This window comes from Cicer arietinum, chromosome 1 (genome assembly GCF_000331145.2).
Source record: "Cicer arietinum cultivar CDC Frontier isolate Library 1 chromosome 1, Cicar.CDCFrontier_v2.0, whole genome shotgun sequence".
In the NCBI taxonomy this organism is placed as follows: domain Eukaryota; kingdom Viridiplantae; phylum Streptophyta; class Magnoliopsida; order Fabales; family Fabaceae; genus Cicer; species Cicer arietinum.
The window spans coordinates 42,388,139-42,453,956 of NC_021160.2; the positions used below are offsets into that span (position 1 = coordinate 42,388,139).

At 30.5% G+C, this 65,818-nt stretch overlaps 5 protein-coding genes and 1 non-coding gene across 7 annotated transcripts; 2 read left to right on the forward strand and 4 right to left on the reverse strand.

Annotated features, from left to right (window-relative positions):
- The first annotated feature begins 6 nt into the window (after positions 1-6).
- LOC101502396 (uncharacterized) lies at positions 7-2,931 on the forward strand. Of its 2 annotated transcripts, none has more exons than XM_027335266.2 (2): positions 7-1,931; positions 2,806-2,931. In XM_027335266.2, the coding sequence occupies exon 1, from the start codon at positions 174-176 to the stop codon at positions 1,890-1,892; it is 1,719 nt and encodes a 572-aa protein (XP_027191067.1). In that variant the 5' UTR covers positions 7-173; the 3' UTR covers positions 1,893-1,931; positions 2,806-2,931. The 2 variants fall into 2 exon arrangements, with proteins under 2 accessions (XP_027191067.1, XP_027191064.1); XM_027335263.2 differs by lacking the exon at positions 2,806-2,931 and adding an exon at positions 2,096-2,249.
- An 8,290-nt stretch (positions 2,932-11,221) lies between these two features.
- Positions 11,222-20,871, reverse strand: LOC105851505 (putative pentatricopeptide repeat-containing protein At3g23330). The gene is made up of 6 exons (XM_073364019.1): positions 20,724-20,871; positions 20,439-20,527; positions 18,131-18,226; positions 15,750-17,939; positions 12,649-15,175; positions 11,222-11,536 (listed from the first exon to the last, which is right to left on the reverse strand). Exons 1-4 carry the CDS (start codon positions 20,869-20,871, stop codon positions 15,777-15,779), a joined length of 2,496 nt encoding a protein of 831 aa, XP_073220120.1. The 3' UTR covers positions 11,222-11,536; positions 12,649-15,175; positions 15,750-15,776.
- A 10,839-nt stretch (positions 20,872-31,710) lies between these two features.
- On the forward strand, positions 31,711-42,381 carry LOC101502919 (uncharacterized). The gene is made up of 4 exons (XM_012712472.3): positions 31,711-32,082; positions 35,601-35,765; positions 37,869-37,935; positions 42,122-42,381. Exons 1-3 carry the CDS (start codon positions 31,818-31,820, stop codon positions 37,895-37,897), a joined length of 459 nt encoding a protein of 152 aa, XP_012567926.1. The 5' UTR covers positions 31,711-31,817; the 3' UTR covers positions 37,898-37,935; positions 42,122-42,381.
- Positions 42,382-54,005: 11,624 nt separating this feature from the next.
- LOC113785206 (small nucleolar RNA Z122) lies at positions 54,006-54,084 on the reverse strand. Its single transcript, XR_003471361.1, has one exon. It is a non-coding gene; the product is annotated as a small nucleolar RNA Z122 (small nucleolar RNA).
- Positions 54,085-54,191: 107 nt separating this feature from the next.
- Positions 54,192-56,020, reverse strand: LOC101503252 (uncharacterized). The gene is made up of 2 exons (XM_004488783.4): positions 54,587-56,020; positions 54,192-54,474 (listed from the first exon to the last, which is right to left on the reverse strand). Exon 1 carries the CDS (start codon positions 55,689-55,691, stop codon positions 54,594-54,596), a length of 1,098 nt encoding a protein of 365 aa, XP_004488840.1. The 5' UTR covers positions 55,692-56,020; the 3' UTR covers positions 54,192-54,474; positions 54,587-54,593.
- A 2,965-nt stretch (positions 56,021-58,985) lies between these two features.
- On the reverse strand, positions 58,986-59,321 carry LOC101491927 (uncharacterized). The gene has a single exon (XM_004488825.1). The coding sequence runs from the start codon at positions 59,319-59,321 to the stop codon at positions 58,986-58,988; it is 336 nt and encodes a 111-aa protein (XP_004488882.1).
- Between the last annotated feature and the right edge of the window lie 6,497 nt (positions 59,322-65,818).

Consider the following 65,818-nt stretch of genomic DNA (forward strand, 5'->3'; position numbering starts at 1 on the left):
CCTCTCTCTATTCTCCCTCAATTCATTTTTATCTAGTATCTATCTCTATCATTATCATCATCACAGTAAATGCACTGAAACTGTTTGTAAAATTGCCAAGTAGAAGAACGAATCTATAATGTTGATTTATGTAATGTAAATTTAGCATCATTATATTACATAATCCTTCAACCATGGCAACACTATTGAATACAGTGTTATCGGCTTCAAATTTACCTGCAAATCCAAAAAGAAACGGTTGCAGTTTCTTATATTTTCATGTTCCAAATCTTCATAACCACACTTTTCTTACTTTCAACAAAAAGCGTTTGTCTAGAGTTTTAGCTTCGACCCACATCACTATTCCTTCCAAAGATTCAGTTTTTAACCTGCCCAATTGGAAAGCTGGGAAGAATGACCAGAAAAGCAGAGAAATTAGAATCAATGATGCATTTCTTCACTTAGAATACATGGTTGGTAAGGGTCATAAGCCTGATGTAGTTCAAGCAACTCAGCTTTTGTATGATCTTTGCAAATCTGGTAAAGCTAGAAAAGCTGTTAGGGTTATGGAGATTATGGGAGGTTCAGGTATTATACCTGATGTTGCTTCATATACATTTTTGGTTAATTATTTGTGTAAGAGAGGCAATGTTGGGTATGCAATGCAATTGGTTGAAAAAATGGAAGGACTTGGTTTTCCAACTAATACTGTTACCTATAATACTTTGGTTAAAGGGCTTTGTACGCATGGGAAATTAAATCAGAGTATGCAGATTTTAGATAAGTTGATAAAGAAAGGCCTTGTCCCAAATGCAATTACTTATTCTATCTTGCTTGAAGCTGCTTATAAGGAAAGGGGAGTGGATGAAGCAATGAAGCTACTAGATGAGATAATTGCAAAGGGCGGCGAGCCTAATTTGGTTAGCTACAATGTATTGTTGACTGGACTGTGTAAGGAAGGTAGAACTGAAGAAGCTATTGAGCTTTTTAGAGAATTACCTGCAAAAGGGTTTAAACCTTGTGTTGTGAGTCATAACATTTTGCTGAGGAGTCTGTGCTATGATGGGCGATGGGAGGAAGCCTACAAGCTTTTAGCAGAGATGGATGAAGAGGGTCAGGCTCCTTCTGTTGTTACCTACAACATATTGATCACTTCTCTTTCTCTTCATGGAAGAATAGAACAAGCTTTCAAAGTTTTAGATGAAATGGCAAGGAGTGGATTCAAGGTGAGTGCTAATAGCTACAATCCGATTATTGCCCGCCTCTGCAAGGAAGGGAAGGTGGATCTTGTTATTCGGTGTTTAGACCAAATGGTTAATCGGCGCTTTCATCTTAACGGAGGAACGTACAATGCTATTGCCTTGTTTTGTGAGCAAGGGAAGGGGAAGGAAGCTTTCTTAATATTTGAAAGGTTGGGTAAAAAACAAAACTACCCTATACATGATTTCTACAAAAATGTGATTACAGTCTTGTGTAGGAAAGGGAATACATATTCAGCCTTTCAGATATTATATGAAATGACGATGCACGGATTTACTCCCGATTCCTATACTTACTCGTCTTTGATAAGAGGAATGTGTAGGGAGGGAATGTTCGACGAGGCTCTTGAGATATTTGGGATTTTGGAAGAACATGACTATGTGCCTCATGTTGATAACTACAATGCACTCATACTTGGATTTTGCAAATCTCATAAAATAGACTTATCAATTGAGGTATTTCAAATGATGGTCAACAAAGGATGCATGCCTAATGAGATAACCTATACCATTCTTGTTGAAGGGATTGCTTTTGAAGAAGAAAATGATTTAGCAGCTAGCCTGTTGAAAGAGTTATGTTTGAAAGGGGTTCTGAGTAAAAATACTGTGGAAAGACTTTCGATGCAATACGACCTCAAGGAATTAACAGGGTAGAGAGATATATGCAATCAAAGTATATATAAAAAAAAGAATGTAAGTAGGGATTTGAACTCTTTCAGACATGAAAGTAGTTTTCTCAGCTTGAGTTCTTGATTTCTTTATATATTGTTGATTGGTTAGTTAAACTATGTTCCTGAATGCTTGAAATTTTGATTGAATATATAGTTTAGTGATGAATGATTAAATTTTCAATGCAGAGAATTTGATATTGACTGTGCTCTCTCCCTTGCTTTAAATTTAACAATGCTTTTGGGAATAGAGGCTTCTTAGTTTGGTCACTAATTTTGTAATATTCATTTGTCCATTTGCCATAGGAATGTATGCTATTAGCCTCACACTTTCCAGTTCAAATATACGACATCACCCTCAGAATATAGGATTCTCTTTAGATTTTTCTTAGTTCCTTTTTATAACACCCCTTTCTAATTTTCAATTGCATTAATTATTATTTTACCAACATATTTTTTATTACGTTGCATCTTTTTCTGCCATTGTAATAAATATTACCATGACAACTTAAATTAATTCTCTTTCTTGTAGGGTCAACTTGTAAAATAGCATCAATTTTCCACAAATTTAATAATACTATCAATTTTCTTAATTCGCGCAATTTATTCAATGGAATCCTATATCTAGGGGCGGAGGAAGTTTCATATAATGCAACTACAAATGCTCAAATGTTGCAACTTATTAATCTTTACTTTCCTTTTCTTTTAAGTGCTTAGTTTTAAGCACTTAAGGCATACATATAGGTAACTTGATAAGTTAGACCTTAATGTGACTTAAAATGCTACTCAATTGTGAACAGCAGTACTACTTAGGATTTTAAATCCCCTTTTTGGACTTCCAGTTCCATGAAGGAGAGAGTTTGTCATAATTGAGTGATTGTTGTTAATTTGTTATGCAGTAGAGTTTGGGCACATGAGCAGCATCTTGACACCGAGCCACTGATTGTTGTTATGCACCTGCGCCTTCCTGTTGAGAGATTGAATTTATTTTTAAAGGCAATAAAATGAAACATTTGATTTGTTGATGTTGATCAATGATCACACCGTTTACACTCTGAGAGATACAAAATATCAAGTCAAAATGTGAGTTGTCCGATGATAATCCGACGGTGGGTTTGGATTGCTTGATCCCGGAATCCTGGTATCTGCCAACGTTAGATATAAATCAAGGTATATACCAAGGCACAAGTTTTCGTTATAATCTTACCAAAATGACATGACTGCCATGCAGACTTGGCTTACCTACGTGGTGATGAATGATGGATGAATTCATTGACCTGAACTCATAAATAGCCCTTAGAAAAGAGGATAGGGTGCACTGTATTTCTATCTAAACTGGGTATCATCTGTACCCAAGTACAAAAAACCAAGCTTTCTCTAACAGTTCTAAGGCTGTTGTATGCTTAAGCTCGGATTTAAATCAAAGACCTTATTAAGATAGAAGAGACGTGCGTCATTTCATAATGTTCTTAGGTTAATTCTATTTTATTAGCTAATTTGTTATTTTATACTATCTTCGGTCATTTCTACGAGAGACAAATGTTTGTTTTAAAAATTATGAATAAAATAAACTAAAGATAGTTTTTTTAAAATGGGACCCAAAAATTAAAATGGATTTGAGACATGATTATCAAGGTACAATTCTATTTGTGTTCCATAAGCTGTTAAAAACTAGAAGTTTTTTTTTTTTAATGAATCTTTCTTTTTTTCCAATAGATCTTACCTTAGATTTGTGCCAAGGTTTCATAACAAAAGGAGATAAGATCCTTATATGAATACCCTCACAAAACCAATCTTTTGGCAATTTGTAAAATTCACGTGTATATTATGATTCTTCCTACATGAAAGGTCGATAGAGCTACAAGAGTGAGACATCTCTTAATTTTTTTTATATATATAATAATGTGAGACCTTGATAAAATTTACATTTTACAATGAATTGAATTAAAGACCTCTAACTAAAAACTATTCTTGTACATACTCTTAAATTGGTTTTTATCTTTGATTCTTTGACATATTGAGTCTTGAAACTTATTATATTTTTAGGTTTCTCTTTTTTTATGAGTGCTAACAATTACTAATACTTAATAACTATTTCATGAAACATCGGAGTTTGGATCTTCTCATAGATGTGGGGATCCATTTATGATAGAGAAAGAGATAAACGACTTAATAATTAAAATATTAAATGTATTTTTGTTGTTGTTTTTTCTTCCTCCCTTTCTCTCTCGTAAATGGACACTTAAGTATTTGAGGGATCCTAAAAGATTGTGTGCATGAGGATAAATATGTAGGATTTTTGTCTCATATTAAATATCATATTTAAAATAATATTTTGTCTCACTATTTCTCACTTCAAAATATAAAGAAAGTATATTTTATTTTTCAAAGTTATCTTTATTTATTAATAAAATGAAACAATTGTAATGCAATACATCATATTGGAAAAAAAATCTAAGTCTCGCATTCATAATATATAGAATTCTAAAACTATTTATAAAAAGTAATATTGTTAGGAAATTTCATATTCAATGGAGGACATTTCTGAAAATACCTCTATATTGATTACAATACATCTTTCTTACTAACAAATGAGGGGTTCTCTCTTTTTTGTATAAGATTGAACCCAAAGGAAGATGTAACTGTCTAACTACTACAACAGAAAGCCTAATAAAAAGGGGATAAGCAAAACTAACTATATCCTAATTATAACACAAATAAAAATGGGTTAACAAAGGTAGTCAAATACATTAGGTATGTCTAATAGTCCCCTTCAAACTGGAATGGATGTCTAACATTCCAAGTATGAATAAAAGGCGAAGATAAGGAAAAGGATGTAAAGCTTTGGTGAATAAATCAGTTGTCTGATCAGCAGTAGATATAGGCATAAGATGTAGAATTCCTGCTTGAATTTTGTCTCGAACGACATGACAATCCATCTCAATATATTTTTTCTGCTCATGAAATACCGGATTGGATGCAATATGGAGGGTTGTCTTTTTGTCACAATAGATAACAACTGGTTTTGGATGAATAATGTGCAAATCACATAGTAGCAACAAGAGCCATTGTGCTTCACAAGTGGCTTGCGCGAGGGCTCGATATTCAGCTTCATATGAAGAACGGGAAACAGTTGGTTGTTTCTTACTCTTCCAAAAAATTAAGGAGGAACCAAGAAAGAAACAGAATCCAGTAGTGGAGGGTCTAGTGTCTGAGCAAGCACCCCAATCCGAGTCAAAAAAACCCTTGACGCTGAAAGATGAATTAGCTGGGAAAAAAAGACCTTTTCCAAGACTGCTTTTGATGAATTTGAGAATGCGGAGGGCAACATTCAGATGCATATCAGTTGGAGCTGACAAAAATTGACTGAACTTGTTAACCGAAAAAGAAATATCAAGGCGAGCATTTGTAAGATACAACAACTTGCCAATCAATTGGCAAAAAATAGTAACATTACATAGAGGTTGACCGGAATTTCGAACCTAGCAAACATGTATCTTCAAGAAGATCGAGATAGTATTTTCTTTGACATAAGGAAATAACTCTTTTAGTGCGTGTTATTTCGAAACCAAGAAAATATTTAAGAACACCAAGATCCTTAATGCTAAAAGCAGTTTGTAAAAAAAGTCTTAACAGAGTTTATTCCAGCCAAGTTATCACCAGCAAGAAGCAAATAATCACCATAAACAAGGATGACAGTAAAACCAACAAAAGTAGAGCAAGTAAACATGGAATAGTCAGATTTAGATTGGTGAAAACCAAATTGTTTTAAAGAAGAACATAATTTCATATTCCACTGCCTACTGGCCTGTTTTAATCCATAAAGGATCGTTTAAGTTTGCAAACTTGAGATTTATGTTGAACATGAAGGCTGGGAGGAACCTTCATGTAGACATCCTCAATTAGATCCCAATGGAGAAAAGCTTTGTTTATGTCAAGTTGAAAAAGAAACCAATTTTCTATGGCAGTAATTGAAAGTAGTAATCTAATGGTTGTCATTTTAACCACAGGGCTGAAAGTGTCAAGATAATCAAGACCTTCATTTTGGTTAAAACCATTAGCTACAAAGTGTGTTTTGCATCGCTCAATAGTACCATTGGCATGAAATTTTAATTTAAAAACCCACTTGCAACCAATCACTTTCTTATTGGCAAGTAAAGTAGTTAACTCCCAAGTGTTATTGCTTAAAAGTGATTGGAGTTCAGAGTCGATAGCAAGTCTCCAATTGGAGTCTTTAATGGCCTCTGAATAGGAAGAAGCCTCTGAATAGGAAGAAGGTTCCTTTAAAGTAGAAACATTAATAGTAAAAAATTTATGAGCAGAAGATAAATTGTCATAAGAAATAAAAGTGGATAGTGGATAATGGATACGGAGTACCTTTAAATTGATTAGGAACTAAAATGTTGGTGTTTATACTACCTTACAAGAGAGAACAATGGAAATCAGTAAGATATGAAGGAGGCTTAATGGTTCTGCCACTGCGTCTGGGAATGAATATGGGCAATTGATTAGCAGGAGAGGCATAATCAGCAGTGGACGAAACAGAGGCAGGAATTGTATTGAAAGGAGTGCCCTTCGTAGGTGGAAGTGTTCTTGTTTCAGTAGATTCAACAGGAGAGGAAGTATTATCTGAAGTAGAACCTACAACATCTTGCAAAACAACAGGGGAAACAGTGGAAATGGAAGGGGAAGGGAAACTAGTACACAAAAAATCATCAATAACAAAATCAGTAGCAGAATTGTTAGATTGTGGATGTTAATGTTGATCACTAACAATAGAATAAGGAAAAATGGACTCAAAGAAAATAGTGTCCTTTGATAAATAAAAAATTAAAAAAAATAAAAATAAAAAAACGTTCTTATTATTCAAATCAAATAGGACATGACCTTTGGTACCAGGTTTATGTCCTAAATAAATGCATTTGCGGGATCTAGAATCAAACTTTTTTCTTTGAGAATGGATAGTGGTAGTGAAACATAAACAACCAAATATTTTTAAAGAAGAAATATTAGGAGAATAATCAAAAATTATATGATAAGGAGATTTAAACTGAAGTAACTCGGAGGGTAGTCTGTTGATAAGAAAAACAACATGGACAATGGCATGAGCCTAAAAAATTAAGGATAATTTTGATTGAAACAAAAGAGCATGTGCCACATTTAAGATGTGTTGATGTTTTCGCTCAACAACGCCATTTTGTTGAGGAGTATCAAAACAAGAAGTGTGGTGTAAAATTCCATGAACTTTGTAAAAATCTTTCATAAGGAACTCATTGCCATTGTCGGTTCTAATACATTTAATTTTCTTATCAAACTGGGTATGAATAAGGGAAACAAAAGATTTAATAAGAGCAGTTGTTTCAAATTTAAGTCTCATAAGGAAGATCCAACAAAATCTACTCTTGTCATCAACAACCGTTAGAAAATATCTAAAATCAAACATAGAGGGAACTGAAAAATGTTCCCCAAATATCCATGTGGACTAAATCAAAACATGCAGCATAAACAGATGAACTATGTGGAAAAGGCAATCGCTTTTGTTTAGCAAACAAGCATATATCACAAGGAACAACACTTTTATCAACAGTAACAAAGGAAAACTCTTTATTAAGATGTTGCAAAGTATCAACAGATGGATTCCCAAAGCGAAAATGCCAAAGATTACAATTGGAACCTAAAACATGGTGTAAACTAGATTGCAAAATAGAACTTATAGTACAATTATGAATCTGAACAGGAGCATGAAAAGAGGGAAAATCAAGCAAGTATAAACCATGATGAATACTAGCTACACCAATCATCTTCAAGAAGATGTTGTCCTTTATCAAACAATTATTAGCATAAAATACAAGATGACAATTAAGAGAATTGGTTAATCAAGGAACTGAAATGAGATTAGTAGAAAATTGAGGTAGATAAAGAACATCATTTAAGTAAAAATCATTGTTAAACAAAATAGTCCCAGCAAATTGAGCAATAAACAAAGAACCATTAGGTAATTTAATGGAAACAGGCTGAATTCTTTTAATAGATTGAAGCGTGTTGGCAGAAAAGCAAACATGATTAGTTGCGCCCTATGTCCATAATCCAAGAATGATTAGAAACTAAATTAGAAATTTGATGGGAAAAAGAATTACCCAAATTCATAGATGGTGAGTTTTGAAGTTGATTTACAGTGCTAGTAGAGGAGGATGTGGAGGCCTGAAGTAAAGCAAGCAAAGCCCTTTTCTGGTCCAAAGTGAAAACTTGAGTAGCATTGTCCAAACTTGAAGAATCAGAAGTAGTGGAAGTAAAAACATCTTCAATATCAGGGCTGGTAGATGAGCAATTGTTGGAAGCACCTGAATTAGATCGTGGATAGTTCGGAGGGTACCCATATTTTTTAAAGCAAACATCCACCGTATGACCCGATTTATTGCAGTGAGTTCAAATTTTGTAGCCCCTACCACGGCCACCCGAACCACGACCACTACCCAAAGATGAGCTACGACCAAATCCACGACTAGAGTTAGAAACAACAGCGACAGTTTTAAGTTCTTACGTATGACTAAAGAATTGACGTTCCTGTTGTATAAGCATCGAGAAAACCTTGCTAATGGTAGGGAGAGGCTCCAATAACATGATCTGAGATCGAATTGGGGAATATTGTTCATTCAAGCCCTTAAGGAAGCGAATGACATAGTCATTCTCTCTATATTCTCTAATCTGTAGTAAGAGATTGCAAGAACAAGTAGGTGTACAGGAACAAGAAGGCAATGGGCAAAAATTCTCCAATTATTGACAGAGTTTCTTTAAATTGGTAAAATAGATCGTAATAGAAGAATCACCTTGCCTAAGACCATAAATTTCTTCTTGCAAGTCTGAAATCCGAAAAACATCTCCTTGATGATAGCGATCATTCAGTTCGTGTCAGATCTCTGCAGCAGAATCCATCCACATAATGCTTTGAGCGATATCCGGTTCGAGCGAGTTCGTAATCCAAGACATAACCATGGTGTTACACCGATCCCATGCCATCAAAAGGCGATCTGTATCTTTAGGGCAAGAAATAGTACCAAGAACAAAACTAGATTTGTTCTTCGAACGAAGGGAAACTAGCATCGCACGAGACCATGAATGAAAGTTGGTGTTGTAGAGAGGTGGAGACACAAGTGCAAGGCCAAGATTATCACTGGGATGCATAAAGAAGGGATCAAGCATGTCATTTTGATAACTTCGATTGAAATTTGAGGATTTCTTGATATGTTATTGGATGGTGGAACGATCATCGGACGATGAAGAAGAAGAGGTATCATGATCCATCGCGAATTTCACACACACAAAAAAACCAAAAACAGAGAGAAATCGCGGGGGAGGAGAAGAAAAAACTCAAGATGAAGAAGATGAATGAGAAATTACTAGGTTTAAAGCGACTGGTACCATGTTAGTAAATTTCATATTCAATGGAGAACATTTCTGAAAATACCTATATATTGATTACCATAAATCTTTCTTACTAACAAAGGAGGGGTTCTCTCTTTTTTATATAAGATTGAACCCAAATGTGTAACTGTCTAACTACTACAACAGAAAGCCTAATAAAAAGGGGATAAGCAAAACTAACTCTATCCTAATTATAACACAAATAAAAATGGGTTAACAAAGGTAACAAAATACATTATGTATGTCTAATAAATACTCTTCACGTTACAAGATGGTTTTGTGATGATGAGTTAAAGTCAAATATAAAAATTTAAGATCAATCAATAGACAAATGATGAAGACTTAGATAAATCAACAACAAATAATTTATTTGTCAGACGAAAAAAAAATTAATGAAAGAAAGTCAAATGTTGTTAAAAGACAGATATCGTCAATAAAGAAGAAAGTTATTATAGTTTAAAATAAAATTATTTTTTATATAAAATAAAATCATTTATAATTACGATAAATTAAATTCCAACATAGATGAAATACATACATTTTACTTTATCCTACAGTAATAATCTTAATAAGCATCACTATAAGGTTCTAATCCACATAAAAGTGTATTTAATTCTTGCTTGAGATTTAGGCTCCCATTAGGGAGTTTGGAGGGGAATTTGAAAAAATAGGACGAAAGGAAAAGACAAAGCAATCTCACTTTATTTGAGACTGTTTTTGTAATGAATAAAAAATAGATGGATATGACTATCATATTTTTTAGTTTTGAGATTATTTATAAAGAGGTAAAAAAGATCTGAAGAATTTAAGTAACCCTCCAAAATCTTCATGGAATATATTTTTTGAATTTTTCCAATTAAGGATAATTTAGTATTAAGAAAAAATTAAGCCTCACATTCAAGTTTGAGGATTATCCTTCCTTCACTTTTCCTTTTTTTTTTTTCCAAAGTCCACGTCTCCTAAACACTCAAACAGACTTAGAAAATACCAAAGCAATTTGGTCTTGAATTTGTGATTCGTGTACCTTACAACACCTAAGTTTCCTTATTTCAAGCTAACATGTTGAATTGGGGAGCGACACGAAAATGAAATGGAAGCATTCTATTGCTGCTACCAAACAAGTGATTGCTAAGATAAAAATAGGGTTTGAAAATAATGGTTGGTCAGAGTACCAATTTGGATTTCGGACGGACTCATTATTGATTGAATTGAATCCTATAACCATTGCACTCGGTGATGAAATTGGACTCCTTTCAAACTTTTTTCAGGCCTTGATGAAAAGAAAAAGTGCATGTTTCTAACACCTCAAAACCTTAATGCATTCAAGAGCCACATCTAATAAATGTGAAACTTACAAAGTTACAACATGACATGAATAAGGCACATCAAGATATGACAAGGGACTACCAAAGTTTTGCTTGAGAGTAAACGAGATAACTTAAGAGAGAAGGGGAAGAGGAATAAGAGAGTAAAATCATTCATCTATTGTCAAAGTGTTTTCAGATGGAGTATAATTTTTAAAATATTTCCTGTAATTTAAGAGTTTTATAATGAGATGACTAACACCTAATGATGTTCCAAAGCCTAAGGCTTTTGGAAAGTCCACATCTATGGAAGAGCTGGATACAACCCAAGTGGACAAGATGCAACGAGGATGCTCAAAGCCTTAACTTTTCTCCATAGGAAGCTTGAGCACATCGTTCTTCATGCCTTTAATATTCCAAATTCACATGAAAATGGTCTCACGACAAGAATATTTTCCCCAAAAGATGATTTAAGTGAAAGAAAGACATGTCTTTAGCTAACCCAGGAAGGTATATCATATTATAAGTTATCAAAAAACAGAATTTCATAAAGATAGGGGTAAATTTAAGTATAAATGAAAAGACCAAATTTTCATGCAGCTTTAAAATGCTAATATATAAGCCATATAAATATATCAGTCAGTATACCAAACCAGTACATGCATCAATACCAAAAAATAACACTCAAAAACAATTGTCTTGGAGACCAGTACAGCTAAACTATGTCTTGAGAGAAGCTTCCCCTCCCAACCAAACCTCACAACATTAGACTGGAACTATCTAACAAGTCATGAAGCACGTCATAGAAGGATGGAAAGTATGTCTTCTGCCAATCGACCTACTTGGATCTCTGTCTCATCTTTCGGCGCTTCCTCTTCAACCTCCTCATGCGCTTCTTCTTCCACTGATACATAACATCATTGAGTTAGATGAAAAATTAAAAATAAAACTCAAGACAAAAAACAAAAGAGGCAAAAATACAAAACATCATCTGCAAGCATGATACTGCAATGAAACAATGATTTGGATTTTGCATGCAAACTTGTACCACAAATCCAACACTGCACTAAAAATGGGTATCAAGAAGTCTATATCTTTCTGCATTAGATTATATATCACTACTGCAACTTAAAAGTTACACAATGCTAAATCAAACACGACTGAAACATCACTCCTCTAATCCTCTCCACAGCACTTCCTAAAATCAGGCCACATAGGGTTGCTTGCAAGGGCATAATGTCATCAAAGTACTTAATTTCATTACTTACAAATTGACAAAATTTCACCGGAATCTCAATGGCCCATTCACTATAACATGTACTTTAGGCACAAATATTAATAACTAATACAAGTGGCATTAACAGTAGATGGGTTTCACATAAAATACCATCTTAGCAAATCACATTACATTAAATCTTAGCAAATCAATTTTAAAATAATTCGTACTCCATTTCTGACCAAGGATCTATGATTAAGTACACGATCAATTGCCAAAACCAAAATCAGCATCATCACTGGCTAAATGTCGTTTTACCACGTTATTTTATTATTCTTTATTTTAAATGCGTGGTAAACTTACGATGAATTTCTAAAATATATCAAATCCAAACAGGGATAAGTTAAAAAAGGAAGCAAAAACATAATTAAGCCCTAAAAATCATCAAACCAAAAACAACAACAAATTACTACAATCAGGCTTGTACAATTGGCAACAAACACAACATTGATTCACATAATCATTTTTCTGAGAAAAAAAAATCAAAATTGAAAAGTAAAAAAAAAACGTAAGTCCACATTTACATATCAAATATTAAAACAGCAGAGTGAATCATCCTAATTCCCAGAAAACCTAAACCAAACAATAATTGTGTATAATCGTCAAAATACTTGAACAGGTAAAACATATTATAAAATAATTAAACAAAATAGTCAATACAATTTAAAAAGAAAAACATCTGCACGAATAAGAGTGGGTGATAGGGAAGAAACGGGAATAATCTAAGAAAGATGATTTACCTTAGCCCTCATGTTTGATAACGAACGCTACGCTCTCAAGCTTCTCCGAACGATGGTAATTGCCGCAGGAGATGAGGTAACTCAATCTGAGAATGCAAAACCCTTGTCTAAGTATTTATAGTGCCGCGTTTCGTAAAATGTGAACCCTAATAACCTCATTATACGGGTCGGGTTATGACCCGGCTCCGACTTTTTTCTGGATTAAACACAAACTATCCATGCAATTTTTTTTTTTTTTTACTAAAAAGGTTTATTTTTTTGTAAGTATAATATTTGTCATTTAATTTGGAGATGTTAATCAACATTATAAAGTCTCCCAGAGATATAAAAAAAGTGTGCAAAATAATTTGGTTGGTTAATGAAGGACGTTAAAGAAATTTTAAACACGTAATATAATTAATTACAAATGCTTGTCTAAATTAATATTTAATTTACTAAAATAAAAATTTATTTATTAAAATTTTACTTAATTTTGTATAGACTAATTTTATTCAGGGATACTAGTTTTTGTTTTTTGCATTGCTTTTAAAATGGTGTTGGTATTACCAATGGTTTATGGGACTTGATGGTGCATGCGGAACACTATATGCATATCCTCATTGATCCAGTTTCTCATCTATAAATTGGGAAACATAAGTGTCAATTTACTTCACATCTCTTACTCTTTTAATCTGTATCTTCTCGTATTTCTTTGTTGTATTTGGATTCAAAAGAATGATGCACTTATATGACTACCCAATACATTTGTTTTTGTTTATTGGTAAGATACAATGGAATAATGCTACGAGTTGCACCCAAAAATATGGTACCCAATTATGTTGTCCAGAGGTTTAATAATAACTATGATTCATGATCCTAATGGTGTTGTAGTGAACTTCAATTTTCTCTAGTAAACGACCTTGGACCATACACTCTCGCTATCTATTGTGTCCTTTTGTTATTATTTTTTCATAAGAATGAAATGTGTGCCATTTTTTTTATTTTTTTGTCTTAGAAAAAATGGTAAATTCAATTATAATTAAATCACACAACTGTGAGATCTCAGATTGAAAGCCGAGACAAGACGTTCAACCTAGTAATATCGACATTTTTAACTAGGAATGTGTGCTATTTTTATTGTGCTTATGTTTTTTTTTTTTTGTATAATTCATTACTAATTTAATTGTGAATTTATAATGTTCTCTTCAATTCAGTCGAGATCAATTTATTATTTTTTATTATGTACGTTTTTTCTATGATGATATTTTGAGCTCGTTCATCAACTATGCTTATATAAGATATAGAGATAAAATAATGCAAAAATACTTATGAAAAATATTCCTCTTAACTTTGCCTTGTTCAACTAACCCTTGATGGCATGTATTTCTCTATTTTCGTGGCGGCTTTGTTTCGATTATCCCCATGTGTGTTTTTTTCCCACGTCGCTTGTCCACAAATCTAATCATTCATGGTTGGTGGTGCTATAAACCTGGAACCTGAATTTTGATGCAAAATGCAAAATTGTTAATTCCCACGTGTTTAAATTGTTTCTAAAAAATCATACGACTATTATAAACCTTTACGGAACTGAGACTCATATCCAAGTGTTGCTAGTTCGAAGAACCCTCAATTCGACTAAGAAGAATTCAACCATACTAAATTTGGTTGCTTATTGTGCTCGGCTAGTAACTTATAATTCCCTTTACATCATATTAGTTGTTGTATCGAGCTAAAAGGTGACACGACACAAATAGTAATCACTACATGAATAATATAATTATTGCACCGTAAAACATAAAACTAAAACCCTTATCGGTCCGTGAATGAAAGAAAAATAGTTGGATTTTCTTTGACAAATCACGACGTTTAACTCGTTCCTCATCATTAATCCTCTATTATATATTTGTCTTAGCCGAACTTGAATTTGTTACTTTGTCGTCTTTTGTTATATCTTTTCTCTACATTCTTCAAGTTTTTTAACTCTCTAAATTTCTTATCTTTAAAACCTTAATCATCACCATGTCTTATTATGACTCAATCTTCATCACAACTACGACAATGGTAATGACTTTGACTTAGGATCTTCATCTTATTTATCGTCTAAGGTCTCAACCCATAATCATGTAATTTTATTTTTGAAACTAACTCTTAGACCCTTTCATTATTCTCTAAGAAAAACAAATAAATATACTCATTTCTTAGTCTAGTTTGATGACAATGTATTTTTTTTTCAAATGATGTACCCATCTTTCCTTTTGTGTTAGATTTATTTTTTAATAAATGATGCTAAAAGTCTTTGAACATTCAAAATCAATACCAAAAATAACATTCAAAATCAATTGTCTTAGAACAGTACAGCTAAACTATGTCTAGAGAGAAGCTTCCCCTCCCACCCAAACCTCACATCATTAGACCTGAACTTGCTAACAAGTCATGAAGCAGGCACATAGAAGGATGGAAAGTATGACTCCTGCCAATCGACCTACTTGGATCTCTGTCTCATCTTTCGGCGCTTCCTCTTCAACCTCCTCATGCGCTTCTTCTTCCACTGATACATAACATCATTGAGTTAGACGAACATGAAAAATCAAAATAAAACTTAGACAAAAAATGGGTATCAAGAAGGCTATATTTTTATGCATTAGATTATATATCACTACAGCAATTCAATGTCACACAATGCTAAATCAAACACAACTACAGCATCACTCCACTAATCATCTCCATATCACTTCCTAAAATCAGACCCCATGGGCCTGCAAGGACATGACGTCATCAAAATACAAGAAATAAGGTTCAGAGTCTTCAGATAGACCATAGTTTTCAAGAATGGTTCAAACACGATTACATTAATAACAACTGTTATTCAAAGATGAACTTAATTTCATTCCTCACGAATTGACAAAATTCCACCAGCATCTCAATGGCTCATATGTACTTTAGGCAGCAATCTTAATACCCAATACTAGTGGCATTAACAGTAGATGGGTTTCACATAAAATAGCATTAATTATCTAAGCAAAAATACTTTAGGATCATTGTCAAATAGGATAATTATCTAAGCATTAATTATTCTAATGAAATTTGAGTTAGACAGACTCAAAAAGGATAATTGTCACCACCTAATCCCAATAATCTGATTCAAATAATCACCATAAGTCATTACAAGAACAATTTCCATTTTTGAAGTGATGAAACCTCAACGAGTCTCTCACAACAATCATCACACCAACAACCTTAGACATATACTTAATAGCATTGTGACAGTCACCACAAATTCTCAAGTTCTTAAAAACGCGTATTGTCGATTGTCCATTCAAATTAAGCATCCCAAAGGCAACAGCAAGCTTCTCACTTTGGTTACAAAGACTCTCTGCTTTTTCCTCTTGATCGATATCTTGCAGAACATAATCAGTGTCAGGCTTATATCCAACCAGTTTCATTTTCTCAACCAACTCATCCAAAAAGTTATAGATTTTATCACTCTCCATATTACTTTTGTCTCCAACAACAAAAGTGTGAACTCTATTTCCCACTTGAAGCCAACTACATCCTGGAGTTTTAGTAATTCCTCTCTCTTTCATAAATATTCTGATTTTTGAAGCTTCATTCCACAATTTGGCAGTAACAAGAATGTTGAATAAAGAAACATAATTTCCAGGGTTGTTGGGTTCAATCTCAAACAGTTTCTTAGTTGAAATTTTCGCCAACTCCACATTCTTATAAACCCTACAAGCACCAAGGAGTGCTCCCCAAGCACTAGCAGTTGGTTCCATAGGCATTTTCTGTATAAACTTGTATGCTTCATCGAGGCGACCAGCACGGCTATAGATATCAACCACACATGAATAGTGATTTGCATCAGGTTCTACCAGATGATCTCTACCCATCGAATGGAATATCCGGAGTCCTTCTTCAACTAGCCTTGAATGGCTACAACCAGATAGAACACCAGTAAAAGTAACAGAATTAGGCTTGACCTTCGATAGTAGCATCTTCTCGAAGAGGAAAAGCACTTCTTTTCCGTTCCCATGCATTGCATTAGCAATGATCATTGTGTTCCAAGCAACAACATCTTTTCTGGGCATCACGTCGAAGACATTCCTTGAAAGATTCAAATCACCGCATTTGGCGTACATATATACTAGAGCTGTTGTGCTTGTCAAGTCCCCAACTTTCCCATGCCTGAAGGCATAGCAGTGTATCTCCTTGCCCATTCTCAAGCTTTCTGAAAAAGCGCAAGCAGGTAAGATACTACTAATTGTTATTTCATTAGGTTTAAATCCCATATTTTGCATCTTCCTAAGCATTTCCATTGCCTCCTCTATTCGTCCGTTCTCCATGCATCCACCAATAACAGCATTCCATGTAGCTTCATCTGCTTTAACTCCATCTCTGCTCATCTGAGAAAACATGAAAAGACCCTTCTCATATTCTTTATTTGTGAAGTATGCTGTTAAAACTCCATTCCAAGACACAACATCTCGACGTGGCATCAAATCAAACACTGCTTGAGCTTCTCTTACACTAAGACATTTCGCATACAAGCTCACAAGTGCACTGCAAACAAACACATTTTCAACCATCCCATGTCTCACTGCAAATCCATGAATCTCTTTACCCGATTTCAAATCTTTCAATTCTGAGCACGCAGGCAAAATGCTAGACACAGTCACTGGATTCGGCTTCACCCCATTCCATCTCATTTCACGAAAAACATTCAGACCCTGCCGGGGTAATCCACAATTAACATAGCACGAGGACAACGAGGTCCAAGTAACCACATCTCTAACAACCAAAGCATTGAAAACAAGTATCGCACCCTTGACACATTTACACTTACCATAGGCATGAATCAATGCATTTCCAACAAAAACGTCAGATATCACCCCACACTGAACTGCATCATCATGAACTTCCTTGACTCTCAAGGCATCACCATAAGCAGCACAGGCCTTGGCAACAGCGAAGAACACCGGCTTTTGGGGTTTGATCCCACGTGCACGCAACGAAGCATAGAGCTTTATGGCCTCATTTGGAAGCCCATGAGTGGTTAAAGCTGAAATTAGAGTAGAACAAGTAGTAGGGTCTGGTTGCAGAATATTATCAAACAGTTGGTGGGCACGCTTTAAATCTCCTACATTTAAGGCACCCCTGAGGAGCCTGAGACCAAGGTGAGAAGGGATGTTGGTGGGGACAGAGGGAGCCACCTTTGTTTTAGTGGAATAATTGAGATAGTTGCTTCCACATGGAAGAGAAGAGACTGAGAGAAGGAGAAAGAAGGTGCCAAACACAAATACAAAAACATAAAACTGTCAACTTATTTTGTAGGCCGATGCCGATGTTGTCTTCGGGTCGGGTAAATGAGAGAATCAAATTCACTTGTTGAGTGAAAATCCGTAAGATTTAATTCAAGTATTGATATTGTTAGGCTTGACACAATATCTCATATTCGAACATATTTTTTCTATTTGTCGTGTTGTTTCCTTCAAAGAGAACTCACTGGTGGTGGAGGCTCACAAGCAATTTCGACCGGTTTTGAGCTAGCCTCCAAAGCTTCGTCCACTCTTAATGTCTCTTCTCCATGGAGCGGTAGATTCTGGGCAGATCACAATGTTCAACCTCAACCGGCAAATTTACTTGTGCTACTGGTGATTGTGGATCCGGTCAGAGATCAAATCCAAACAGGGATAAAAGGAAGAAAAAAACATATTTAAGGCTAAAAAATCATCAAACTGTTTCAAACCAAAAACAACAACAACAAATTACTACAATCAGGCTTGTACAATTGGCAACAAACACAACATTGATTCACATAAACATTTCTCTGAGAAAAAAAAAATCAAAATTGAAAGAAAAAAAACACAAGTCGACATTTACATATCAAATATTAAAACAGCAGAGTGAACCATCCTAATTCCAAGAAACCTAAACCAAACAATAATTGTGTCTAATCCTCAAAATCCATGAACAGGTAAAAACTATTATAAAATAATTAAACAAAATTGTCAATACAATTTAAAAAATAAACACATCTGCACGAAAAAAAGTGGGTGATATGGAAGAAACGGGAATAGTCTAAGAGAGATGATTTACCTTAGCCCTCATGTTTGATAACGAACGCTACGCTCTCAAGCTTCTCCGAACGATGCTAATTGCAGCAGGAGATGAGGTAACTGAATCTGAGAATGCAAAACCCTTGTGTAAGTATTTAAAAATAATTTTACAAATTTGATTTAGAAAATAATTTTAAAAGAATAAAATTTTAAAAAAATTGTTTAATGGACTTGTTTCTATAAAAATAAATTTAAAGATGAAAAAAAAACTTATCTAATAATTTAGTTTTTTAAAATAATTTTTTACTAGAAAATTAAACAAAAATTCAGAGATAAAATACTATTTATCAGTTTTATTTTTTTTAATTTAAAAAAATATAATATTAAAAATAATTTTTCTTAAAAAAATTATAATATATATAATCTTCTGTACAATTATAATATTAAAAGGTTTATTTTTTTAATATAACATTTTTCATTTATTGGGAGATGTTAATCAAGATTTATAAAAAAAATTGTATAAGATAGTTTGGTTGGTAAAGTAAGTACGTTATAGAAGTTTTAAACACTTAATCTGATTAATTATAAGTATTTGTCTATCAAAAACATATTTAAGTTACTAAAATAATAATAAAACAAAAATTTGTTTATTTAAATTTTAGATAATTTTGTATAAAGACTAATTTTATTCAATGACACTAGTTTTTGTGTATGACATATTTAATGGATATTATTTTAGTCATTTATTAATTGAGAAGTAAATACAATATGGACCTACTTCTAATGGTAGGTCTGTATCAGAAAAGAACAAAAAAACTAAAAGAAAACAACTGAATGTTACAATCTGCCAACATATTTGATGAATAGATGGACAAGAGTTTGAACAATCTAGTTTGCACTTTGTAGCGAACAATGTGACAATTAATTTCTATATGTTTTGTTATCTCATGTAATGTTGGATTTGATGCAATGTTTCTGGTTGATTGATTATCGAATTAAAGAGTTATAGGGGCAGAAAAATCCATGTTTAACTCTTGCCAAAGAAATGTTATCTATTGAATTTAACAAGTTGTTGACGTTAATGCTCTATACTTCGTTTCTAAAGATAAATGAGATATAATGCTTTATTTCTTAGACCTCCAACAAATCAATGATGATCCAAGAAATATACAAAATCCAGTTACAAACCTTCTTGTTTCTGGGCAGGTTGCCCAATCAAAATCGCTAAATGCTCGCAGTTGAAGTCTAGAGCTGATGAGTAAAACAATCCTTAGGCTGATGCAAATTTTATGTATTTGATTATCCTCATGGCAGCCATGTAATGGTCTTTAATCGGTGATTGCATAAATTAGCAAAGTTATTGCACGACGAAAGTGATATCAAGTCGTGTGTTGGTCAAGTAGATCAGACGCCCAACAATTCTTCTAAAAGAGGTTGGGTCATGAGGTTAAGCCTTTGAGCTGTAAAGAAATTTGCATTTGCAATCCTTGACGATAGGTGTATCGCAAGGTTTAGCACCTAATAATCCACCGTCTGACAAGATATCGAGAGCATATCTACATTAATTACCTGAAATAATAATATCATCTACGTAAATCAACAAAATAGTAAAATAATTTAATTCCTTGAGAATGAATAAGGAATGATCATGTTTTGAATGTTTAAAACCAAATGATATCAAGGCAAAAGATAGTTTGACAAATCATTGTCGACTCGCTTGTTTTAAACCATACAAATATTTTTTAAATGACAAACCTTATTACTATTATGACTTAGATAATCAAGAAAAGGTTTAATATAAACTTCCTCGTGAAGGTCACCACGAAGAAAAGTGTTACTAACATCTAACATTTTTTAAAAACAATTATTAGTGGTAGCCAAAGCAATAAGTAATCTAACAGTAGTTAATTTGACCATAGGAGAAAAGGTGTCTAGAAAATCAACACCGTCCAATTGAGTGAAACCCTTGGCAACAAGTCTAGCCTTGTGCCTTTCATTAGTACCATAAGTCATATGCTTAATCTTATATAACCCACCTACATCCTATGACATGTTTATCTTTAGACAAATCAATTAATTCCCAAATGTTATTAGATTCTAAAGTTGTAATTTCATGCTGCATAGCAGTGACCCAATCCTTAGATTTAATGGCTTCATGATAAGTTTGAGGTTCAATAGCACTAGTCATGGCATGAATATATTTTAAACGAGTAGAAAAAAAGATTTATAAGACAAAACAAAAGATAAAGGATATAAAACAAAATCAACTATAGAGTTAGTAGGAATACTTCAAGTGTTTAAAAGATTGCAATGAAATTCCTGAAGATAAACAGGAGGATTTCTTGGCCTTGTTGATTTGTGAATACTAGGTTGTATAAAAGGTTCCTCATGTACATAATTATTTTCATCACAAGTAGGTATGACATTAATATTATTCAAATTATAATGATTATTTTTACTATCGATAGAATCTAGTTCTATAGGTTCAAGAAGAAAATTAAAAGTACACAAATCACCGCAAGAGTACAAATCACTTTTAGAAAAATCATTACTAGATAAGTATGGAAAAACATTTTCATGAAAAATAACATGTTTAGAAACTAGAATTTTCATAGTATGTAAATCATAACAAATAAAACCTTTAGTGCCAAATTTATATCCAAGAAATACACATTTTCGAGATCTAGGATCTAATTTAGTCCTATGTTGTTGCAAAGTATAAACAAAGCAAAGATATCTAAAGACTTTCAATTCATTAAGATCGGGGATGTGTTTATATAACAACTCATATGGGCTGATTATCAATGGATGCTGATGGTAATCTATTAATGAGATAAATGGCATGTTTGACAGCAAAAGACCAAAATATTTTTGGAAGATTAACATGAAAAAGCAAGCATCTAGTAACATTAAAAATATGTCTATATTTTCTTTCCACAACATAGTTTTATTGTAGGGTTTCAACACATGATGTTTGATGTAGAATTTGAAATTTTGCATAAAATTCAGGATACAAGAACTCAACACTATGATTAGTCATAATAACTTTGTCAAACTGATTTTTACTTAAAACAACAAAATCATGCATTAACTTTCGAGTTTCAAATTTAGCTTTCATAAGATAAATCTAAACGTGTCTAGTACAATCATCAACAATAGTTAGAAAATATTTATGACCATGAATAAAAGAACGGGACAAAGGTCCCCAAATATTCATATGAATCAAATCAAAAGTGTTATTAAAAATAGTATTACTAGCATGAAAGGGTAATCTAGATTGTTTGGTGAGATAACAAGAATCACAAATTTTATTTGAATTGAAACTCACGTATGAAAAATATTTACAAATATGAGTAAGAATATTATTAGAAGGGTGTCCTAATCTAAGATGCCAGAGATCAAAAGTAGCATATGACGTTCTAGAATTTAAAGAATACAATACATAATATTTGACATCATTAATAGGTTGTTTTAGATGATATCAATCATTCAAAAGCTTAGCATGCTCAATCATTTTGGATGTTGGGTCCTAATTCTGACATTGAGAGTCAACAAAAGCTAATTTACAAATCAAAGAAGTAATTAATTGTTGAACGAAAATAATATTCAAGGTAAAATAAGGAATGCATAAAACATTGAAAAGTTTAAATTCATTTGTTAATTATATAGTTCTTGAATGTGTGGCCATAATAGTATTTACATTTAACGATGTAACATGAATTGGTTTAATTTCATGAAACGTAATAAATTATTTGGAATTACAAGTGACATGGTCAGTAGCACCAGTGTCAAGAATCCAATAGTCAAGAGAGATATTACCTAAAACAGAATTTTGTTGATTAGAGGAAATTCCAGCAATTTGATAAATTTGATTTGTAGGTTGAGATTGATTTCCAAAAGAAGAAGCAGATTGTTGAAGTAAATGTTTGAGTTGATTAATTTGACCAGTAGTGAATTGAGAGACATTACCATAACATGGATTGGATTTAGGAGAACTATGACCGTTAGAAGTAGCCACATAATCATCATCAGGCGAAAAAACATGTTTAAAATAACAATGATCAACAATGTATCCTAGCTTGTTGCAAAAAGTACATTGTCGTTGAGGATCTCCACCTCTACCCTGACTAGATCTGCGATCTTTACCACGACTTGAACCACTTCTAGAATTTGCATTAGAAGCAACATTGTTGAAAGAGTTCACTAGAACCTTGACATCAACAATAGAACCAATAATTTGTCGTTCTTGTTGTAAAGGTTGAGGATGAATCGTCGTCATGGAAAGGAAAAGAAATGTAAGAATGAGAAGAGACATAACGATGAAGTTGTTGTTTTTGTTTTTGTTATTCTAGGGTTTTGACAAAATTGCTTATTTTATTTGGCCCATTAGCAATTTAATTGTAAATTTACGATGTTCTCTTTAATTGAATCCAAACAAGTTTACCGGTTTTTATTATGTATGTTTTTTCTATGCTTATGTTTTGAGTTCATTCATCAACCATGCTTATATAAGATGTAAAGTTTAAGGCTTAAATTATAATAGATATTTCATAATGATCAATGTTTCATAAATACTGTTTTTATTTGCATAGTTCAAATTATATTTGATTCTGCTAAAAAAATTATATTTGATTATGAGTGTTTCACCTGGACAATTAAAACTCGCATTCATAATAACAAAGAAACATCCATTGTTAAAAAACAAGAGAATACCATAATGAATCTTTGTTTGGACAATATTTTTTACGAAAAGTATTTTATAAAGATTGAACATTAGACAACACTTATTATAAAAGTGTTGTATAATAAGATTCGTATTTTAAGATAACAACACTTTCAAAAAACATGGATTGTTGAAGTAAATGTTTGAGTTGTTTGGACAATATTTAAATTACTGTTTTGTATTTTAAGATTCGTATACAATATCTCAATTTAGGAAAAATATAAATTAATTTTTATTCACAATTTTGAATCATCCCACTTATATAGGGTTTGTTGATTATAAATATGATTCATATCATCTCGTTTTATACATATCTTCCCTATGAATTTTTGTTTATTTTATTGATAGTGTTTTAGCAAGTGTACTAAATCATTGCAAGTAATAATAAAACAGTAGTAATGAGTGTCGAACTCAAAAATTGCGTTTTACTATTGAATTGTATTTAATTACTAAAATTGAACAAAAAGTTTTTGAATTGATTAAAATAATTTTTTAAAATTTACAAAAGTAATAACATTTATCATTTATTATAAGAAAAATGTTAGGGATGAGTTTCACTTCGAATCCAACCTTTATGTATAATTTAATCCCAATAACTAATTCTTTTATTGAATTGTTACCGAATTCTTTTTATTATTCTTGCTCTAATGTCTTTGTGACAGAACCTTTAATTCCAAAGTAACCCCTAATTATTTAGTGAATTTAAGATTAGAATTAAGTTTTACGCTACAAGAGTTTTCTTTTTAAACTACTACATTTGCAACAAATTTAATTGGTTTCATGACCTATATTTATACCTAAACTACAATATCATGAATTTATCATCTCAAGCATTCGTAAAGTCTACTTTCGTTTCAAAATACGAATCGTAGAACACTTTAAAGTTGATCAAACGATAAAAAACATTAAGCACATAGATGAGAAAAATAATTCAATAAACTCATTCATATAACTAGAAATTCAATTAGAAAAATAAGGGTTTCGACTTGTTTCTCTTACCCCTAACAAATAAAGTTTAGTTACTTCTGACAAAGATATAAATGATAGTGTAAAATACATGTTTTTGATGAAGCCAAAGACCAAGGAAAGTGATCAAGTTGCAAGCTCAAAAAGAAGTCAAACATCAAAGACAACTATGATCAAATATGCTAGAAGTTTTATAATGTAAAGGTACATGATGCAATCTAATATTCGTATATTTCAAATGCACATGAGAACCTTTTATTTTAGCATATGCATCAAAAGGATTTTCAAAAAGTAAAAATATATAAATAATATTTGAAAATAATATTTTTGGCAAAATACAATGTTGTGTTCGAATACAACATGTTGTAGTCGAATACATACAAGTCAGTAGCTAAAACTGAACATCTTCAAACATCTGTATTCGAATACAAGAATGTGTATTCGAATACAAGCTTCAAAATTCAAATAAAATTGAACATTAAAAGGATGTGTATTCGACTACACACAAGCTGTAGTCGAATACACCTGGAAACAATGCAATTTTTCAATTCTGAAATGGTTTCGGATCATTGCATTTCTTCATCAAACCTCTTGGATCAATAACCACGAATTTGAAGAGATGTTTATGGAGTATAAATACATCATAACTTCAGATCAAACATAACCAATCCTACAACCAAACCTTGAACAAACTTTCTAAAATGTTTTAATTTATTCAAAGTTTCACTTTTATATTTCAAGTACAGATTTTACATTTTCATATCATTGAAAAAAGTTCTCTAGTGTACTTGAAATTATATTGGATTGTTATCATTGTACATCACCTATTATATCTTGATCTAAGTCAAAATCAATATTCTTAAACCATTCAAGTGTTGTAAATTGAAGAAAGTGGTGTACTTTCTTCAAGTGTTGTAAATTGAGGAAAGTGGTGTTCTTTCTTCAAGTTTTGTAAACTAAGATAGTGGTGTGCAATCTTAGGGTGATTGTTAGGAGTTTGTAACAAAGGTCCTAGGGTGAGACTTGTACTTATTCTAACAATAGTGGAAAATCTCTTGTGGTATGCAAGAGGACTGGATGTACCCTTGGTTATAAGGGGAACCAGAATAATATCTTTGTGTTCTTTATTTTTCTGTCATTCATCTTTTTCATACACTATCTTAAATCAGAAAAATTAAACACTAAATCTCTAAAAACAAGAAAATTTCTAAACATCAAATTCACCCCCACTCTTAGGCGCACTTCTGTACTTACAGATAGAGATTAAAGAAGAATTACAAGAAGTATTCATGAATGATTCTTGATAAAACTCCTTCAATGTTGTTAGAAACCATCGTCTTTGAGTGTTTCTTCTATGTCACAAGTTTCCAAACTTCCCAATAGTCAAAAAGATGCCTACGAAGTGAGAAAAATGTATTTTTAATATATTATTTTGCGTGTCGCACGCCCCAGGCGCATTGCAGCGTAAAAGAGATAGATTGTACAAGCAAATGGAGTTGGGTTTAAGATAAATTAACTAATGATTAAAGATAAATAAGACTAAAAATAATAAAAAAAATATGCATATGATGAAGAGTTATTATGTATACACAACTTTTCGTTTTTTCTATTAAATATAAAAAAAAACTAGATTTTGTTGCTTCAATTTCTCTAGGAAAAGAGTCATAAGATTTTGTTGTTGTATGGATTGATGAGAAGATTTAGTTCTTTCTTTCATAAATTAAAGCTTTAAATTATACACAAATTGGATTTGTTATCTTATTAATTTAACAAATTACTGTTTCATTTTTTTAGGGTGAAAATAAATCAAGCAATAGTACAAAAAAACTCTAATTTTTTTATATGAAACTAAAATTCGTGAGAGAATTGTGTACAATTGTTCTTTTAGTGTTGCCTCTATCTATGAAGCATATAGAACAAAATGTATTAGAATAATGCTCCATACCACAAATCAAAAAGCTTTTTGGGCCCAAAATGTAGAAGACATGTTGAAAAATTGTGTGTATATAACAAAAAAACTCATTTATGTTAATTTATCTATTCCTTACACTATTATTGATGTCAATTAACTTCATTACGTTGTCTCGTATCAAAGTCAGGATCAATGATGACAATGATTTGCTAGCTTTATTATATTTGATTATGATAGAGTTTTATTGACAAACAAATCATGGCTAAACTTGCTTGATAAAATGAATGAAGTGAGTATATTTTCTCAACTTTATTTTATCTTCAACATTTGCCATTAACGTATTTTGGTTATGTTTATTTTGAAGATCTAGATTAATTTTTTTTAACAATAATGTGAATATTTGTTTTGAATAAACTAAAATATATTAATATATTATTCAAGCACAAGATGCACCAAGATAAATAAATGAACAAATACACTCTATCATCTACCCAAATGTGGTAACACAAAACACTACAAAAAAAACTACTTCCAATAACCCACAAAAACCATAAACACCCATAGTCCAACCAATTACAAATTGTAGCTACTTCAAAACGAGGATAAAAATTAAAAGCAATGTAAAAAATTTGTCAATCATAGACTTAGATCATAGTTAAAGTATGAACACTTCAATTTAAATCACCACTAAGATTATATCTTTATCTTTTCCACAATACACGTCGCATTTGACTCATTGAGATTAAAAATCCTATTATCGTGTCATTTCCAATTGAACCCAACATATGCCAACCATACGATTTGAAGGCTTTCTTTTGAGGGATTGGAAAACAAATAAATGTTACAAAGTTATTGAGCATGAGTTGAAGCAACATTTGATAACACACATGGAATATCCAATGCCCTTAAATTTGAATTCCAAACACTTCCAAAAAATGCAAACTAAAAAAATGAATGATTAGAATTTTCATCTTTACCGCATCCATCAACACAAGATAAAGATTGACATTAAGAACACCACACCTTGTCAAGTTATCTTTTGTCGCTAACTTGTTTATTAAGAGTCTCAAAATCAATATAGAAACTTTCAGGGGAAATTTCTTGTTCCAAATACCATAAAAAAATATAAAAAAATGCACCAGTACTATCTTCTATTGGGATCCAAAATATGATACTGTTTGAAAACTAATTAGAGATTTGGTTGAAAAACCATTGCTGTTTAAGATAGATGTAAAAAATAATGTGAACTCAAATTTTAAAAACTCATTTTGTATCAAAAAACTTTGAGGCAACTTGAATATTATAAAATAATTGATATTTGTTGTTGGTGAGGTGGATTATATTCTTTTACCTTTTTATAAATTATTTTACTTGTCTAAATCAATATGTATTAGTTCCTAGTTTTGGCAATTTGTGATTAAAGTTGCTATTGTACTTGACAATGATGTAGAAGGTGGTGTAATGAAGGATCTGATGCCCAAATTTGAAGAAGAAGCCATTGTGGACAAATGTCAAGTCCGGAAATTTGTCTCTATACATGTTACACTTGATTATGATGATTGTAGCCTTATTAAAATAGGTTTCATGGAAGTTGTTGATTACAATGATGGAGTCGGAGAAATTGAAAAATATCAAAATTGAGAAGGATTGAGAATCATGCTTCATATTATGTCTTTGTTTGTTTTTTAGTTTGTTATTTTATTTTCAATTAAACTATGAGAGCCTTTATTTTGGCTGAGCTTTGCCATTTTTGAACCGTTGGATTCATATTCCATACATTGAATTTCTATCAATTTTTATTTATGAATGTTATAAATTTATGGTTGTTTGCTTTCAATTTTGTATGGACTTCATTGACCATGTTTCTATGGATATCGCTTTAGTCTTTTTGAAATTCTCAAAGGTTGCATTTCAACTTTAAATTTATTGTTAAATGTCAATAATTGGTATTTTACTTATGATCAATCTAATATGCAACAGTTATGCAAATGAATTTTTTCAATTTCTTTAAAATTCAAATTTATGTTTTAGTTTATATATTTTATTTTTTGTGTATGCAAATCAAATGGTACTACAGTCGTTAAAATCAACGAATTTGAAGAATTGTCAACATGTAAATTCGAAGATAAAAGATACAAGATGAAATACCATGGATACCAAATTAAATCATAGATTATATGAGTCATGTAATTGTTTTTTGTAATAGCAATTTTATTTATCTTTAATATTTAAGCTATAAAAAGTAAAATTAGAATAAAGAACATTTTAACACTTGATTTGACGAAACAAAAATTTATACGAATACTTAAGTGTCATTTAAGTAATAAAAATAAATTTATTATTCAATTACTTGCTTCTCTTTAAATTTATTAATTTACTTAAATATATTCATGTCTATTATTTGAAAATTACTATTCCAATGGACCTGATTATGTGGTCTTCCAAATGACTCATTGTTATTGCTGGCATAAGTGAATCGTTTACGTTATTACGTATTTCCATTAAAAATAAATAAACGAACCCTGCCCAAAAAAAATATGATTCAACCTTATTTATTGCTTTTGTCTATGTATTCTTCCAAGAGTATAGATGTACTTTTAAACATTTTAACAATTATTATCTAAGTAGAGATAATCATTGACTGTGCTTAACTAAAATTATCTTAGTTGAAATATATATATATATATATATATATATAATACATTATATAATTTATACAAATCACCGTAAATTATGTCACACACCATATACATGAAGGATTATAAAAATATCTATAAAACACAAAATAATTAAGTTATAAAATATACAATTTTGAAAAAACAATATTTTTGTAAATTATAAATCGTAAAACTATTCATCACTAATTATTCGTTGAACTTTCAATTAATTTGAAGTTGGATTCATGACTCACAATCATCTTCTTTTCTTTTTGTGAGTTTAATTATTTTGAGAACATAATTTAGGCAAAAGTGACAATCAAGAGTTATCGACTTTCATTAATATATAAAGAGTAAGAATATACAAAAAAAAAATGTAAAAAACTATTTTAAAAGTAAATGAATTATAATATATCAATGTTTTAATAGTCAATACTATGTACCATGTGTTATATTAAAATTGTACATTTTTAAAATTAAAACAATATTTATTTATTCCATGAAAATTCACGGTGATTTATATAAAATATTCAATTCTTTTGGTACATATGTCAGGTTTGAAATTTAGGGTTAAAAAACTATCAGTAAATTGAAGCTATCGTGCTTAAAAGTTTGAGAAGCCCAATTTCACACAAAAAGACACTTGACATCAAATGTTTAGGTTCTTATTTTGGGGAAAAATATTAACAAAAATTAATTTCAAATTGTAGTACAAATGTATATTTACAGTATATAATTTTTTACGCGGTAGTAAAAATGCTACAACTCAAATCATTTTTTTTTTTAAATGAAAATCTGACTGTAGAAAATTATTTAATTTGCTAGTACAAATTGATGCATTTAGTTAGGATATAGTGTAAATAATAATTGTATAGTTTGTTTTTCTTTTTTAGGGAAATTATATAGTTTGTTTTTTTCTATGCAAATTATGTAGTTTTTAGTTATTTTAAGATTGAAACTATGATTTTCTTCATTTAATTTATGGATGAATGAAGAAATGAAATGTGAAATCAAGGATAATTATTTTTGTAAGAAATAAATATATTAAATGTGAAATTAAGAAAAATCAATAATGACTATGAAATCAAGGAAAAAATATGCACTTAATAACTTTAGTATTAAATGTATTTAATATTAAGTACATGAGAGTAAAAAACCTTTGTAAGATTTTCATGTGGCCATAATTATGCTTGAAATGGATCATATATAATCTAAGAATATATTACGATATATAAGTTAAAAGTGCATAAGTATAATAAGTCAAAAGATAAATAGATAAAATAATGTAAAAATAAATTTATAAAAAGTACATGAAGTATTTATAGGCAAAACCCATTCTATTAACCAATGTACCATGACCTACAAATATCACCTTAACTCTACTTCGTTTGGCTAACCCTAAGATGACATGTATTCCTTTATTTTCGCGGTAACTTTGTTTCGATTAACCTCATGTGCACTTTTTTCTCACGTCGCCTCTTCCTAAATATAATCATTCATGCTTAGTGAGGCTATAAACATTGAACCTAAATGATGCAAATTTGTTATTTATCACGTGTTTAAATTGTCTCTAAAAACCACACGACCATTGTAAATCTTTGTGGAACTAAGACTCGTTTAACTAGTATTCGATTGTTGAATAACCTAAAATTCGACTAAGAAGAATTCAACCATACTAAATTTGACTGCTTGTTGTGCTCGACTAGTAACTTATAATTTTTTGGTGTAAACAAATTCTCCTTACCTTATATTAGCTATTGTAATGTGCTGATAGATGATACGACACAAATAGCAATCACCACATGAATATATATACTTATTGTACTATAAAACATAAAACTAGTCATTGCAAACCCTTCTCAGTCTATGAATGGATGAAAAGTAGTTGGATTTTCTTTGATAAATCAAGACATTTAACTCGTTCCTCATCGTTAATCATCTACTATAAATTGCCTTAGCTTAACTTAAATTTCTTATATTGCAATCTTTTGTATTATTCTTCTTGTTGACTCTATCTTTTCTCTACATTCTCCAAGTGTTTTAAATATCTCTAAATTTATCTTATTTGAAACTTTAATCATCACGATGTCTTATTCTGACTCACAAAACCTTCCTCAGAACTACGACAATGATGATGACTTTGACTTGGGTCTTCATCTTGTTTATCTTATAGGTCTTAACCCATGATTATGGTGGGCCTAATGAAGAAGCATGGATTAAACTTGTGTGCAGGTTACAAATATGAGCATTGATGACGTTTACATCCACATCGATAACTCATCGACTTGTGGGAGAATCTTTCACAACCATAATGACGAAGTAGTTTATATTGCAAAATAACTTTTTTATTTCATGAAATATGAACTTTTTACAATCGTGTTTCATTGATTCGTGATAAAAATTTTCGTAGTGTTATTTCTGAAATTGATTCTACAACCATTTAGTTATTCTCTAAAAGAAACAAATAGATGTACTCATTTTTTAGTCTAATTTGACGACAATACTATTTTTTTTTTTTGAAATAATAATGTACCTATTATTTTCTTTTGTGTTAGATTCATGTTTTAGTATATGATGCTAAAGTTTGATGACAATGCCAATTTTTTTGTTCAAGTAATATACCAATCTTTTCTTGTGTTAGATCTATTTTTTAATATATAACGCTAGAAATTATAATTTTCTTTCGTTTTATATATAATTTATTTCATTAATAGTCTATAATAAAAGTAATAAAAAAGAAAAATATTGGCTACAAAATGAATGAAAAAAAAAATCTTTTACTAGTAATTAAAACGATAGTTTACCACCATCACTTCCGTCGTGAAACTACTCCCACCGTAATCCTTAAACGCGCTGAACAACTGAACCAAACGACAATGGAAACCTCAACTAACACTCACTACACTTCACCGGATGAAAACGACACCGTCTTCGTTCAAACGGAACCTTCGAGTTCTCGCGCCGGCGATAACAGTTCTGAAACCGATAACTCCGGCGATTCCCTAACGAAGAGCTCCGATTTATTGGCGAAAGGATTGTCCTCGATCCTCTCCACCGTCATTAGGGATTTCGATTTCAGAGCTCAACAAACTCTCATGAGCCAAAACCATCTCTCTTCCTCTATTGATCGTCTTACAGGAGGTATTTTTTGCATACTCATTTTTTCTTCCGTTACTAATTGTATAACATTATGCGTAATTTCAAAATTAACTGTTGTGTTATTTGGTTTTGAAATATTTTTAATGCTTGATTGTATTATCGAATACCAAAATTAGACTCAATTTATATTATATGTCTTGTATTGCAACTTGCAAGTAGATTTTTGTTTTTCCTGTTATCTTCATTGTGTCGTTATTAATGAGTTTTAATGGTTATGTCGGGCAATGTAAAATAATTTTGCCGGCCTATTTTATAGCGTTTCTTATTGGATGTTAGTGTAAAATTAGTATTGCTATGTTATGTACGAAATATTGATATGTCCATTAATATGATTTAGTCCATTAATATTGCAGGAATTTGTTGTTGTATTTATATTATTAATTAGTAATGCTATGTCCGAAATCCAAAAGTTTTTTGTTCACGATGGTGTGTGGTGGTAGATAACTGCAAAAGCACACCAACACTCAAGTCAGTGAGAGTTTAAGAGGAAATGTATTTCTTTCAGCTGTCCGATTTGGTTTAGATTTTGCAATGTAGTTTAATTCAATTTAAGCGTAGCCGTTTGATTTTAATTCAAATAGCTGCAGAGACCCCGTTTTATGAGTTAGATAGTGCACATACCTGTGATGAATGGTGTTGCCTCCTTATAGTGCACATACCTGTGATAAATGGTGTTGAGTTTAGGACTACAATTATCCTATCAAGCTGAAAGTTAGGATGTCCCTTCTAAAGGTCATGATCTCTTTCCCATGTTTATCTTTCTCAAAGGAACACCTTTTAGAAGGGCCTGGAAACATACTTTCCCCACCTCCCAATATGTGTTGGGATGTACTTCTGAACAAATTATGCTGTTCGGAAGTACAATTCTAGAAGTATGTGTGGTTTTTTAGAAATGCAAGAGGTGAAAAGTAGCGCTCCTCAAATTTTCTATAGTGATTCTAGTCAGGCTGGTGCTACCTTACTGAGCCGAAAGGGTAATGGGCCCTTTGCCATGTAGGAACTTTTACCATGTTTAGTTCTGAAGGACGAGTTGTGTTATGGTTTCTGACGAAGTTTGATTCTGAATGTAGGCTAGACAACCGTTTGATGTAGTTTATTTTGGATAATAATAGATATTATATGAAGTTGCCAAAATAATCTAAAGCCAACTTTAGGAGCTACTCAATTAAATAATTTCATGGTTCTTCCCTTGCTGAAAAGTCCTTATAAGTTCATAATATTTGTATGGAAGTTTAGTTAAATGAGATAATTTCTGAAAAAATAACAATATAGAAATTAACTTTAATTTATACAAGAAGTTGTTGTTCAGACTTCAAATAACCCTCATATTGCACCATTTTTTTAATATTTATTTTTCCCCAAGTACTTCTTGAGATGTTTATCTTTATCCTATATGGTTCCAAGTCTCCAATGAATTTACATGTGCATAGACAGGCCATCAGGACCAAGATTTTCTAGGTTTGTTTTTCTTGTTACTGCAAAGAGTTACTATGAGTGCTACTCTATAAACTGGTGAAGTAGGTAGTAACATTGAAACTATTCAGTTTAACCTACTACTGAACCAATGGACAGTATATACTCAATAGGCCTAACAAAGGAATATCAATTTCTGTAGTCGTACTAACAGTAGTAAGGTTTTGCTATGAGATCAACAGAGAAACAATCAGTCCCACTACTTTGCATGTGCTACTAACATCTATTTTTTTTGTACCAGATGCTTTGGAAAAAATTCAAACCCAAGCTCTGGGTGGGTAAAGTTGGTAGGTTATAGGTTACTTGCTTACAATTCACCATCTATGGCTGTAGTCAATTTCTTAGTTTTGTATTTTAAAAACTAAGAAAAAGCTTAAAAAGATGATATAAGATGTTATTACTTATTCTATAGTATACTGGAAAGAATTCGTGACTTGAGGTGTACCAGGAAGGTTTTGATTTCTGTTTTTGGAGGTTTTGTTCTCCTCACAAGCATTTGAATATGGATTTCCTTGATAGAAAGTGAAGTGGAAAAGAGAGTTGATGAATCATTGGGCAAGTAACATTTGTAGTCTTTGCTTTCTTATAGATTTGGTAACCTTATTATTGCTAATTTAAGGTTAAATAAGTAAAGCTGCTCTTCCCTTTCTTTTCCTTTATAAGAATGTTTAACCCTATGAAATAAAAAGCTGGAAATAATTATATAATTCTCTCAACTTGGAAGAAGCTTTCGCAATGTGGTGCTGCCTGATTCAATTATTGGGAGTTTTAAATTGGCTTTTGCAGTTAATGGCTCTGGTATTAATTTTGTATGATACCTTTAGTTTAACCCTCATAAAGATTCATATATGGGAATAAGTTATGCTAGTAAGTTATATGGTCCACACGGGCAAGTTCTATGAGGGTCTGATAGAACTATCGGGCCTAAGATTAGTGAAAGGCCCAAACCTGCTGTGTGGAGAGTGTATGTTTGCAAGGGTAAAAAAGAGAAGAATCATTCTATTAATGACATGGCGGGAGAACTCTCTGCGTTCTAGGAATTTCAGTTACACAGAGGGGAATAAATGGAGGAGGGTAGTGCAGCATTGGTTATGAACATCATTGTTATCGTCGTATTAGGAAAATATTATTTTCTGTGGAGGAGCTCTGCTCTGGTTTATACATTTTAACAGAATTTTCCCTTCTTCCATAAATCAATAAATCCCCATTTCATCTATCATTTTATTGTTTCATTGATCCCTCTTTTTTGTGAGTCTATCAGGGTCCTCATCTTAGCCTCCTGGTTTGGGAGTTACTAGCTAGGAAGAGTGAATATTAATTTGAACCACCAACTTGTTTTAACTATTTTATCTAAAAATACAAGAACTGTTAGGTTTCTGGATAATTTCTTATCCAGAAAGGGAGTTTATTTGTTTCTGTAGTCTTATTTATCACAAATGAATAAAAAGGTACAGAAGAGAGGCTACTCTCTTCAACTGGAAATATTCCAGTCCAAACTAACACAAAGCAAAAGATAAAACCTACAGCTAAATTCATTCTCTTTATATATAGAGAACAGGTTCAGTAATAGAAACTAGCCTACACTAACTAACATAACTGAACTAACAAAAAGGCATAACAGAAAACCTATTTTTTGGGTTGAGTTTTAGGAAAAAACTGTTTTGAAATTAAGTATAAAATCAACCTAGCTCCATTTTACCCGAATAGGTTTTGGTTTCGAAATTGACTTTCAAAACCATAAATCAAAAGCTCACCACCACCCCGAATGGCACCTAAGATTTCCAGTTGTCTGCTTGATGATAAAAACACTGTTCTCTGCCGATCTGTTCCCAGTTGAAGTCTTAATTTGCCTGTCAAACTTGCTGCTGTAGTGTGCTAATATGGGTTGTCTTTTTAACTTGCTATAATTTCAGTTTTGCTTAATGTGAATGCCTCATGCTAAAGTTCTCCTATAATTCCAGGATATCGTAATTTTAAAATACTCTAGGTCTAAGCTTTGTAACCTGAAATTTGTCTTTTTTGGGCAGAACTTGATCAGTTGCTCGAAGATGCACCTTTGCCATTCATAATGCAGCATGCTGCCAAGATATCCAGTGTTAGGAAAAGAGTTTTATCCCTCAATTCACTTCTAAAATCCATACAAGGACGGATTGATAATATAGACCGCATCATGTCTATTGGGACTACTCATGGTATAAACATGTCTCCAAAGGCTTAATCTTATAGTTATTTTCTAATAATTACTAACTGCTAGTGTTGGAAATTCTCCCCCTCCCCTTCCGATGGTCTCTGTTTAGTCATTACACAGTTTTATTACTCTTGCAATGGAAAATTAAATTTACTTTGATCAACTGTCATACCTGTTTTGTGATTGATCTATACCTGACAGTTCTAGATTAAATAATTAGTCACTGTTGCATATTTATAAAGAAAAAAGTCTAAAACTATGGCATATAGCTGATTACCGATAGAAACCGGTACCAAACATAAATATTTTAAGAGAATAAACAACTTTTATTGATGGTAGAATAGGTTTACACAATAGGTTCCCAAGAAATTTGAGAGTCTTGGGTCTCGAGAGCTTGGTCTCTCCCTTCCAAATACCACTTTTCTGCCTAAACATTAACAATAACTAACTAACTTAGTAACTGCTACTAGTTATTATTAATTATAAAAACAGTAACTGCTAATAAAATAAATAACTGCCTATAACTAACTACCATTTGTTTCTGCCCTCTCTTACAATTACTTGAGCGGATCTATTATAATTTTCTCCCTTTTTGCTAACTGTGGGCAAGTGACTCTGGTGAAATGATTTTAAATTTATTCTAGTGCTGTATTTAACGGCATATCTGTTCTTTTTCTTTGCAAGTGACATTTTTATGAGTCTGATTGTTATTTGCTTGTATCATCTCAACTAGCTGTCTCATTAGTACTTCTGTGGTACGACCAAGTTGCTCAAGAATAAAAGCTTCTGGGTTTATGAGCTATTCAACTACATTGAAACTTCATACTATGAGTGTCTGCTCTACCAAATTAATTATTATATACTCCATTCCACACAAATACTCCTGGAACACTGTATTTTGTGCTATAATTAAAATTTATAATTCATGTCTTCCATCACATTCATGCTAATTAGCTGAATGCATCAGTGCATCACCATGTACAATTTCAGGGACTTCTCTTCTTAGCCAACATGTGACCTTATTGATTTCCCTCTGGAGAAAGTACCTAGGCAACTTTTTTCACTAGTCAGTGATCAACAATTGTGTTTTCTCCTTTAAGGAAACTCTTGAACCCACATGCACTTCCCACGAGTAGAAAACACTAGGATCAATCACTCTAGCTGGCATACTGCATAAGTGCATATCAAAATAATTGTCTTATCAGGTTGGCCAGAAGCTTGTGCTAGAGTTTGCAAAATGCTTGTGCTTGTGCTAGAGTTTGCAAAATGCTTGTGCTAGAGTTTGCAAAATGCAAACTTGGTTTTGTTTCCAAGTGAACTTCAGTCAATTAATTTTGACCTGATGAATATTATTTAGTTGGTACTAAGTACTAACAAAAATCACTTTTAGATAATTCGATATATAATGACCAAGAAAGATTTGACTTTTCAGTTTATATTTTTGAAACAGTAATATAATATTTACTCACTACAAAAGAAACAAATTGTTGCTTTAAATTTTACGGAGTTAAAATCAAGTTTGGCTCAATAATGTCTAACATGCTATGCAGTGGCCAAAGTAAATGTTTCTTCAAATGGATTTTGGCTCACCAAATCCAAAACCAAAAACAGCCACATATGCTGGTAGGGCCTCAGAAGATTATGACACCCTATTAGTTAAAGTGTCTAAGATATGATTCTAACAGTAATGAGAATCAAACGACTTGAGGTATATTCCATGCAGTTAGGATTTACTACATGACAAACTGATCAGAAAACCAAAAAGCACATAGCACTCTGATTTAGAATATCTATAACTTGCCAAGTGTATGCTATGCCTTTGTAGATGACAAGAGAATCAAGCATGCATTAGATATTTTCTAACAAGCTGGTGAAATAGTGATCCTATTTGCCATTAGCCTATTACAATGGTTATTAGTTGGATATACAGTGCTGTTAAAGAATGTACAAGTTAGGACACTGATTTGTAACGATGATAAGATGCTTGTATCATACCCAATTATTTGAAAATATGCACGATCATTTTAATCATAGTTTTCATTGATTTGATTAGTAATTTGCATACTTAAACCATTTTTTGTTCATTGTTTTATTTATAATTTTGCAGAGAAAGCAGCCACCGAAGGTTCTGGGTGAACTGGCGTCACCTCAATCAACTTCCATATTTTCCATATGTACGTTTCAAGATTCACTATCATGCATTTTACCCTTGACCTCTTAAATTTAATTCTTCAGGTTAACATAAATTTGGATCATATACATCAACTTTCTTTGACCAATTTTTGTTTATAATTTATGGATGGGGTACCACTTAAGGGCTTAGAATTTTGCATCCAGTTACTAGTTGTATTTAGGTTACTTTTGATTATCACTTAATTTGTTTTTTTAAAAAAATACCGCTGAATTCTGGTTGTAAATTTAAGACTTCATTGCTGTGAAAAACAATCAATTTATTTCAACAAAAAACGTTGTAATTTCATGGATTTGTAAATTTAAAACATCATTGCAATGAAAAAAAATCAATTTGTTGCAACAAAAAAACTTGTAATTTTATGGATATATAAGTTCTGCCATCTCTAACAGTTTTCTAAAGTACTCATCGGTCTCAGAATATAGGCAAAAATGAGTTAAAGAAAGTTGATGTATTTAGTCTAAATTTTGAACTAAATACATTTTATTTAATCGATTTTTATTTATATTTTGAGACCAAGGGGGGTAATTTCATATCTCAAACTTATGGGTTTTTTTTCTTCTCAAATTTATGGTTTTCAATGTATATCAACAAGGAGCTACCCTATATTCGGCATACTAGCAGAAATTAGAAAAACAGGAACCCACAGCACCGTGGGGCTACATAACCCTAGCTCCATCTAAAGTAGCATTCCTTGTTGGTTGGTTGGTAGTAAATCGGCCCATTCATTTTTTCTGGAACTTCTGAAAATTTGTGTGCAACCCAGTTCCATTAAATCAAACTCTTGGGTCCACCCAACTCCCCGTTCTAGTCATAGGCCAATGAAACAATGACTGTAGGTCCAAAAAACGTTTCTAAATGTTACTGATTCTTTAAAAAGAAATTTAACTTTAGTGTTGTGTTTGGATGGGGAGAAGGGTAGAAGATAGGAGGATGGATGAAAAACTCAAAAATTAATACACTTCCTTTGTTTGAAATGCTATTATGGTGGGTAAAATTTTTTAGCCTATGTTCAGTTTCATCGACAAAATCACGGTGAATCACAGCAATTTTACCAATCTCAACGGGAACCCAAACATGCACTAGAAAAGTGGCGTGTCTTCTATAGTTATGCTCTTCTTCCATTTTAGAGAGTAATGTCACCGGGACAAAGTTTGTCGGTCTATTTTTCAATTTTATCAGCATCTTTTTATCACACAATTCTTATTTGAGGATATACTTATTGTAGAAAATGCTAATTTTTACGATATATATTTTTTGTAAGAGAAGAATTATATCTGTCATCACATACACTCACAACTCATAATCACCAACTCTTCCCATGTATGGTCGGTTTCTAATTGGTCAAACACTATTTTTATGAATTCTTCTCTTTTTTGAATAAATCTTTGATAAGAAATAACAATGGTCATTTGTTTCATTTTATAAATATACGCTTTATTTTTCTTTTACTTTCTACTCGATAAAATATGAAAAGAGAATATTTTATTTTCATTTAGATCCACTTTGAGTCCTATCAAACAATTAGAAAATCAACTCACTTTCATACCATCAACTTTTTTTATTTTTACCTTCTTTACTTTCACTTTATTTTCCAGTTCAAACAAAGGGTAGATCTCACTTTGGGTTCACGATTTGGCTGATATAATAATCTCATAATAATAGATGAAGTCCTAGTTGTAATTGTGTGTATATATACAAAAACGCCAAAGATTGGAACGATTTGGTGACACAAGCAAATTTTCCCCAACCATTTCCAAATCTTAGTGGTTTGCTGTTTGTCGTTTTGTTGTACAACTCAAGAAAGGAAAATTAAAATAAAAATGGAAATGCTATATTGAGATCAAAGCTCCAACCCTTCTGGTTGAGCTACAGTAAACCGTAAAAAAGCTGTTTTGATGACAGTACTAAATTCCAAATGAACACAAAACCCATTGCAGTTTATGACACTCTTTCTAACATAACAACAACAAATGATACTTCCCAGTCCAGCTCATATTGATACTGTGAATGTGAACTCTAAGCCCCCACACTGTATGTAGTACGTACCCTCACAGGCATAGCATTATTCTATTTCTAAAACATTCATCCATCCCCCTAGCCAGCCTTGAACCTTATAAGAAAACACTGTTATGTAGATGATGATGATGATGACTACAGAGATATTTTCCTAAGTCAGCCATATCTTAGCTCAAGTTATAGGTCTAAATGTTTTTGAAAAGTATTTGGTCTAGTTAATGCACATGTTGAGTGATACCTATTTTGATTTTTGAAATTATAGGGTTATAGTATGCAATCATGTTAGTTTCTAAAATTAAGAAATTGACAACAAAAAAATGAAATTGTCAGTCATTGTCACATGTTATCATCTGACTAGCATTTAGCAAAGTTGAGCATTAATTTGATACGCATTGGTAATTTTTTAGGGACCATTTTGGGTAAAAGTATTAAAAATAGACCAATTTGACATATTTACTTATAAATTACTTGTAAGCTTCTGAATATTTCTAGGACTAGAGATTTAATTGTATATAATCGATTAGTTTAATCATAATTCATTTTCTATTTAGCTTCACTTTACTATTGATAAATTACTATTTGTTACTTTTATGTTACTCACTCATTCCACATTCCAACACTACCTTTTCTTAGCCGTTAGCATTTTGGCATGAGAACACTCTCCCTTTTTCATCCCTTTTTGTGCACTGACCCACTCCATATATACATAGAGATAGTGAGATCAGAGAGAGAGATTAAAGGGATTGGATGAGGGGGAATCTATGCAGAGGCTGAACTGTACATAAGCACGTTCTTTCTTTGATGCCCCAAAACTCCCCTCAGTCTTTTGCAGGCTCTCTCTCATTATTCATCAAGAAACAAATTGATTTTTTTTCTTTTATAAGACACAGAAAATCAAATCAACAAGATCATGCTTTAACTACAACCCAACACACCAATATATTTTTAGTAATTAATTCAACTGGGTTCCCTTCTATGTGGCTAGTTTAGAATCTCTTATAGACTTTTAGTTGTCTTCATTAAATAACCTGAGGGTTGCTTTTCAGACGATTTACCTCACAAGATAGAAATGATTGTACGTTTCCTCAAACCTATATAAAGTAAAGTGAAGAGAAAGTAATGACAAAGTTGAGCTCACTGACCAAAACAACCATGTTTCATGCATTTTGAATATAAATAAAAAAATATGGTTGTTGCAGACAATCAAATAGATCTCTTTTAAATATTTTACAGTCATATTAATTTTAAAAAAGGTTTTAATAAAAAAAATATATTTTAGAAAAAATTAAGTCTTAATAAAAAATATATAATTTTAATAATTAAAAAAAGAATAAAATAAATTTTAGTCTCTATAAAAATATGTTCAATGTTTTTAGATTTTAAAAAAATTTATTTACTTTTAGTCTCTATTTTGAAATATTTTTTTTTTGTAAAATGAGTAATATTTTTAATTCTTAAAAAATTTCTATAAAATCAATATAGATACCAGAAATAAATTAAAAAATTTATGAATTAAACTTAAAAGATTTTAATTTTGTAAAGATTAAAAATATATTCAACTAAAAAAAATTTAACTTCATTTTATTATATTATAAAAAAATTTGAAAGCCTAATAAATAGCAAAGGACATTTATTAAATATACAATTTTTAATTTAATATTTTTATATTTAGATGTCTAACAACTGTCTTTAAAAAATGACACTTGTTAGTATTTTTCAATTTTAATTTTTTGATAAATGTATTTCAATTGTTCAAACTATTTTTTGGATCACAATTCTATGTAATTCAAATACATGCAATTTTGTATATTTGACGTTCATTTCAGATTGAAATGTCTAAATTATATGATTAATTTTACTCTGTTAATTACACGACATAAAATAAAATTAAACGATTGAAAGTTGTAATTGCATTGCATGATGAAATATGGAATTTAAATTCATATCTTTCATTTTTTACGAGAATAATTTTTTTAGTATATCAAATTCTTAATTAATTAATTTTAAAATATTTAAAGAAAAACATATTAAATGTGATTAAAAAAATAGTTGAGATTTGTTTGTATTTTGAACTTTCAAAGTTAGTACCTTTTTTACGTAATGCACTGGTAGGACGCATTTTAACAATCTATTTTCAATACTCGATGCAGAAGGGGAACACATGAACTTGACAAGATAAAAGAGTATTAAAATATGTTGAATTTGTAAAAGAGAAAGTACTCAATAGAACAGTACAAGACAAATCATTAAGTTATTGAACAACTTATTGATTTATATGATATTTGTAGTATTATAACTTATAAGTATTTAATTTGTTGTTTTGGTTCTCTTGACTCTTCAAAGTGTGGTATCATAATTAAGTTCATCTAATGGAGAAACGATATTTGATATATTATATTTTTATGTTAAATTTTTTTTTAATAGTATAGACAGGAGGTATGTTCTTTTGGGTGTAATGTTGATGGAAGTATAGATATAAAAGACTCATTTAATGAGAGGAATTTGTAAATTTAAGTGTGAATTGTTAATCCTATATTAATTATAAATTAATTAAATATTGAATATATAAAATAGGTTAATTATATACCTAATGACTTAAAATTTTAATTGAATATATAATGTCAAATGTCTCTTTAGTTTTAGAGCATTTACACCAACATTTGTAAGATACTTCTAAATACTTATCAGTATTCGAATTATTTAAATTATTTCAAAAAAATAGTTTTGAATATATTTAAAATTCTTCTAAGATATTTTAGGATAAGTATCCTAGAAATGTCTAAACTTTTATTGTCTTTTCAAAAATATGTATACAAATCCATTTGAGATATTTTGTGGATACATATTCATTTAGGGTGCAATCTTGACAGGACACGATGAAATACACTATTGAAGAATTTTTGATAGGATACATATTCATTTAGAGTGCAATCTTGATAGGACACTGAAATACATTTAGGGTGCAATCTGGATACATATACATATTCATTACGATTTTAAAACTTTTTTAAAGAACTTTTGACATGTTTTTTCTAATAGATTATTAAAACACACAGTTTTGAATTAGTAAGACTGTAACCAATGGTTAAAAATGTCAAAATTATTATGTGTGAATTTATTTATTATTTTTTTAAAAAATAAATATATTTTTGACAGTATGGAAGAAAAAAAATCTTCTCTTCTCCCACAAACAAAAATAAGCCTTGACACGCTAACCCCATTTCATATTTCTGGTTATAGCTTATGTATCAAGGAAGGATGTTAAAATATATTTTTGTTTAGGCAAAAATTCCTACAACTTTTATTTTCTTCAAATTATATTTTGTAAATTGTGGTGGTGATTATAGTTATATATTAATTAAAAAATTATACATCTCTATTTTTTATATATATTTTTATTAAGTCGTGTCATATTTTAAATTTTAAACACTTCTTACATATATGTTGAATTTAATGTAAAAAACATCTCCATCGTTAATAAGTTACTATGTTAAATTATTAGTAATGATTGCCTTTTATAAAATTAAACTCATGCTTGTTAATGCATGGAATTTACAGACAACTATGTTCTATATGAATTAATTCCCATTTTCTTTTCATGAATTAATTGCCAATTAATTAGCAGCAAGAATCCGGGGTTTATTTGGATTTTAGGAAATTATTTTGAGGGTATGCGACACTACTAGTCAGTAGCCACACAACGCTTTGCAAAATGAAAGGACAGAAATTGTGATGGTGTTGGTAGGTGCATCCATTCCACGTGTCATAAAATCCAATGTATAATGAATGGAGTACCCACATAAGACTGGTCAAACACCACACCCATATCCATATCATATCAAAATATATGCATCAAAATTTGCACTTAAAAAACATTAAAAATATGTACATGACTAGGGACTAGGGAAGGGACGATAAGATGACTAGTTGTTTCAATGACTGCCTAGCTTGGTTAGGTTTTGGTTTCGCAAAGGCTTAGGTTTAGGGTGTACCTGATCTTTTAATGGGTTTTGATTAAATCGATTAATATTTAGATTAAATTGATTCTTATTTAATGATTTTTTCGTCAAACTAAAATATATCCAACTCAGTCATTAATTGATTATGTTGGATTAAGTTCTTAGTTTTTAATAATTTAACATTATAAAAATCATAAAATTTTATCGTAATATATTATTTAATATTTAAATAATTTAATATTTAAAATTTATCAACAAAGCACACAAAACAACTAAATAGATAATAAATCTCAAATTAAATCCAACAAGTAAAATGTGATTATTTATCAATAATAAAATAATACAAATAAAAAAATTGTCACGTTAATGAATTGATTTTGCAGAGATTTAAAATGACAAATTTATTATGTGAACCAAGTATTTTAGGGTTCATGCCGATTATTTCACGTTAGACCTAAACTTAATTGGATTGAGTTACAATGTAAATTCAATTAGTATGGTGGCCGATTTCGTGGATTTATATGTATTCGTGAAAATCCCTCATAAATATTAGTAATATCCTGCTCTCTTTTTATATTAATTGTGCATTTATTCTTAAGGTTTTTTTCGCACACAAATTAAAATTAAATAAATTATTGGTTGAATAGAATTTATGGGAAAGATAATAGTATTCTTTTTAGGTCTAACGTTAATGAATTGATTTTGCGGGTTCAAAATAACTAATCTGTTATTCGAATCGAATATTTTATAGTTCAAGCCAATTATTTCACGTTGAACCTAAACTTAATTGAGTTGAATTACAATGCAAATTGAATTAGTATAGTAACCAATTTTGTGGGTTTATACATTATCGTGAAAACTCCTAAGAAATATTAGTAAGATACTCCTCTCTTTTTATACTAATAGTCCATTTGTTCCGAAGTTTTTCTTCATACACAAATTAAATAAATATTGATTGAATAGAATTTATGTGAAAAGCAGTAGTATTCTTTTTAATACATAGGAGTAGTAGTATGCATGGATGGTAATTATCAAATATTCTTACTTTTATTTTGATGAAAAAGGAAATGACAAATGCTAACAAGTGCTTTTAGCAAGATGTGATAGAAGTTTCATCAAATTAACAACTAAATTAGCTGCAACAAAGGTAATGTCAAAATCAGGAAATGTTGTAATAGACCATGTAGCCACAACTGGTACAAAGCCATCAACATATCAAATTACAACTCTAATATCTCAAATATTATTCATTAATCTTATAATACATTCTAGAGGGGGATTCCAAGAAGACAGAGATGGGAAAAGGGTAGCTAGCACACATGTGTTTAAAATTGACTTATGATCTTCAATTGCACACCATGTTTTGGGAGCAATATCATCTACGGGAAAATGCTTCTTATCAAAACATGATATGATGCAAGCATACCAAAGGCCAAAACATAAAGGAAAAACATGAAGGAGAGTCAACCAACGGATGAAAGAAGTAGAACTATTCTCATATTGAACATTCAAAGGTAAGTGAAACCAAACCTTTTTTGTATCCACAAAAAATCCCTCCTAACACGGTTAGTGTTTCCCTCCTCCATGCCACATCTAAAGCAAAAGAGATTTGTTGGAACATAGATTACGTTAGTGCGTAAATTTAAAAATTGTTGAAGTCTCACATTGGACAAATCTCATATATTAAGTATTTTTCAACTCTATAAATATTAAAGTCACACATTGGATAGAAAACATTTGAGTTTGCTTCTATCGTTATATAATGAGTTTCAAACTCTTGTGAAAAGTACACTAAAGTTAAATGTATTTCTCAACTTTCTTTTTTCTCCATTTTCTATTATGCTCGACTTATTTCCGAGCCACTTCTTCCTTTTCTTTATGTCCCTTCAATATTTTAGAACGGTTTTGTACCGTTGTCCATTCGATATTTTATAGCGGTTTTGTATCGTAGTTCTTTTGATTTTTTAATAGTCTTAATACCACTATGAGTGGTTTCTTGTGCTGAAGCATTTGCACTATCATATATCTCTATATAGAAAACCTACTCATATTTGATTCAAATATTCATGCTGTAAATATTGTAAAATCATTGTTGTGTAACAACTTTGATATGAAAAACCTCAAATAAGCGAGTGTAATCTTAGGAATTAAGATTATTAGGTTAGAAAATGGAATTTCTTTGGATCAATTTCACTATGTTGAAAAGATCCTAAAGAAATATAAATACTTTGACTCTAAACTTACTTGCACATCATACGATCCAAGTGTGAAACTTTTTAAGAACACTGGTGAATGTGCTAGCGAAACTGAATATGCAAACATCATTGGCAGCCTCAGGTATGCCACTAATTGTATTAGACTCGACATTGCCTACATCGTGAGACTGTTGTGCAGCTTTACCACTAGACCTAGCATGGAGCATTGACACGCTATCGAAAGAGTCATGTGATACCTTAAAAAGAACATGAGTCTCAAATTACATTATCAAAGATTTCCTATCGTCCTTGAAGGATACAGTGATTGCAATTGGAACACCTAATAACATGACACCAAAACAACCAATGGCTATATTTTAAGTATAGTCGAGGGTGATGTATCTTGGAAATCGAAGAAACATACAATACTGGCTCAATCCACTATGAAGTCTAAAATGATAAAACTAGCTACTGTTAGAGAAGAAACGAGCTAGTTGAGATGCTTGCTAATTGAGATCCCTTTATCGAATAAACCTATATAAGTTGTTTTGATCCACTACGGTAGTACTGCAGATATTGCAAATATTGAGAACCATTAATACAATGGTAAAAGACAAAACTACTTCGTAAGCACAATACTATTAGAGAATAACTTTCTAAAGGAGATGTTATAGGGGATCGTGTACGCAATGTTGAGAATTTAGCAAATCATTTGACGAAAAGGTTAGCTAGAGAGAAAGTCTTAAATACATCCAAAAGGATGAGACTAATGCTTATAGAGTCACTAATTTTGGTAACCCGACCTAAAAGACTGGAGATTCCAATAATTAGGTTCAATGGGTAATAACAAGTCGTGTAGTGATATGAGATGAAAATACTATTATATTTTAGAGAAGCATGATTCTTGAAGCAACGAAAGGATGAGGTAATAGAAACTCTTAATGAGATATATACTCTATGTGGAGTGGAGTACCTAACTACATTTGATAGACTCACTTATGTGAGTGTGGAAGTGAGACTGCTTCCTATGGAATTTTGAGGCAGAATTCCAAGAGTGTTCACTATACTAAGATAAATGTGTAGGGCTATTAGTGAACGACCTTTTAAGAATACACCATATGAAAAGGTTGTGTGTAGGTTTGATGTCAGAGATATATTTCAAGACTACGAGTCACTCTTGTTGAATTTGAAACTTACTATACAAAGGTTCAAGCCGTGAGAAACATTTGTTTATGCACAATCTTATAGAAGTGTTTGACGCTATTTTAGAAACACTTTTTTAAATTCAAATGGGGATTGTTGGAACATAGAGTATGTTAGTGTGTAAATTTAAAAATTGTTGAAGTCCCATATTGAACAAATCTCATATATTGAGTATTTTTCAACTCTACAAATACTAAAGTCACACATTGGATAGAAAACATATGTGAGTTTGCTTTCATCACTATATAATGAGTTTCAAACTCTTGTGAAAAGTACACCAAAGTTGGATGCATTTCCCAACTTTCTCTTTTCTCTATTTTCTATTATGTTCGACTTATTTTTGAGTCACTTCTCCCTTTTCTTTCTGTCCCTTCGATATTTTAGAACAGTTTTTTATGTTGTCCCTTTGATATTTTAGAGCGGTGTGTACCATAGTCCCTTTGATTTTTGTAGTGGTTGTTATGTCGTAGTTCCGTTGATTTTTGAATGGTCCTAATACCACTATCTTTTTAGAGCGGTTTTTATGTCGTAGTCTCGTTGATTTTTTAGTGGTCCTAACACCACTATGAGTGGTTTTTGTGTCGTAGTCTTTTAGAGCGGTTTTTGTGTCGTAGTCTTTAGAGAGGGTTTTTTGTGTGTCGTAGTCCTTTTGATTTATGAGTGGTCATAATACCATATTGTGAGTGGCTTTAATTGTTATATTGAGAGTGACTTTAACCGACAAATTGAGAGTGTAATTCTAGAACGGTTTTATATGGTGTAGTAGAACTCCGATAGAGTTTATTTGGGCTGTGTTATCCTTGAGAGCGACCTAATATGTGACTCAACCCAATAATATATTCGGTGACATAAATTAATTTTGAAACATGTTTCAAAACTCAAAAATAACAAGATTTAACATCATACCTCTATTGATTGTCTATCTTGTAAAATCCTACATGTTAAGTAAGCATGTTTAGAAATAGTAGAAGCTTCTATAATTTAGGCCAAACATTTGAATCATCATGTTGAGGGGTACCTTGCGACATTTCATATTCATCAGCTACTTAATAATGTGATAGACACGTTTAGTGACCAAGCCTTGTGATCGTTTTGGAAAAAGAAACAACTATCCTCTCAAATGTGAAAAAAATGAATACTTCTCCAAGCTAAACTTAGAAGTTGAACTAACTAAGCCTTAAGAATATCTACATGGAAGTGTTAACGAGCTATCAAACAAATATATATTAAGATAGAATTTTCTCCATCCAACCTTTCAACTTCTTCCAAATTTGATTTTTAACAAAGTGAAACATTTGTTGCATAGACCTTCCAACAAAAAGGAGAACTCTCAAATATTAAGTTGACTCGTAATATGGTCTTAAAAAAAAACCATTTTTAAAATCAATTTTTCTATCCGGCGGAGTAGAATAGACACCTTTGACCATGTTAATAAAAGATATAGAATCACTTTCAAATATAATTTTTTTTAAGCCCATATTACGAGGCAACTTAACATCATGAAGAAGAGATCAAACTTTAGCAAAAAAAGAAAATATTTCCAATGCCTAGGTTACCATAGTAAACGGTAGCATAATTGTCATTGTCATCACAAATGAACCTCCCAAAGGAATTTCGGGTAATAGGTTGGAAGACACGATCAACGTTCACCTTATGATATCTTGATGGGAGTCTTTTCTAAATAGTTTCCATACTAGTGTTCTTGTATTCCTAAATTAGAGGGATTTATTAGTATATGTAATTGCAAAATGAACATGATGTTAGAGTTTTAATCCACAAATCCATCTACAAATTAAAGGAGTTTGAAAATACAACTTAAAATTTCTATCATTCTAAAACCTCCAAACGATGACACAAAAACAGATAGACCAAGAACAAATAACACAATTAATATCATCAATAGAGAAATTCCACTTCAACCAAATATGCATACCCAAACTGAAGAAACGACTCTATTGAACCGAATTTATGATGTTATTCCAAATTTCAGACACCGACTCACGGTCACATAGAATATGTATTATGAATTCTGGACGATAATTCCAATGATGTTGCAATATCATTCGATGTCATGTCGCATCTCTTTCACTCCACATCAAGAATACTATTTAATTAATTAAAGCTAGTAATAAAGTACATAAAAATTACATAGAATGAACAAATGTATCAATAATATTTAAATAATTATTTTATTATGATAAGTTATTAGACATAATCCATATTATCTTGATATTTTATTTATAGTGTCCATTTTAATTTATTATTGGGATTATTTAAGTGTTTCTTTTAAATAAAATTTAAGATAATTATAAATAAAAAAATTAGACGTAAATAAATATAATTTAATCAAAAAATATGTAATTAATTTAACATTTAAAGGATTATAGATAAAAGAAAATATAAGATAATAATAGACAAAAATAACAACAACAAAAAAGCAAAATAATGAGATTAAAAAATATAGTTTAACAAAAAAATATGTTAAAGTTGATGCTTAGCGGATTATAGATAAATAAATGTAAGACAATTGTAAGAAAAAATAATGAGACATAATTAAATTATACCACATTTATTTACGTCTCATTTTTTGTAGTCACACACGTAAAACGTAACCACCTACTTAATGTAATATTATTATTATTATAATTATAATTATATATCATCATTAATGATTGAAAAAAAAATATAGTATTCAAATTTATGGTTGTGAATGTAATGTAAAAAACTTTTTCATTTAAAAATTAAACGTGGAAATATTAAAGATAAATTTTATACTTATTATGTAAAATATTTTAGATAAATTGTATAAATAACTAAAATATATTAATTGAAAATTTAAATAATTATTATTCCTCAAAAGCAACACTAAAAATTATGGATGATAAAGAATTAAAATTTCATTATTAAAATGATATTAAAATAAAGATGGTGTAGAATATTTGATTCAATTACAATTGAAGATTTTTTTCATATATATTCCACTAATATATAAAAAGTATTATTTTTAAAATTTTCTAGATGTTATATACAGAAGCGACTATTTGAAGAAGAAAAAAATAATAATTAAGCGACTATTTTTCATATATATTCCACTTATGCATATATATTAATTCCTACAACATAAATTTTCAGATGTTGTATATTAAAGACGCGACCACGTGAAATCAAAAAAAATAAAAAAATAAAATATATATATATATATATATATATATATATATATTAATTAGTTGATATAATAAACAAAAAATAATAAATAAATAACTAAAAATATTAGTAATTAATTAATAATAATATATACTTAATAAAAATTAGTAAAAAATACAAAAATAAATTATAGAAATTTATTTTACTATCAATTTTATTTACAAATAAAATTAATAATTTTTTTCTATTTTACAGTTGACACCTATTTTAATGTCAATGTTATTTATTAAAATATAAATTAGTATATATATGATTGTTTAAACAACGTAACATGTTCGAATAAATTAACATGTTCATGTTCTTTTTGTCTATGATATACTTAAATTTTATTTCTTTTCGGATAAAAAAATATATATTTATTTATATTATAAATAAAATAGACAATATTCTAAAATATTGTCCTTAGAGTATGACAAAGTAGTTACCTAATTTTCTATTATCTAATTTAAATGAATCAAAATAAAATATCTATTATTTTATTGTTAGTGGATAAGTTAGTTTCCTATTTATTTTGCACTTAATTTCATTCATATGCTCATTTTCATTTATATTTCAAGTGTTTATTTTTCATCGAATAAAAAATGATTTTGCAACATTACGCTCTCTCTATTATTTTTCAAAAGAGAAAAATACTACCTACAATTATACCAAATCTCTCTAATTTTAATTAATTTTATATTATTAATAATTAATATTTTTAATTATTTAATTATTTTTTGTTTATTATATCAATTAATAAAAAATATGTGTCTAAAAGGTCATTCCAAGATGTAATCAACTACTAAGCCTAATTCTTTTTTCTTTTTTTTTTTTTGCTTCAGTCGCATTTTCAAAAAATAAAATATTTTAATATATTAATTTCAAAAGGTAGAATATTTTAAAAGAAACAAAAATTTAAAAGTAAGATGTATTTGAAAAAAATCCCACAATTGGTCCATTAAACTACAAAAAAGTTTATATATTAAAAGAAAATCTGGTTGAAGGATTATATATAATATATGAAGAATAATTAGTTCAACAAATTAAAATAATTAGGTGTTTTTTATTATGTATAAAAAACTTAGTAATTTTACAAAAAAATTCATTTTTATCAAAATACTTTATGATACTGATATAAAGTTTATTAAATTTATTGTACCAATAAGTATTTCATATAGGTAGATATTTTTTTTAGTAAAAACGGTAAATTGGAATTTTTGAAAGAAAAAAAAAACAGTATTTTTTTATAAAAAAAACTTCTAGATAGCATTAGGTGTTATATTTTGGTAGAAGTACATAAAAATATCCTATTATTCTGAATTTCTTATTTGGGTAAGAGATGAAGTCGAAAATGTCAAATCAAATAATAGAGATAACAGATAAGGCACAATAAAACTCCATCGAAAAGCCTTAGAGCTAGAGAAAGATGGGACGGGACTTAGAACGACAAACCCCCGCCACTCAGGTCGACAACGACAACTGATTTTTGTGCCAAACGAACTCCCGTCTAGTATCTACCAAATCAAATGTGCTGCTTCCATTTATCAACAAACTTACATTTTTTTTTTGCTTTTTCAATTTTTATTTCTTTTATTTTTATTTTTTAAATTACAATGTTATACATTTTTATTTATAAAATTATTTTCATTTTACTTTCATTTTTTTGAATTATAAATATTATAAAAAATTATCTTAAATGACAGATATTATACATTTTAATTTTTTCAATCGTGTCTATTATTGTAATTTAAAAAATAAAATATCAAATTTTTATAATTAAAATAATTAAAATATTTAATATTTATAATTTAAAAGCCTAAAATAGAACGAAAGTAATTTGAGAAACTTAATAATTTAACATTTATAATTAAAATAAAACGAAAAAAACTTATTGACCAAAGTGAAATTTATAAATAAATCAGATTATCAAAAGTAAAATTTAATTAAAAAGCTATATAAAAATCTCAAATTCAAATTTAAAAAAATAATATAACAGTTAATTTATTCATATTTATTTATAAAAAATTGTATTAAATTAATTCTTTCTTATGCAAATTTGAGAAATCCTTGCAAAACAAAAAATGGGAGAGTTAATTTTACAAGAAAACATGGAAGAGTTTTAACATTAATTTCAGCATAAATGTTTTGTAAATGTTAACAAAGGATTTATACTCTCTCATTAAATATATCCATCATCCTACCATTAAAATATATTAGACTTCACTTATAATTATATCCATCAAACATATATAGAAATATATTAGACTCTCTCATTAAACATATCTATCCATCGTATTTTGGTTCGAAAGCACCTTAATGGCACACAATAAACTAATATAGAAATATTTCCAACTTTTTCTAAAATTTAAAAGTTGTCTTTGTTTTTTCAAACCAAAAATCTATTGTTCTTAAGACACTTGTTAAGCTTCAGAGAAAATTGTTGACGTTGAAATAACATTTATTTTCATTTTATAGCAAAAACCACTGATTTTTATGTATTATTAGTAAAATAATAAATAAAAGAGTTGTCTCGTCCTATCTACATCCGTTACACTGATCCAGACACGGGACTAGTCATTTGTTTTAAAAACCCCGCTCTCACATGGGATTTGGCTTTTATGGTAGCTAAGCTCAAACTATGCCAACTCACGTGCTTTTTGCCTATTAATTTATCTTCATTCTTGTTTGCTCTTTACTTTTAATCAATTGTTGGATTTGGGTTTTAATCAATCGAATCGACTAACTAAATAGGTTTAATTATATCTTAATTTATGAGATATTGTTTCCATAAGACTCGGGCTTATGTCCATAAATAATAGTACCACGGAACTAGAAACATTTCTATCACTGTTTAAAAGAATACGATAAAATATGAAAAGGGGTCCAAAGGCAATGAACTTTTGAGCACATCATTCCTTCAATTATGCACTTTGGTTTAAACACACATCAAATTGCTTGCAAAAAACAGGAAATGGACCTACCATATATCTAATTAAAGACGGACCCATACATGGATAATCATGTGTGTAAACGGGAAAGAGATCTTTTCACTTCAATGGGAGGGAAGAAGTTATATTATTCATTCATTCATTCACAAACTGACCATATTTGTGGATGTTCTTTCCCATCCACACAGAAAAAGAAAACTTATTAGAGAAATTGTATTAAAAATTATTCATTGAAGGATGATAATCCCTTCTGGGAACTCATCCCATGTCCCCAATCAAAGTACACATTTTGATTATAAGTAGAGAAACTTGTCCCACCCAATTCAATCTTCCCATTAAGGTCTCAGGTGTGGACCACCGACCAGTAAGCCAGAAACTCATTTCCTCTCTTCCCTCTTCCATTAACGTCCCAAGAAATACATTAATAATATAGTAGTAATATAAAAAAATAATAATGAAACAGTAATTTGTCACCTAGCTAAAAGAAATAGTGTATGTTTTAAATGCAAGCAGAGAGTGAAAATAAAATACTAGTAGACATAAAGTTTTGGGATCAGACTGACGTGCAAAAAATAATTCAGCAGAGCTGGCGCCTCTGTTTGAATCTTTGGCATCATTTCCCAATACTTTCATAGTGTTAAAATCATATTTCAAAAAATAATTCAAAATTAAAAATAAAACAAAGCATATGCTACAGAACTAGATAAGCTCAACATAATACCACCACAGATCTCGATATAATTTTTTTAATTAAAAAAAAAAAGCAAAAAAGAAACTTCAACAAAATGTGAGAGATTCCATATGTTTACAAACAGTAACAATGAAATTGCACTGAAAAAACTTACCTGAGTTAGAAATAAGAACTAGATCCTAAATTCCTAATCATTAACATAAACATAAACTTAATCAACAGCAACAACATCTGAAAATCCCACCTCATCCTGCTTATTTACATTAATCTAAATCTAAACGTGTTAATAAAAAACTAACCCCAAATTTAACAATGTGCTTCCATCTGCAATATTTTCATTCCAAAACCAGATATCATAAATCAGAGACTAACCTTCAAAAAAGAGAGGTAGAAAAAAGCAAAAAAAAAAAATCCTAATTAAATAATTAACCGTTACCCTCTGTCTAAACATGTTTGTGTTGTTGATGCCTAACACCATGTGGATGTTGATGTTGATGACTCTTGTTATTACCACCAACCGTAGTATCTCTCTTCTGCGGCGAAGAAAAAAGCTGACCGAACCCAAAAACCGAACCGGATTTGGAACCGCCTCTCAACGAACAAACCGGAACATTAAGAACCGGAGTAACACGGACATTAGCTGAATAAGAGCGTTCCATTCCTCGATGCTTAAAGCGGGGCCCACCAGTGAAACTCCCAGGACTGCTTGAACTTCTTTCTAAGCTCTGAAACACTATCTTCCCTGATGAGTTCAATCTAGGGCTATCCACTGAAACTCCCCTGCACCCTTGCGTAGTGGATGATTCCATCCGAATCGGACTCCTTCCGACCCGATTGTTGTGATTGTGATTGTGATTATGATTATTACTATTATTACTGGTTACCTGTTGATCCGGTTTGTTTCCATCGAATGAACCTGCTCTAGGTTTAACTAACCGGATCCTTGGATTCGGGTTCGGGTTACGGTGAATTGAAATGGGGTTAGGTTTCTCTGAATCGAGAGAGAGTCTAGGAAGATCGTCGTGGTCGTGACTCGAAGAAGAAGAAGAAAGCGAGAGACGAGATGAAATGGAGAGAGATTCATTGTCGGAGTCTTTCAACAAAGGAAGGTTAAGCGAAGTGTTATCAAACGACGAAGAAGTGGTTTTGCGAGAGACGAGAAGGTGTTTGAGAGATTTGTTAGAAGAAGGTGTGGTTTTGGGTGTGTTAGTGGAATGGTAGAGTTTTTTTAAAGCGAAGATGTCTTTCCAACGGCTAGAACAACGAGGAGCTTTAGGAGAGAAGAGAGAGGGGTCGGAGGTAGTTGTGGAGGCGGTGGTTGTTTTAGGAGAAGTGGCGGCGGAGGAGGAGGAGGAGGAAGTGAAAGATGGTTTGAGGTGGAGAGGAACGAGTTTACCGTCGGAGAAGAGTTGGTCGGCGGGAAGCATGGTGACGGGATCTTGAAGACGGAACTCGAAGTCGGGTTCAGGATCCCATGGGAGGAAGGTTTCAGGTGACATAGCGATGTTGTTGATACAAGCTGAAGCCATTGTGTGGATCATGCAGTAGAAAGTAATTAAATAGTTTTAACAGTAAATAATTGAATAGGGAATTTATGGTTGTTAAATTTGAATGTAAAAGAGAGAATAGTTTAATTTAGTTGTTGGTGGTTGGAGTTGAAAGGAGGAGGAGGAGGAGAGTAGAGTAGAGTAGAGTAGAGAGTAGAGATTAGAGTAGATTTGAGGGTGGGCGAAGGAGGCACATATATAACAGTTTTTGCAGCACCTACTCGCATCGCATCGCGTCCCTAACTAGCTTCTAGGGCCACTTCTTTCCCTCTTTTCTCAACCCTATTCTCCCTTCTTCTTCTTTTTTCTTTTTTTCTTCTTCTTCAAAACAGATTTTTTTTTTTCCTTTTCGATTTATCTTCCTAATTGTTTCAGTTAATAAATGAATTCATTTCTAAAATATTAATTTTAAAATTATTTTTTTAATAAATTATTATTATTATTATTAATATGTGCAATAATTTAGTGGCATCTTTATAAGAGTTGAGTATGTTTTAATCTTTCTCATCTTCGCAATCAATGTTTGAATCATTGTGCAAAAGTTGAGGTTGCGGAGTAAGTATTTAGGGTTGAGGTTGGAACCTAAACACTCGAATAATTTGTATTGTGTTTAGAGGTACTCCCACATTCATTAAGATAAATTGTTGATTGAATGGAGTATATAAAACTTGAGAGGGGTACATGTTTTTGAATGCATCAATAGTCGATTCATGACTACTGCAACTAGCTAACACCAAACAAGTTATACATCGACTTGTTATCTAATGTAAGCGATTGTCGATGACTATCTTGTAATTGGTTCTAGTCAAAATTGAATTGTTCTCAGTGTTTGAGAACTCATATGATAATTTGTGTGAATAAATAGAAATGACCGTGAAACTCAATATGGTAAATTGATAGTATAAAAAATAGACATATAAAATTATGAATGCCATATGTTCATGAAAACGTAGAGTTATTAACTCTTGAATTATCATGATATAATAATAGATTTGTTTAGAAAAATATTCGAATTATCTCTTGAATTGTCACTGGATCATGGTATAAACACTCATTAATAGGTAAGAGATAGATAAGAAATTTGGGAGAAGAAAATTGTTAAAAAATATGGAGAGAAGGAATAAGTTTAGAATAAAATTTGGAGGTCACTAATAATTATGTTATAAATAGTATATTTGTCAAGAAAAAATTCCATCAATTTATAGTTGATGGTAGTTAATTTTTGAATTGTAATTATGTAATTGTATGTATAAATTATTATTATTAGCATGCAAAAAGACACTAACATGCATGTCTATATTCTTTTTCTTTTACTTTCTCGTTTTGAATTCTCTATTTATTTAAAAAGAATTATATTACAAAAAAATATTTTATAAATAAAAAATTGTTATATATAAGAATTATGCAAAATGTTGCAATTCCTTTTATATAATTTAGCGTGCAAAGGTACATTGACGTGCTCGATTGTATTAGTAAAAATAACAGAAATTATTAATTTTGATATGATTAATTAAAAAAGTAAAGTTATTTAATTGGTATGATAAATTATACATAAATTATTTAAATGAAAGTAATTAAAAAGCCACACAAAACTTAATATTCCTTTTATATATAGTATATATTTATAAAAATTAATTAATTAGATGGAGAAGGAAAATATTATATAAAAAAAATATAGTTTAAAGTAAGGACAAAATAAAAAATAAAAAATCACATCAAAACATAGTATTTCTTGTATATATGTCATATGGCACATTAGAGACTAAATAAAACAGTTTTTAAATTTGCAAATATAAATCCAAAAATAATAAAAATAATAAAAAGTTTACAAAGACTAAAATAAATAAAAATGCCATAATTGCATGACTAAATCATATTTTAATATATTATTATTAATTTCACATTTACTGCAAAGTATCGTAACCAATTAATCTATATTTATTGAGTGGGTGGAAAATGGAGTTAACCCATTAACCACTAGATTTTGGTCTAACTTATCTATAAATTTTGTTAAAACTTATCTGATCATAAATGCATCATAGGTTAAATTGCGTGTACAATTAAGTTAAAAAGGGCTTAACCTATTAGGTAGGGGGTCCTAAAGCCGAAATCCTGCATCCTGTAATCCCAAAAGAAATTTCTACCATTGCTTTATTTGTTTTAACTCATACTAGTTTCCACTATAGAGGGGTTTTTGTAACAATGCTTGAGATGTTATTACATGGAAGATTTGTCTCCTTCTAAAAGAACTCCTCTTAACCTCTCGTTTAGTGCCAAAGCTACCATAAATTTTACGAATGAATTAAATATATAAAAAAAAATAGTTAATATAGATATTATTGCAGACAAAATTCTTTATAATTTATTGTAGAAATTGAAAAATGTCAAAACAAGATAAATAAATTTATAATCAAGTGATATTTTTTTATTTTCATATTTCTATTAACTTTTTACAAATAAACTTATTTAAAATAACTAAATATATATTATTAATAATTAACTATAAAAAAAATACTAACTTACTACAAAAATGAGATAGTCAAAACTATCATATATATACAGTATACACACATAATTTCTCTCTTCTCCCGTTATCCTCCCAAGACCAATATACATATAAGGCACTTAGATAAAATAATATGTCGCAAGAAACAAATATTTGAGTTGTTACATTATAAAAAATTTGAATCAAAATAACTTCATGAACACTTGGATAAATTGTTACTTATATTTTTATAATATAAAGAATGTTCTTATCAATAGATATGCAAGAAAAATTTGATAGGAAATGATGTTGTGTGATTAGTGTATAAAAAAATAAAAGATTAAGTTAGAGAGAATCACACACAAATTTATTTTGGTATACACCCTTAACCTTGAATTTTTCTTTTTGATCTACTCCCTTCTTCTCATCATTCTTTAGATTTTTCTTGTAAGAAGAGCTATCTCTTCATCTGCTTCTTCCTGTCCAACTTCCTCTATTTCCTCTTTTGATTGTGGTGACACACTTTCTTGAGAGACTTTTGAGGCAATTATTTTGTCTTTCTTTGTTGGTTTGTCTTCCATCAATAACACCTCATGTACTCGCAATGTTCCAATTGATTCCTCTAAATTGAGTACTTCGAGGTTTTTGGCTTGGTTTATGGCTATTATAATTGGTCTCCAAATGATTGGGAGGCATCTTATGATTTTTCTTACTCTATCTTGTACAAAGTATGCCTTGCCTAAGGATGGCATTTCATTTACAATAGTTATAAATCTAGAGTACATTTTATCGATAGTTTCTCCTTAAAACAACTCAAACTTTCTTGTTTCTTTCACATGACTCATTCCTTCATGGTGAGTTTGCAGCGTGTACCATACCTCTTTTGCAGTGTCGCATTCATCGACTCTCTCACTTTCTTCCCTACGTAAGGCCCATGATAGGAATAATTGAGATTTTGAGTTTAGAAGCACCTTAGATTTTTCTTCTAGTGTCCAATTTGTTTCTTTCTTTTCAGTAGATGTTGTATCATTCTGGTCGACCCTTTGCGTGAAATATCCTTTTGTAATGATGCGCCATATACTTGTCTCTTGTGATTTTAGAAATAACTGCATTTTTCCATAAATAGTAATCTGAGCCATCAAAGTAGGGTGGTCTATTTGATGATCCTCCTTCAGCTGTGTACTTAGCTTTTTACATTTTCTTTCTAGATCTTTTCTCTAACACTGTTTAGGTGTTGATTATAGAGATCGTGCTTTGATGCCAATTGAAGTAGCAATTTACAAGAAAATATGGTTTGAATTGTAAATTTACCTATTTTAAATTTCTTGAGAAAATTAACTCAAGATTGATCTTGGTTGTGAAAAGCAGAAAATGAAAAACGTTTTTGGTTTTGAAACCAGAAAACGGAGAATGTTCTTGGTTAATTAAAAATAACAGTTTTAACTTATCTATTTAACTTAATAATTGAAAGACTGAAAGTAAATAGATAAGGGAAGACATATAACACACAAAAATATCCTGGTTCACCCAATATGAGTTATGTTCAGTCCTCACAAATGTGAGATTTTCCACTAAGTGTTCAAAGCAAGAATGTTCTTGGTTTTCACACAAATTTTGCCGATCAATCTTGATCTTGTTAGAACTTACTACCTTTCAACTTAGAAAGGATTTCCACATATCTACCTTTTCAATCTTTAGAAAGGATTTACACACTACCTTTCACACGCATAAAAGGATTTTCGCAAAAACTTCTCAAGCTATTTCAACACAATAGTCTTGGATTTACAAAGTGATGATTTAAAGGGTATGACAAAATCTGAATGTACTCAACTCTTATTTGAAAATGGATTATGATCTTGGAACTCAACAGTGATTAAAACTTAGAGCCAATTGAGAAATAAACTGAAAGATGTTTGACAATCTCAAAGAATTTCGAATATGATTTCAAATTAAGTATTGCTTGCTTTCTTGAGTTATGATCTTTCCTTCATCTTGAAGTCCTCTTTATAGACTTCAAGAGGGCTTATGATAGCTCATTTGTTCGTTGGGAGTTGTCCAACTGTCATATGGCTGTGAGTTGATAAGATCAATCATAAAGCAAAAATGTTCTTGGATTTTGGCAGCCTTGCTTTTTGAAAATCAAGAAAAAGTTTCGTTCTTGCTTTGTGGTAACTTAGTTTTGACTTTAGCTTGACATATGTGTGAAGTGTTATTCATGCTTTGCAACATATGTACAGACTATTAAAAATTACACGATTGTTCTGTCCAAACTTGTCAATATTTATGCTTCTTGCTTGCTTTAACTTTGGAGAACATACTAAAACGAATCTGCAAGTTTTGAATCTGATTTGATTACTTTTTGAAATTCTGGAACTTATGGAGAACGTTCTTTGTTTTCCTTTAGAAATGTCAAGAACGTTCTTTGTTTTTCTGACTTGGTTTTGTTTCTTATTTATTATGATATATTTTGATTTTCTCGGTACCTATCTTGATTAACACACTCAAGCAAACATATCAAATACCAACATGCACATAATTATAATCTTAATTATCATTTTGTTTATCATCAAAATATAAATTTAGGATTTTGTCTCAACAGAACGTTCTAAGTTGTTCATAGTAGTAGCATGAAAACTTACTAAAGTGTTGATTGATTTTTGTAATTACATGTATTATGTATTGTCTTTTAGTATCTTGCAAATGAGAAGAACAATCAATACTTTGGATCATCTTTGGAGTGTCAAAACTTGAGTTGTTGTGTTCCCATTAGTCTAAATAAAATCCAAAAATAATATTGGCATCTTCGTTGAATCACACAAGAATTTTATGATACATTCATTTTGTATGTAGTATAAAGAATGTTCTTCACATTGTCGTTCAATTGTTTTTGTTCATAAACAACTTCTTAATTGCAATATTTTTAAGATGATTTCAACATTAAAGTTGATTCTCTTACATAACCCATAAACCCTCAACAAGCACCACACACGGTTATTATAGATTTTTAATCTACTACATTTGTCTCATTTCTGGAAGGGATCAATATGAATTTTCTATCGAGTTAGATTGAGATCTCTACTCGTGTGATATTGAAGATAATAATTAAGTCACAATTAGTGACATTGAGGTGTTATGAATTATGATCTTATTATTAAGTGTCTTTATGACACTTATTCCAGTTCCAAGTCAATTTTAATATTATATTTCTATTTTACATCAGTTTAGAGTGTTGGAGTAGGTGTTAGCATTTTTATATGAAATAAATTAAAACAAGAGTATAAAAATAGTAAAATCTATAAGTATGGAGATAAGAGAGCAAGAGAGAATAATATAGTATTGCATTACATTTTCCAAAGTGTGTAATTTACAATGCCACATAAGTCCTATTTATAGGATAAAATCTTGTAACTGAAGAGTATGTGAAAGATCATATTAACATTAGAAAAGTCACTCACAAATTAGTAGAGCCACTATTATTAAGTAAAGTCACTCACTAATACAGGGTCTAGATACTAAGGAATGTAGAAGATTAAAGAGATGTACAATAAATATATTTCTAACACTCTTTTTAAATGTTTATTGAGGATATACATCGTTAAAACCTTAATAGAAAAAATTCAATAGAAAAATATCAAGGGCAACCTAGTTGTGTATAGCTTCCATATTTATATTTGGCCCATATTTCTTCTTAGAGAGGTGAATATTTTGATTAGAAATTTTATTTGGTCAAAGGCCACTAGTACAAGGAATCTATTATCAATTGTTACATCAAAAGTTTGCACTCCCACCTCGGTAGGAATATGGGTCTTAGATCTCTTCATTCCATTAATGAATTTTCTATGTCAAAACTTTCCTTTGATATTCTTGCTTCTCAAGACCAATGGACAAAGTTTCTGAAAACTCGATTCTTCAAGAAGAATATCCCCATATCTTATCATGTCAATTCCTCCATTTGGCCAGTCCTTAAAGATCCATAAATAATGTCTTTACTTAACACCACTTGGATCGTGGGAGATGGATCAAATTTTTATTTTTGGATTCACAGATTGCTTTCATAGTCTAATGGTATATTGCAATTTATAACATTGACATACAATACTCAATAATATATAGTTATACTAATTTAATATATTAAGTGTTGTTGTTTCTCTTCTTTTTATAAGCTTAAATTTATTTTTAGTCCCTTATTTTGTTTAAAATTAATTTTTTGTTTTTTATTTTTAAAATTGTGTTATTGATCATATGTAACTTGTGAAATTTTTTTGGGTCCCCTCCATTTTTAAGATGATGCATGCTTAATTATGATATGATACAAATTCATATCATTAATTAATTTTTATTTTTTTACTTTTTTTTCAACAAACCTTCACAATTGTCTTTATTATTAACAACGTAAACGAAAATTTATAAAATAAAAAATATTAAACACAATTTTATTTTATTTAATTCGGTTGTGCCACATCATTATTATGTCATTAATGAATATATCATATTATAAAAAAATAGATGAAACTAACAAATTATAAAATAAGGAAACAAAATCGAATTTTAAAAATAGAAAAATTAAGAATTAATTTTGAATAAAATATAAAGAATAAAAAAAGTGCATTTAACCTATATGAGGGCAGCTATAGTTTGGAAAAACTGAATTTCACTAACTCTTAGCTAGCTGATTTTTTTGGAATGTCTTCATTTTTGTCTCAATTTGTCCCGTACAAAAAAAAAAGTCCGACAAAAGTTACAAGAATTTTTAACCATTGTTATTTTTGTGATTTTGTGATACTACAATTAATATACAACCAACCGACCACGATTCATTAGTGATTATTGGAATGTACAAACTATAGCATAAGATAATGAGTGACCGTGTCGTGTCTCAGAGGTTTATAGTCATGGCAAAACACCAAGCTAATCTATATATTTGCTTTGTCAATAATAGTGTACAAAAGTCTAGAGAACACAAACAACATTAATTTTAAATTGCGGTTTCAGTCTTGGCTGTTGTTATATTATAAATTTTTTATTCTGCAAATAAATATGATCAATATATTCAAAATTGTGGTTGTGATGTTATTATAAATTAATTTTAAGTCATATTAATAATATACTAAAATATAATGAAATCAGGACTGATAAGAATCATTTACTTTTAAGAAGAGTAAATCACCTAATTTTTTTTTTATCTCTTTCATCTCTTTTAAAGAAAAAAATATATTATGAAATTAACTTAAAATTAAAAATAAAAGATTGGCAAAATCAATCTTTAAACAGTATTTGAACTAATATATCCTCATTAAGTGTTCAGATTTGATTCCAATTAAGTTATTTTGCATTATTACTAGCTAGCCTAGCACCTCCTTGTCACCATTCCACCCCAAAATAAATGTTGATCGCGCCATGAATTTCAGCAGACAGAAAAATTTGCTGACAAAAATCATCAAAAAATATTCATGCGAAAGAAGATATTTGTTTTTAATTATAATTTAATCGATAAATATTAATATAGTTAATTTTACTGTATTGTCTTAAATTTAAACTCAAAACTTTGTAATTATATATAAATTTATGGTGCTATATTTATATATCTCGTAAAACAGAAAAGAATTTATACATCCAACAGTGTGGCAGCATAACATATGATAATGCTTTAGATATTTGGTTATAAAGTTCAAAAATAATGATACAAAAATGAAACCGACAAACGAAACAATGATAATGCAAAATATTGATGCCTTTTAGTGAACTTTTACAAGACATTATTCCGACAACATTTATGCCAATGGACACCTCGAAGTATCTTTGGCGTTTTGCCTAATAATATAATCCATTTGAGGGTTATTATTCATACTTTATATAATTGAATTTGTGAGGCTTATATGTATACATATATAATTGAATTTCTTTTAACAACTTGTAGGAATAAAATATAGTGTAAAACTCATTCGAGTAGTGATTTTGCTTCGTTCTAGAAAATATATAACTCTTATTCTATAAGAAAAAAATTGGTACAGTTGGTTGAATTTAAACGTGAGTAATTAAATTTTAATGAAGACATATTATTAAAGTCTTTTGTGGTCATAAATCTTGGTGATTGAACAAAAGCAGATTCTAATGTTAGAATAGCGATGCAAGTATAAATGTAAGAGACTCACACTTAAGAGGAAGACGGTAAAGACGATTAATAATAAATTAAATGTTAAACATATAAGAGTAGTGATATATATATATATATATATATATATATATAATGTTATATATTTTTGGGTACATTTAGTATGTTATTAAAAATTAAATTTTGACACCTCAATTCTTATCTAAATCGGCCTAGAATTAATTTTTGTTGTTGATGTGCAACACTTTAATTGAGTCATTTTTTATTCTCTATTGAAGAGCCTTATATAGTTGTTATGATCACTCTTAGATAATATTATTATATATTAGTAGTAGATAAACTTGTCAAACTTCCAGCTTTAACGTTTAGTAAAAGTGTTTCTGTTTCATATGCGCCCTTTGATTTAGTTCACTCTGATGTTTGGGGTCCATCACCGGTTCTCACCAAAGGTGGATCTAGATATTATGTTTCGTTTATTGATGATTACACTCGTTATTGTTGGGTTTATCTTATGAAAAATCGGTCTGAATTTTTTGACATTTATCATATATTTCGTGCAATGGTCAAAACTCAACATAATTCTGTTATAAAGTGTTTTCGTTGTGATTTAGGTGGTGAATATACCTCTAATAAATTTTCTGAATTACTTGCTTATGATGGCACCCTCCACCAAACATCTTGTACTGATACTCCTCAACAAAATGGAGTTGCTGAAAGGAAACATCGTCACATTATAGAGACTGCTCGTTCCCTTTTGTTGTCCGCTTCAGTTCCTAGTGAGTTTTGGGGAGAAGCAGTTCTTACTGCTGTTCATGCTATTAATAGAATTCCATCCTCTATCATATCAGGTTTGTCTCCCTTTGAAAAATTGTATGCTTCTACCTCTGATTATCATTCTTTGAAAGTTTTTGGTTATACTTGTTTTGTTCTTCGCCCTCAAGTAGAGCGCAGTAAGTTGTCTTCTCGTTCAGCGTTGTGTGTTTTTCTTGATCATGGGGATGGTCAAAAAGGTTATCGTTGTTATGATCCTCATGTAGGAAAACTTTATGTATCTCGTAATGTTGTTTTTCTTGAGCACATCCCTTTTTACTTTATTTCCTCTGATTCTCAGATTACTAAGAGTTCTGAACTAACCCATATTGATCCGTTTGGTCCTAATGATTATGCTTCTGGTGATTGTAATGTTGAGAATTGCGGGACAAATACTAATACTCCACATGATGACATCCCTCTTGCCCTCCGGTTGTTCAACCACCTCCTGCGATTGTTGATCCTCCTCGTTACCCCCCTCGTCAACGTAAGTCTACTCAGTTACCTGATTTTGTCTATTCCACTTACTCAACTTCGTTTGTTTCTTTCTTAACCTCTATTCACAGTTTGTCTGAGCCATCTTCCTATAAAGAGGCTATTCTTGATCCTCTATGGCAGCAGGCTATGGCAGAAGAACTATCTGCATTGCACAAAACCAACACTTGGGAATTAGTACCTCTTCCTCCTGGAAAATGTGCTATTGGGTCTCGTTGG

Coding starts and splice junctions, on each gene's coding strand:
- LOC105851505 (XM_073364019.1), bottom strand. CDS start 20,871: ATGACTAGTGCTATTGAACCTCAAACTTATCATGAAGCCATTAAATCT. Junction 20,528..20,723: donor AGATAAACATGTCATAGGAT/GTAGGTGGGTTA, acceptor AAAAAATGTTAG/ATGTTAGTAACACTTTTCTT. Junction 17,940..18,130: donor CTTGTGAGCCTCCACCACCA/GTGAGTTCTCTT, acceptor ATAAGTTGACAG/TTTTATGTTTTTGTATTTGT.
- LOC101502396 (XM_027335266.2), top strand. CDS start 174: ATGGCAACACTATTGAATACAGTGTTATCGGCTTCAAATTTACCTGCA.
- LOC101503252 (XM_004488783.4), bottom strand. CDS start 55,691: ATGATCCACACAATGGCTTCAGCTTGTATCAACAACATCGCTATGTCA.
- LOC101502919 (XM_012712472.3), top strand. CDS start 31,818: ATGGAAACCTCAACTAACACTCACTACACTTCACCGGATGAAAACGAC. Junction 32,083..35,600: donor TATTGATCGTCTTACAGGAG/GTATTTTTTGCA, acceptor TTTTTTGGGCAG/AACTTGATCAGTTGCTCGAA. Junction 35,766..37,868: donor GTCTATTGGGACTACTCATG/GTATAAACATGT, acceptor ATAATTTTGCAG/AGAAAGCAGCCACCGAAGGT.
- LOC101491927 (XM_004488825.1), bottom strand. CDS start 59,321: ATGGCTCAGATTACTATTTATGGAAAAATGCAGTTATTTCTAAAATCA.